This window comes from Amborella trichopoda, chromosome 10 (assembly GCF_054954075.1).
Source record: "Amborella trichopoda isolate Santa Cruz 75 chromosome 10, AtrichopodaSantaCruz75HAP2 v2.0, whole genome shotgun sequence".
In the NCBI taxonomy this organism is placed as follows: domain Eukaryota; kingdom Viridiplantae; phylum Streptophyta; class Magnoliopsida; order Amborellales; family Amborellaceae; genus Amborella; species Amborella trichopoda.
Window position 1 is genome coordinate 36,913,640 of NC_142345.1, and position 72,089 is coordinate 36,985,728.

The following is a 72,089-nucleotide window of genomic DNA, read 5'->3' on the forward strand; positions in this document are numbered from 1 at the left end:
TTCAAGCAACACTTGGCAGGGGTTAAGGGAGAAGTTTCTGCATGCACTAGTGTCCCTAGTAATGTAAAAAAACAGATGGTGGCATTTCTTAATGCTAACAAAGGTAAAAAAATTGCCAAACATAGGATGAATGAGGAGATAACTAGTTTATATACACCATCAAGCAGGAATGATACAGAAGAGCAATATAATTATGACCTAAAAGAGCAATATAATAATGAGCTGGACATGGCCACAAGATTGAGTTTACATGAACAATATCAGAGGGAATGTGGGTTTAGAATGCCTGGTGGGTCTAGCTCAGACATGCATGGTGGGCCTAGCTCCGATATGCATGGTGGGCCTAGTTCAGATATGCATGGCGGGTCCAGCTCGAGCATGTATGGCGGGCCCAGCTCAAATATGTATTGAGAGGTTGGTGGCAATATGTATCAAGAAGAATCAGTTGTTGAAGAAATTGTTTCTAAGTTACCTAGGAGTGCCAGTATTGCAGGTCATGGTCGTAAAGACCCATTTCTCTCAAAGCCTAAGTCACAACAGATGACTTTAAAAGGCATGGTTAAAGGTACAAGAAACATGTTAGGGAGATATGTTGGTAAATGGTTCTACGATAAAGGGATTCCCTTTGATGCAGCCAATAGCCCATATTTTCCACCTATGGTTAGTGCAATCCAGAGAGCCGGGCCCGGGGTAAAACCCCCCACGACATATGAGCTCAGTGGGCCAATATTAGACGAAGAGGTAGAGGAAGTTAAAAAGTGGATTGAAGAATATAAACAGAGTTGGCCAAGGACAGGAATTACTCTCATGAGTGATGGTTGGTTGAATAAAGTTAGCAAAAAGGAGTTTTTAAACTTCTTGGCCTATTCCCCAAAAGGTACAGCTTTTTTGTCTAGCAAAGACGTATCAGGGACGAAGAAGGATGCAAACTTCTACGTACGACTATATGATCAGATAGTGGAAGAGGTGGGGGATAAGCATATAGTCCAGTTTATTACGGACAATGCGCGTGCATGTGTTTCTGCGGGCAGCAAGTTGATGGATAAGAGGAAGCATCTAGTATGGACCCCGTGTGCTGCACACAGCATCGATCTTATGTTAGAGGAAATCGGTGAGATCAAAATTGTGAAGGAGACTCTAGATGAAGCAAGGTTGGTGTCGAGATTTATATACAACCACTCGAAAATATTATTTCTGTTTAGAGAACACTCTAAGAAAAAAGAGATAATCAGGCCTGCCATAACCCGCTTTGCGACCGATTACTTAGCTGTGGACTCCATTCGACAATCTGAAGGTGCATTAAAGAGATTGTTTACTTGTGAAGAGTGGTTAAATGACCGCCTCTCGAAGTCCAGTACCGGTGTAAAAGTGGATAACATAATCTCAAATAGCCTGTTCTGGTCTCGATGTTCCAGTGTTGTAGAGGCCACTGCCCCTTTGGTCACGGTGTTAAGAATGGTGGATGCTGATAAGAAAGCTACCATGGGTATCCTTTATGAAGGTATTGAGAGGGCGAAATCAGCTATTGGGGAGAAGTGTAATTTTGCTAGCAAAGTGATCGAGATTATAGAAAAGAGGTGGAACACCAAATTCGGACGTCCAATTCATTATGCTGGTAAATATATATTTATATCATTACAATGTTTCAGTTTAAATCATTTTTTTATGAAATTGTAAATGACATTTTTCTACCTATATATTTTTTAGGTTACTACTTCAACCTAAAATTTTTCTATTTGACACCTGAACAACCCCACAAGATTATGGAAGGGGTCAGATACATTATTGCAAGGTTGGAGAGAAGCCATCGAAACCAAGTAGCAGCAATACAAGAGGTATTATTTAATGTTTGGGTAAGAACTTCATTGAGTTGTTATATTTGTGAGGAATAATGCACTAAAACGTAATATATTTGTTTTAGCTTGCTATGTATAGGGATGCTATAGGATCCTTCGGAACTAGACTTGCCAGAAATTCTCGAACTATGATGGATCCAGGTTATCCCCTCGCTAATATTTTGTTTATTCATATATTTAATCTTATGAATTGTTCTTGCCCTTACAATGCTTTTTACATTTTAATCCAGCTGAATAGTGGGAGATATATGGTACTGATGCACCTCACCTAAAGAGGATAGCAATCAAGGTGCTCTCCCAGACATGTTCTGCTACTGGCTGTGAGCGCAACTGGAGTACGTTCCAATGGTTGCACACTACTAGAAGGAATCGACTCGCTTCTGAGAAGCTTCATAAACTAGTCTACGTTCATTATGATTTAAACATCAGAGAGCGACAAATAAGAAGGAAGCTTGAAGACTATGGGCCGATAGACTTAGATACAATATTTGTCACAGACACAGCAGACCGATGGGTAGTCGAAGAGGAGGAGCCAGTGTTGCACAAGAGAGCGTTCCTTGAGGCTATCGGTGCTGAAGATATTGAAGAAACTGATGAGCGGCATGAAAGAGGAAGCAGCCAGCCAATGTATCCACAATATGTCGATGATATTGCACCTAATGAGGGAGAGTGGGAAGGGGGTCTAAGAGAAAATGAGAGAGATGATGATTCTGAGGCCACCCTATCCCAGCCATATTATTCACATATCGAGTCCCAACAGCAACAGTGTAGGGATGAGCACGACAGTGCAGGTGAGCATGAAGGATGGACAAGCTTCGGGGATTTTGGACTTGGAACACAACAAAACACTAACACTCAGGGAATTTGGGAATAGTCAGACGCCCGCTAATATCGATGATTCGTTTTTAGATCGAATCAATGAATTGTCAAACGAATTCAATCAATGGCACCAGCGTGACCAAGAAGAACAACAACGTCGTCTATCATTTTATTTTTAGATCGTATGTTATTAATTTTATGCTTTATTGTAGTCCATGTATGTTGATATACTTATTCCATGATAATTCTATGTTTATCCTTTTGTGTGATATAAATTAAATGTTGAATGGCGGTTCATGCAGGGAAAGAACATATCAATATTCGCATATTCATCCAAAAACATGAAAATTCTTAATGGAGTACCCTCATTTTTTATTGAATTCCTAAAAAACAATATTTATAATGAATTTTAAAAAAAATTTCGGATTTTTTTGAAGCTTTATTCTGACCGATTCACCCGATTCCGATCCGGACCGCCGATTCGCGGATCCGGATCGCCGATTCGCCGATCCGGATCGGTTTTTGAAAAGCCCGATCAGGGTCACCGATCCGGTTTTTAAACCATTGGATTAAACCATATGATACTAATGAACAATCAGTGTATGCAAAATCGGTCGATCTAATCGCTAACCACCCGGTTAGATCGGAATCGTTCATTGACTGATTTCGGTTTTGGGAGGTTTTGGTGATCAACTCATATTTAAAAATAAATAAAAAAAAGGTATATAAATTCTCAAAAATAAAGAATTTGATTTGTAATGTATTTTTTACTATTCTTTACATTATGGTAAATATTAAAAATTATTTTGGTCATTAATACTCACTTTTATATTTTCTCATCGTTTTAAGAAAAATTTAAAAATATCCCTAGGGACAAATCGAATATTTAAATTTTGTTTTTTAATTAATTTTCAACTTCATTTGAATGTTTTTTGTTTTAATTATTCTTTATATGCCTTTCATATTTTAGTAGATTTTGTTTCTATATCTTTTTTATGTTAACCACTTTTTTGGCTGCCTGGGACTTATTTGGTTAGAGCGGTTGAATCGGCCAATTTACCGATTCGGCCAGTTAAACTACTTCCGGGCCCATGTTCCGGTTCGATTTTGCGAACACTGTGAACAACCAAAATATCTCAAATAAACAAAAAAAAAAACGCTAAATTCATTAATCTATTCATGGAAAAGCTCATATAACAAAAATTTAAGTCATAAAATTTGCATTTTTTAAAAATTGCGATAAGCAACAAATTGGCAAATGTTCTTGTAAACACCCTGTTCTAAATAAGGAAATTCCTAGGTGCCCAAAGCCTTATAATATTATAATACATACCTAGTGACCTTCCCTAACTGACCATGGATCCTAAACGTACCAACTGAAATACTCTAGTCCTATCCAAGACCCCACTAAGGACCATACTAGGCCACATGGACATTGCCCTATAACTCGGGCCTGGATGGGCAAAAAAAAAAAAAAAGAACACAAAAATAGGAGGAAACAAGTAAAAAAAGAGGGAAGCGCACTCTTCTTGGTCAGCTAAAATGAATGTCTCTTTTTATGTCAGTAACTAACCCTTTGTTCTTTGATTTCAATCCTTAGTTAGTGGACGATTAACCAATTGTTCAACAATGATGCTTCTAATGACTGCACTTCACTATTTGATAAATCCATTCCCACACCTTGGAAGAAGCCAGACAATTGACAAACAAGTGGCCTTATAGTCTCTTTATTTGCACATTAAGCATATATTTGATAGGATCTTACATCTTTTCCTCAAATTATCGACTAAAAAGATCGCACCACCATAAACAAGACCTATATAAATAGGTCATTGAGAAATCCCCAATTGTAGCAGCTTCCCTAATGACCAAATCCTCTCTGGGGGTAATAATATGTCTCATTTAGCAATTTCATTAAAGCCATTATACTTTTTGAATAATCTATCACCAACTCTCTTTTTTTTTTTCTTTTTCTTTTTACTTTGGGACATGTTAATGGTAGGAATGGGGGAGGGATGTTATCTTGAGGCAGAAAAGCTCCGGACACCGATGTCCCAACCCCAATCCCAAACCAACTCTTTTATACAAACTGTTGATGTTTTACACTACGTGGAAACTGAGAAAATAGACTTATTTAAAGATAAATTAATAAAAGGAAAGCAAAACTCTTAACATAGATTGTCTTAGGAAAATGACAAAAGAAGTTTTAAGAAAAACTAGAGGGAAACGAAATTATGACAAAGAAACTTAGTGGAGTGATGAGGTTCAGAAGGCCATTCATTAGTGAAAAATGATCATATTATAAAACTTGACAATATAAAGAAATAATTAAAACTTAGAAGAATATAAAAATGTTAAAAAACTTTAAACAAATAGTAAGTAAGGCTAAACTTAAGACATATGATAATCTATGCAGTAAACTGGGAACAAAAAAAGGTGAAAAATGATGTTATCAAATTAACAAAGATGAGAAAAAAAAAAGTGTAGGGATTTAGATGATAGTAAATGCATTAAGAGTAGGCATCAAGAGGTTTTGGTAAAAGATGAAGGGGTCAACGAAAAGTGGAGAGTTTATTTTAAAAAATTATTAAATAACAAACACAATAAGAACACAATGGTAGAAGGAACCAATGCCATAAATGACAGCGGAGGTTATAGATACATGCGTAAGATTAGGATAGAAAAAGAGGAAGAAGCTTTGAAGATGATGAAGATAGGAAAGGGTTTAGGACTACATGATATCTCCATAAAAGTTTGGAAGTGCATGGGGGAGATTAACATTGACTAGCTGACCAAGTTGTTCAATAAGGTGTTGAGAGCAAAAAACAAATGCCAAACAAATGGGGAAAAGTATCGTGGTATACATTTACAAGAACAAAATGAGACATACATAATTGTTCGAATTATCGAGGGATAATACTTGAGCATTGACTTGCCCTTGAAACAAGTGTATCGATTCGGTTTTATACTAGGGAGGTCAACAATTAAGGCTATTTTCCTACTTAAGCAACTGATTGAGAATTTTAGGAGGACTGGAAAAGATTCCCACATGGTCTTTATTGGTATAAATAAAGTTTATGATAGAGTACCTTGAAATTTAATTTGTCGGGTATTGGAAAAAAAAGGGATCTCTAATTATTATATCGACTTGGTAAGAGATATGTATGAGGAGCGCTAACTAGTATGCAAACAAATAGTGGAAAAATAGATGGGTTTTCAGCATCAATATATCCACATCAGGGGTCAACGTTAAGCCCATACCTCTTTGTCTTAATTATGGACGACTTAACTAGGCACCTGCAAGATGAGGTATCATGTTTTATGTTGTCTAGACACAACATAGTTTTGATTCATAAGACATAAGGCAACGTCAACACAAAATCAGAACTTTGGTGGGATGCTCTAGAATTTAAAGGTTTTAAAATTAGCTGAACTATGATAACGTATATAGAACATAAGTTTAGTAATAATAGGAGCAGAGACAAGGAAGTAATTAAGATTGAATGCTAAAAAATACTAAGAAGAGCATACTTTCGATATCTTGGATCGGTAATCTAGAAAAATAGAGAGATAAAGAAGATGTCGCACATAAAATTAGAGTTAGATGGGCAAAGTAGAGACGTGCAACTGGAGTTTTATGTGATCGTTGCTTACCAATTAAGCTGAATGGGAAGGCTAAAAAGTACAAGGGGCAGGCCAACAGAATATGGCCGGAAGTAGTGATAAAAGATATGAGGACTTATAACCTCACTGAGTATATGACCCTTGATATAATAGAATGGCGAACTAGAATTCATGGAGGTGATCCCAAATGGTTGGAAAGAAGCTTAGCTGATGATGATGATAATGATAATGATGATCTCCTTCCAAAGGATAGATGTCTATCATCATGGCCTTAGCATGTGACACTCTTTGGAAGTTTGGAATTGGAGCATTTTCTATCAATTTCTCAAACTAGAAACTTGTGTTTTCCTTATTTCCTTTAAGCATATGATTTTTTCTAGCAACTAACTCCACCATGGTCGGTTCTGATTCGGTCATGCTAGACCTAAGCTTGAACAAAGTAGGAGGGTTGTGTTAGGTAGGGCAATAAAATTTTAACACATCTTTTCATAAATACAATTTTCGCTAGCAAATATTTGGTACTACAAAGCCGTACATCTCCATATATTGGAGCATTGCAACATAGGGTTTGGACTTTCGATTCTTTGGCCATTTAAGTTAGTCCCCTATTTGCCCTCCAACAACCTTCTCCACAAGCCATCTGGTTTTGTGGCACATCTCCACTACCACTTAATCAACATAGCCATATTCATTGCCTTCAACTCTCTATCCCCAAAACACATGCTCCTTTTTCTTGTCAGTAGCTTTAAGGGAATTGACGGGACCACTCCCACGGGACCATACTGTACCGAAGAGAAAGGTCTTATTTGTATGAAAAGTCCTGCTGATGATAAAGAGAGGGGCCCTTGGTTGAAGAGAGAGAGAGAGAGCCCTCAGTTAGAGAGAGAAATATGCCCACTGTTGTAGGAAGTGGTAATTTGCAGGAAATAAAAAAATAAATGGTGACAAAAGCTGTGGCCGTGGGGAATTTATACCTGCTTTTCTACAGCATGTGTCCAAGTAAAGTACAAAAGCTTTGCTTATAATAAAGCAAGCGAGGGTTTGTTTCGGATAAATTCAGGGCATGCACAGCTGACCACGACTGAGACAGCAAACACAAAAAAATGTAAATGAATTGATGTGACCGCACCAACCCCAACACCACCTTTGGGAGAGAGAATCCATTCAATCCTTCCCCACTTTCCCAAAAGGATATCTCAGATTTCCTTTCTCTTACAGTATACGGCCTTGTGTCCTTACTTGAGGTCAATAATTAACTATCATTTAATCTTAATACAAACGTGATAAAATTTAATGGAAAGTTTGTGTGGTGTCAATCTTATAATATTGATGTAAGATGCATGTCGAAAATCATTTTCAACCTCGAGATGTATGAATAAAGAGGAGAAAAAATTTTAAGCTCTAAAATAATGTATCTCATAACAAGTTATTTAAGCTCTAAAATAATGTATCTCATAACAAGTTATCTAGACGGTCTGTTTTCAAGATTTCCAAACCAGTGTTTGCAAAGTTGAATTGGCCTCGAAAACCGGCTAAAGGTTGGTTTTGAGTAACTGGTAAACCGACCAGTTCAACAGGCCTAACCAGGCAGGTCCCGGCATGTCAAAAAAGTATTTAAAAAAAAAAAAAAATTTTAAAAAAATAAAATGTATGTTTAAAGTGTGATTAAACAAAGCATATTCAAATAAAGTTGAAAATTAGTATAAAAAAAAAAAAAGAAGTGGATTTATGCTCAAGGATATTTTTGAAATTACCTAAAAAATGAAAAAATTTAAAAATAAGTATTTATGGCCAAAACACTTTTTGAGATTTTATATAAATTTTTACTTTTTGTTGAAATACCCGGCCAAACCATTAAAACTAAACAAAACCGGATCAGTCAATGCCTGGTTCATGTTTGACTGGCCTATTTCGAGTTGAACCGGCACAATTTGCAAACACTGTTTCAAACCTTTATAGATCTACTTGATCTGTACAATTTTTGTAATTTTAAATTTTATAATTGGGAGTGAAAATGGGTTCTCAAACTATCGTAAGGTTTATGATACTTAAACTAGAATTCTGGATAAGATTTAGAGGTGCGTCGTACTTCTACAATCTGAGGGTGCCTGATATAAGCCTTACCCAATATTTAATTTGTTTGAAGACAGGGGGTTTGAGCGTTGTATGGGATTAGCATTTTGTCACTCTAGTAATTAATAGGAACGTGATAATATTTAATTTGTTTGAAAATAGGTGGTCTGGGCTAGGGGGGTTGATAGGATTCAGGTGGGCCCGACAAGGTCTTAGACCTAGACCTGAGTCAGGTACAAATAAAAAAATTATTTATTTATTTTGTATCTTATATGTGCATAACATGTTGGTTAGGATCGGAGTGACGCTAATCCAGACCCAACCTGACCCGATAGGGTCGACCGGACCCAAACATGACCTAATTCGGATAGGTAAAGTAGACCCAAACCAAACCATCCAATTTGTAGTCTGGGTCCAAATCAAACTCGGTCCGGTCGATCATTTTCCCACTCTATTTTAGGCATTGGCCAAGGCCTGAACTGAGCATTCAGCCCGTATCCTTGTAACTCAGCTTGAGTTGGGCCGAGCTCCAAGTCAAAAAGTGTTTAAAAAATAAAAAGATATGTTTAATGTAAAATTAAACAAAATACATCTAAATGAGGTTAAAAAGTAGTGAAAAAATGGATTATGAAAAATCAAATTGTGACGGGGTATTTTAGACTTCACTTTGATGGTAGATAAATTGGTTTGAGCAAGAGATGTCAAGGTTCCATTGTTACTTTCTGTTGTTAAAAAAAAAAAAAAGGGAGAAATGTCATCGGAAAGTTAGAAAATTGTCTAAAAATTACTAAACAAGATAAATTTCCATCTTGCATCATTATGGGATTAATGAAGCTGAGCTGTGGGCTATGAAGATTGGTGTTTCCAAACTAGATCTAAGTCATTCATGTTTGCTATTTAACCACGTACAAAAGGAGCATAATGGAGACACAAATATACTTGGCAAAGAGGCCACTACGGCTTGGTTTGTTGGGCTTTTGTGGCCATTAAAAGGCTTTTGAGAGCTTGTAATTAAATATTAGATATGGTGGAACATAAATTTAGTGAGAGTATGGTCATGCTGTACCAAGATTAAGCAAATACTATTTGCCGATACTCAGACTTGGCCTCATGTGCTAGATCAGTCAAGTTGGAAAACTCATGTTACCAGGGCATGAAATAAAAACTAAAGAGGTTTTTATAGGTTATCCCTTGATGAGGTTGGAGTTGCTCAGAGGGTGTGAGCCAAGGGACTGTATGACCCTTCTGTGTGATGGTTGATATTTAGAGACGAGAGCCAAAACCTCATCACTGGACTATCACACGGCATGTACATATGATAGCTGCATCGGGAAAGTGAGTCACCATTAAGGGTAAAGCATGTACATGTACAAGAGATTACCTCTATGCATTATAGAGTTGTGATTGCATCACGTCTATATGACCTTAGACTCGTCTCTAGGGGAAAACCTATAATCCATATATTGGGATTGTGTCCCCTTTTCTATTGGTTGACTTTTGTAGCTCAATCATGAACCCCTGTAATGGTCTGTGAGTCATTGGAATTGCTGAGCCAGTTTGAAAAAACAAGTGATTATACTTCAAAGTAGAAGACTGGATGCTTTAGCAATATTATAAGTCCTAGATCTAGACGGCTTTGATTCCCATCAAAATTATTCATTTTTAATTATTTTTATATTAAATGAGTTTTAGATTGATTATTTGAATTTTTATTAGTCCTTTATAATTATAAAATATTTTTATAAAATAAAAATATTCAAATTTCAGTATTTAAATGATCAGATAAAATTAAAGTTTATTTTCCATATTCTAAAACTCAATTTTATATCTTTTATAAATCATATTTGGTATAGAGGCCCACCATAGATCTTTATGGGATGTGCATGTGGGCCCACTTGGAGCCTCTTGATGATCACGCCACCCTTATTGGTTATATTCTTCGATGATCATATCTTGTTAACCAAGATAATTAAAGAAGATATGCTTTATAGAATTCCTAGATATATAAGAATATTGGATATCTAAAAGGGACAGGAAGGAATAAAGAAATTTATACAAAGACATATATTATATGGTATTTTTATATGGTTAATATTTGATGAGATAAAGTTTAAGAAATTAAAGGATACAGTTCTAGCACTTTCTTATAAATCATTATAGTTGATTTAAAGATCGGATGACTCAGATCTCTCATCCTACAGGTCTCTTATGATCAATAGTCTGGATCTAATCTGCATACATATGGTTATCCCTAAGAAAACCCAAACCCCTAGAAACTTTATAAATAGGAGCCCTCTCCCTTAAATATCTATACACCTCAATTCTCTCTTCTCTCTCTCCTACAGTGGCTCACCACCCCCACGGGTTTCCTCTCTCTCTCTCATCTTTAAATATTATCTCTCTAGTTAAACGAGATAGGGGAGACGCCCCTTCACCCCCTTGGGTTTCTTCTCTCTCATCTTTAGATATTATCTCTCTAGTTAAGCGAGATAGGGGAGACGCCCTTTTTAAGAGATCATCTAGGGAGCTTCGTTTGATATCCAAAAACTGGCATGCCCCACTCATATGGTCTCTAAGGTATTGAGGCCTTGATTCATATTGTTTCATGCTCTCAGATTTAGTTAAGGGTTATAACTAAGGCCTTTCCATACTTGGTAGATCCAAGATAGATAATTGATTATGTGCGTCATTGGAAGAAGGGACCCAGTGTGGGGTGTTCGAAATCCGATTGAGGTAATATTTTGGTATCTTTATTTTGCATTTTGTAGTCTATCTATTTCTTGTGCTTTCTTATTCCCATAGCATTATGTTATTTTTGTTTATTGAATAAAAGAAAGTTGTAATTAGTGGCAGCAAGTGAAAACTATTTTTAGTTATTTATTTATTTATTTTGAATTGAATTTATTGTAATTAGACCGAAAATGTTCTAGTAGGTGTGAAAAAGATAAATTGAGAACTATATTCACCATGCTAGATTACCTTGTCCAACTTTCATGGTTTCCTCTTTCCCTCCTAATACTCTCTTAGGGATGCAACCATATTAGTGTGTTGTAACCTAAAACCGTATTCCCTCCTTTTATTTTACTTATATTTTTTTTATCTCAATGGGTTGGTTCAATTTGATTCAATTATGATGCTAGAGAACCGGCTCACTTACTTTTTATATATATTTTTAGTTTTTTAATGTTTTCTCTAATTATTTTTTATTATAGTGAACCAGATCAATCAACCGGTTCATTTTTTCTTTTATTTTTGTAACGTTTACATTGTCTTTTATTTTTCAAACACTTTTTAGTGGTAGAGGCAAAAAAATTGTCAACTTTCTCTACCCTTATTCCACGTGGGGGGTGGGGGGGGGGGGGGACTACGTTTCCAAAAGGGATGGAAACATAGGAGAGACCTTTACCTACCACTTTTGGGGGTTGCTTTTTCTTTATATTTGGTTATTTTGTAGAGAGAGGACATGCCAGAAAAAGAAGGGACCTTGGGTGGTTTTGAGAGACAAATATGTAGAGAAAAGAAGGCTTGGTGAGAGATTGAATTTTGAGTCATTGGTTCTCTCAAGTAAGTGTCGTGTAATTTTTTTTCTTTAAATTAGTAAAGAAATCAATCGTCTTTGCTCGTGGATATAGTCACATCTACGACGAACCATGTAAGATTTTGATGTTCTTTTTTGCATTATTTATTTATTGCTTTATTTTTTGTGCTTGTTACTTGCTTACTACCACTTTTATTTTTCTCGTACTTTATTTGCTAAAAATCAACCCATTAGGTTTTAGAGCTTTCGTACACAACAAGTGGTATTAGAACTTGGCTTGGGATTGTCAATATGGTAGTAAAGATTTCAATTGCAAAGTTCAAGGTGGAAAATGTGATGACGAATATAATTTTGGAATATAGCAAATCAATGTCTGAATTTGTTAGTGTAACAAAGTTTACATAAAGCTTTGAAATGAAAGTCAAAGAAACCAAAATTCATATCAAATGAGGATGGGAAGACTTAGATCAGAGGGTTATGAGCACTATTTGGTTGTGCTTATCTAGTAAAATGTTGTTAATATCATCAATGAAGATTCGGCATCAAATCTTTGGTTGAAGCTTGAGAGTTTGTATATGAAGAAGTCCCTCACAAATTTACTGTTTTTAAGCAATATTGTACACCTTGAGGTAAATGAAGGTACAGAATTCAATGAGCATTGGGTCATTTTAATAAAATTATTTGTGAATTATTGAATATTGATTTTAATATAGATGATGAGGAAAAGACTATATTTTTATTATCCTCACTCCCGCATTCATATGAGCATCTTATCACAACAGTACTTTTGTGGAAAAGAAACCATAGAGATGGATCATGTGATTTTGACTCTTCTCTCTAATAATTTGACAAAAAAACATGTCAATGCTCAGCCACATGCAGATGGTTTAGTGGCTATAGGGAGATCTGAGAGAAGTGAAAATGGACATAAGGGTCAGGACAGGTCCATCCAATTAAAAAAATGTAATATTCAATGTTATTACTACAAGAAAAAGGGACACATAAAAAAATATTGTCAGAAACTCAAAGAGAAAGAAAAATGAGCCGCTGAAGTAGCTATTATAGTTGATGTAAGCTCCGTAAATAGAACATATAATGTGTTGTCTGTCTCGACAAATTGCGACTACTTTAAAAACTCATGGTGTTTTGGGATGTTCTGATCATATGTGTCATCATTGAAATTGGTTCACTGCATAAAAGAGCATTTATGGTGGATCTATTTTGATGGAGGAAACATACAACTTGCAAAATCATTGGTGTTGGGATAGTTACTATCAAGATGTATGATGAAGTCGTGAGAACTTTGACTGATGTTAGACATATTCCATATTTGAAGGATAATCTGAGCCCTTTGGATGCCTTAAAATCTAACGGCTACAAATTTGTTGGAGAAGGTGAAGTTCTAAAAGTTCTAAAGGGTGCTCTGGTTGTGATGAACGACAAAAAGATCAGATAGAATTTTTATGTGTTGCTTGGGACTATTGTCATAGATAGAGCAGCAATTTTTATATCTGATGATGGTGATTCTGACTTGACTCAATTATGACACATGCAGATAGGCCACATGGGTGAAAGTGCTTTGATAAAACTAAGCAAACATCAATTAATCAATGGCATGAAAAAGTACAAGTTGGACTTATGTGAGCATTGTCTCTATGACAAGCAGTGTAGGGTGCAGTTTCATATGTCAAAACATACCACAAAAGGCATTATTAACTATATTCATTCATATGTATGAGTCCATACAATGGTTTTCTCAAAAGGTGGATCTCTATATTTTGTTTCCTTTATAAATGATTTCTCAAAGAAGGTGTGGATTTATACAACAAAAAAAAAAAGACATATATATTTAATGCATTCAAGCATTTAAAAGTTATGGTTGAAAAACAGACTGAGAAAAAATCAAGTGCTTGAGGACTGAAAATAATGGAGAGTACACTTTAGTAGAGTTTGTGAATTTTTGTAAAAGTGAAGGAATTGTTCGTCACTTCACCACTCCAAAAACGTTGCAACAGAATAGAGTTATTAAACGCATGAACAAGACAGTTCTTAAGAAGGCCCGCAGCATGTTGAGTAATGTTGGGTTTTTTTTTTGGGTAAGTAAGTAATGCTAATTTGTCAAAGGATCTCAATATAGCATGTTACCTCGTCAACACTTCATTATCTACAACGATAATTTGAGTCCTAGATCAAATAATTGTATTTTTCTTGGTTATGCGGATGTAATTAAGGGCTATAGATTGTGATGCCCAAGCCTCAGTTTATTATCAGTAATGATGTTAAGTTTGATGAGTATGCCATGTTAAAACACGTTTAGAAGGGTGCAGAAAAAGAAAATCATAGCAGCAGTAATAAAGTTCACTTGGAATTGAAAACTCCAGAAAATAATTCAAAATATATACCAAAAAAATTATGTGAAAGAGTGGGGGATGTTTACTATGATGAAATCATTGAGCTTACTCTACCTGACGAATAACATTAGCTTGGAAAGGTAAAGAGAACAAAAAAACAAGTGGTGCAATACAGTTTGAGTACATGATGGCTTATGTATTGGCTACCATAAGCCAAGAGTCATGTACTTTTAAAGAAACTATGCATGATAATGCTAGTTGCAAGTGGTGTGATACCATGAATGAAGAATTGAAATCTTCAAAAGAATTGAATTTGCGATATCATAAAGTTACTTAAAAGCAAGCGACTCATTGGATATATGGGTTTAAAAAAGAAATATGGGTCACCAAAGATTGGTGGCAATTGGTACAGGGCACATTTGGTTGTAAAAAAATCTAACAAGAAGTGGATTTTTCGATACAAATGATCATGATTTTTTTTTTAACATTGTTCTCTTTTCTCCTCCACAAACCCAAATTTGATGGTAATCCCTTGGGGAAAATGACTTATTTATGAGACTTTCTTGATTTGATTTTAAAGCTACTTTATAAGTTCCAGATGATTATTTAAATGCAAGGGATATTGAGTAATAAGACACTAAGGTCTAACCGTTCAATAATTGGATAGCCTATGTAAAACAAGACATATTTATTTATTTATTTTATATAGTTTCATTGTTCTTCTATAAATATTGAAGCTTCTCTCTTTTATAAAGTTGGTCACTATGTCATGTGCATCACATCCTCAAAATTTGGGAACCTAAAAAAAATACTCTTAGCTAAGGTTTTGCTTAATAGAGCCATTTTTTATTATTCATCTTGAAGCATATTTCAATGCTCATTTTCTGGATTAGCCGTATACTTGTTAACAATACTAACGGTATGAGAAATATCTGGATAATTACAAACCATTACATACATGAAACATTCTACTACACTCGCGTGGGGAATACGTGACGTATATTCATTTCAACATCTAAACTTGGAGATAATGCTGCCGATAATCCGAAATATGCAATAAGATGAGTACCTATGAGCGTTGAATTTTCTATTTGAGATAGCCATAATTTACCCAACTTTTGACTTTTGCATATGTCCATGCCCAAACTTTTCTCTGATAAACTTAAATCTTTCGTATTAAATTCTCTAACAAGCTGAGTCTTCATTTTATTGATTTTTAAAGAATTCTTTGCAACAATAAGCATATCATCCATATATAGCAATAAATAGATGAACAAACCATCAATAAATGTCTTAAAATAGATGCAATTATCATATTTACTTCTGTTTTAGGTTATACAATGAATTCTTCAGCTTTTAGACGTGGTGCTCCTTGCCTTTAATAATAAATCATTTTGCCTGGGTCATATAAATATGATATTTAGCTCTCGATGAAAGATTGCGGTCTTGACATCAAGCTGCGCTAACTCCAAATTAGACAATGCCGCTACGACTAGTATTACTCGAATAGAAGTATGTATCATAACTTGAGAAAAAATCTCATTATAATCAACACATTCTTTCTGTCTGAAATATTGCTATTCTAATACACCACCTAGGTTATGACTGAAATATGTGTGCTAATCAGCGTAAACTAAAGAAAACTTGAGGAAACCTGATCTAACATTTCAAAGGAAGGGGAAAAAGTTTTTGAAATCCAAATTAGAGAAAGAAAATGTACATTGTTGCATTTTTCAATCACGAAACCTAGAGCAAGACCAGATAATGTAAATTGGTACAAGTTATATGTGATCTTTGAATCACAATGGAGCTATGAGAATATAAGGTATGTGAGATTGGATCACCAATATCTACCTCGAGAAATGATATATCTATTGTTAATTTCCGTAAGTATAAATGTAAGCTATGGGAGCTAAGGACTGAATGGGAAATATTAAATTTAAAAAAAAAAAAAAAAACTAAGTTATCGGTTGATGTATTTGACTAAATTCGACAAAGAATGCTTGGAAAATATTTGTTTTAGGGTTGGATGGTGAAAAACTATAGTTCCAAAAGTCATATTTGGTTACTGAGAAAACACGAGAAAAATACATGTTTTCTCAGTTTCCAGATTTTCCCCTGTTTAGGAATGGGGAAAAGCATGGAAAAACAAAGGCTCGTATTTCTCTGTATTTCCATGCTTTTCTTGAATTTTGAGAAAAATTGCAACACAGGGGTCTGTTGTTGGTTTTTCTAGAAAATAGGAGAAACAGAGACCCCTCTTGACCCTTTTTTATTTCTCTAACCTTGCAATGTCTCTTCCCTCTCAATCTTTCTTTACCTAAGCTTTTCACTAAGTTTCACAGACAGGTAACCAAACAAAGGTTTTCAACTTCTAGGCATGAGTTCTAACTCTTTACCTTTTTTTTGAGGCTTCAAGTTTCGCAGAGATTCTACAGGACAACAACTTTTTCATTTACCAAACAAACCCTTAAGAGTATATTTGGAGTTTGGATGGGAGATCTAAGGCCAAGATCGGAAATTATAAGACAGTTGTAGGGTATCTAGGTTCTAGGGGTATTTTGGTCCTAAATTCTTTGAAAATAGGAGGGTATGTAGGGGAACAAATTGTTAAGACTTAAGACCTAAAATCACAGAATTTGGCCTCAGATAAATATCTTTCAACCTCCTCCTCATCTCTTTGTCATCTGTCAAGATTGAACTTGAGAAAGGCAGCTATAGGCTAGGTTAAGGGGGTAGAGATTTAAATCGGTGATGTCACTAGTGGCATATCAAAATCCTGTGTTTCACTGATATAACAGTTTTCACACTGCATGAATCCCTAGATGTGCCTAAAAATTGTGGGTTCAATTTATCATTCTTTAACTATTTTAAAAAATAGTGGTAGCTTTCAAAATGTATGTTGAAATGTATTGATATTTGGACCATTTGAATGCATATTTCATTCCCTACAAGATGACATGGGTTTGAGTTTAAATGGGTATATTCTTACTAAGGATGAATTCTAGCTAAATTTAAGGACTTCTTAGTAAATTTCTAATAATCTACTAGTTGCAAGACGTATCGCCTATGGGTGTCTAGGGATTCTATATGATCCAGATAAGAATCGCATCATAAAAACATGGAAAAATTCAAATTTTACGTGTCTATAATTGTACAGAAAAACTTGAAGGCTACACTTCCATGGAGAAGTAAAAAGTAAAAAAAGAAATAAACATGTTTATAATAAGGAGTTTAAGGGAGAAGAAAGTGAGTGAGGGGCCAAGATAAGAGATAGTGATGGGGGAGTTAGCTAGAAATGGCAAATAAGAGACCATGGGAGTAGGAAGAAGAAAATTGAGCCCACCATTGAGAAGCTAGTTGTGAAAATAAGCATGGACAAGGAAAATGACTGAAAGGAACCCAAATAAGCAAGGAGAAAAAGTAGAATCTCATATAAAAAGAAAGGAACCCATCGAGTCATGATTCTTTCATCCTCAAATGCCTTATGACAATAACCCAAAACTTTCCAAAAAATATAACCCCAAGAAAGCATGTTTACTTGGTTTGGTGAGTAACAAATGAAAGGATTGGGGCAATCACATCAACAAAGCATAGGGCCAAAAAAGATGGTAGAAATGCAACACATGGGTGGGACAGATATGGATTGGAATTCTCATTTGTCGAGTCGGAACGAGAGCGACTTGATATGCCCATGAGCTCGCCATGAAATGCATATCGCAGCCCACTTTTGGCACATGCTACACATAAAGAATCACCAGTAACAGTAACATGGATATTTGAAATGTAGAAGTTGATAAAATCACAGTTGAGGCTCATATAAAAGAAATGATGAAAAGGAGGATAACCAAATGATGAAATGAGAGATAATCGATAGATAAAATTCATGTTTTGTTTCGAGGGAAAGAACTGTTTTAAGAAAGTTTTTAGCCTTAGAAAAAAACATTCACATCTTCACAAGCCTCTCCTTTAAAATAAAAGGGAATATGGGAATTTTATTTTTTTTAAAAGCACAATGTCCATCTTATAGTTGGTTGTTGGAAGGGAATTAAATGTCAACTCCTTGAAAGTGGTTTCCCATCAATTTTGACAAAGACAGAAAATATGTACATGTGAGACTTGAAAATCAACAACTCCCAGGTGGACTTACCACAACAATAAAAACTGACCCCACCCACTTCCAACTCCATTGAGACTTTGTTAGAAGTAGAAAAAGTAACTGTGGTTTATGGGTTATGCTTTTGTTCTTGAGGTGCCATAGGGGGACCTACCAATCACAAAGCCCTAGGGCCAAGTGTTCTGAATCTTTTATTCTTGTCTCCTACCTAAGTTGCCTGATCAAATCCGATAAAGTCCGTGTAGGACCAACACATAATGGAAAACCCTAGGGCATCATGGCTTAGAACTTTTATTCACAACATGTTGGGTGTAGGCTTCAATCCCACACTTAGCAATCGCAAAAGGGATAATGAATAATTAAGAAGAAAGAGCCACGTGATTTGAAATTCTAGTCATAATGATGTCCATCTATCTCCTTGATGGCACAGTTCCAAGACATCATGTGAAAAGAGACTGCATGATAACTTTTTGGTTGATAATTCTTGGGTTCTCTTTGTTAATTTTTGGGTTGGTAATTCTAAATTATCATGATCGTGAATTTAAAAATATAAATTTTTAGTTTTCGCGGATCGTTATATTTGCAGAGTCTTTGGAAGTATGGATTTATAGATCACATGTAGAAACACAAATGTAATCATCTAAGATGTATTACGGATCCTAAATCCATTGAAAACCAGAGTAGATTCATGCATCTCAGTGATCTCGTAATAACCTTTCCCTTTTTCACTTTGAGTCCCCAATAAATTTTTTGGAAAAATATCCATAGGTCAAACCACCTCAATAAACGAAAGAAAACTTATCAAATCCTATGGAACTATTTAATATCTTACCCATAGTTTTTATTTCATTTCTTAAAAGCCCATTATCCTGTTTTATAAAGTTTCCAATAGGCCATATGTGAAATGTTAAATACTTCAATGTTTAGGTGTTATTTGATGAATTCCCAAGAATAACTAAGCGCTTAGATCAACTACTTAACAATATTGTACAATAAAGTGATTAGTATTTAAAAATTGTTTAATAGTACTCCTTAACTATCTCCATTAGAAAATGCCCCTAGATATTTTGGGTTTGGAATCCTAAAGAAATGAAGGCAGTTTAGGTAAGTTGGCCACTTAAAGTTAGTCAAGCCAAATGACTTAAATAACCTTATTCAAGGTTTGAAATCCAAAACAAATAGGGGTATTTACCATTTCTATTCGAGTGATTTAAGTAGGTACAAATTAAATGCCTTTCTTGTAGCTACTCTATAATTTGTTATTCTTCTCATGTATTTACCTTATAGAAATGTATACAATTAAACCATTTACTTTTAACACAATAAAGTCACAATTATTATTGACCACTAGATGTGAAATTGGATGGTTGGGAATGTGTCATTGATTAGGTATAAAGTCCAAAATAAAAATTTTTGAATATTGTGACATACTTCAATCTATTGGATTTCACATCCAATGTCTAAAAGTGATTAATGCATCAAAGAAACGAGCACAATAAAACCTATTGAAGGAAAAACCGGGTGATCTAACCAATAACTGTCGGTTTTGGTGACAGGTTGGGTATTTGTCAATAAAAAATAAAAAATAATATAAAATTTCAAAAAATAAGGGATTTTGTTTGTAATGTATGTTTTAATGTTTTTCATCATCATGGAAAAGATTGGAAATTGTTTTGGCCATTAATACTTGTTTTTACCTCTTCCCATCTTTTTAAAAAAAATTACAAAAATACCCCTAGACACAAATCGATTCATTAAAATCCATTTTTTTTTCATTACTTTTCAACTTCATTTGGATTTTTGTTTAATCATTCTTTAAATATATTTTTCATAATTTATTAATTTTTTTTTGTATTATTTTTATTTTTTTAAACACTTTTTGACCGTCCGAGACTTGCCCGATTGGAACAGTTGAACCGGCCCGTTTATCGGTTAGGCCCGTAAACTTCTTTGGGGCCCTTGTTTGGTTAACCATTCCAGTTCAATTTTTCCTGCATCGGTTAAACATCTTGTGCAAAGACGCTCTCAAGTTTTAATTAGGAAAATATTAATAAAGTGGTTGCACCACCTCAAAACTCTGGTGATCGATCAAGTCATTTATCGGTAAAATGCTACTTTACAAAAAGAAGATCATTTAGGTACCTTTTTTTTTTTTATCAAAATCCAAAACTTTATTAAATGGTTAAAACGAATTACAGAATCAGAAATAGAAAGAGAACCAAGAGAAATGCCCCCGTTAGCTAGAGCATCTGCAACACAATTTGCTTCACAATAAACATGGGAGAAGGAGACCGTTAATTTGATAGAGACATCCAAGATTTGCAACCACAAGGGCCGTAGTTCCCAAGGAACCAATTGCTCTTTCCTACACCACCTGATAACATTCAAAGAGTCTCACTCAATCACACATACGGTGCCCAGTTTGCGTTCTGTAAAAATCTATAACCCTCTAAGTAAGGCTGCCAATTCCGCAAAGTTTGTTGTTGCCAAACCAATCGGGCCTGCATAGGATAATACTATGTTCCCAAAACAATCACTAATAACACCCCCAATCCCTGCCGGCCCCGGTTTACCCATAGAACTCCCATCAAAATTGATTTCCAGGCAACCCATTGGTGGGACAAGCCAAATAGTATTAGGTCAAGAACTCCTCACACCTAGAGAGCACAAGTTAGAAAAATTGACCATTACATCAACTTTTGAAATCCCCCAACCCTCCTTAGTCATAGAAAGAGAAGACCACATTGATAGTCTTACCAAGTGGATCACCTTACCAACAAGTAGCACCACACCCTCAAAGGTTCTTCTGTTCCTTTCTTCCACACTTCCCACATAACTAAGCCCCTAACAATCTTTCAAATAATCATTCCAATTTTAGGCAAAAAAGGAAGTGATAATTGATAAATAATCCCTGCAACATTCTGCGGTAGTGGCAAAGATATTCCATCCATACAGAGCAACCAAGACCAAATAGCAGAGGTGAAGGGACAATGTATCAAGACATGCAACACAGATTCACCATCTTGTTTACAAAGTAAGCAGATATTTGGCAGGATTTTCTCTTCATGAGACTATCTATGGTCAAGATTTTATCTTGTGCTGCAACCCAAAGAAAAACTTGAACTTATGGGGGATTGGCCATTTCCAGATTTGGATAATTTCAGGGCAGGACCATCTAAAGCAGTCATGGAAAATAGGTTATAACATGATTTAACAGAGAATAAACCATCACACTCAATCTCCCAGACTAACTCATCCTCTGCCTCCTGCGCAATATAAACCCTATCTAAATGCTCCATTAAAGAACACCATTATGAAAGAATCACATTGATAACCTGGCTGTCGCTAAGATTGATGTTCCAGGCAAAGCTTGCCCTCTCTTTTCCATGGCTTCAGCAATAAGTAAGTCTGAATCAGCAGCCACACGAAAGAGATCTGGCAAGACCACTTTAAAGGGGGAGTCTCCCAACTATTTATGATGCCAAAATATGGCTTGTCGACCACTACCAACATTCCATCTGAAGTAGCTTGAGATCATAGGCCTACAATTGGATATGGCTCTCCATATAAAGGAGATGTCTTTACCTCTGCCACCTTGAAGCCACAAATTATACCTATCTACACCATACTTAGCAAGCATGAGATCATATGCCTACAATTGGATATGGCTCTCCATATAAAGGAGATGTCTTTGCCTCTGCCACCTTGAAGCCACAAATTATACCTATCTACACCATACTTAGCAAGCAGCACTTGATACTAAAGGTGATCTTTTAAGTTAACACTATGCCACTACCATTTATATAAAAGTGCCTCATTGAATTTCGTAACATTTCGAATGCCAAGACCACCCTCACGTTTAGGGGTACAGACCCTATTCCATTTCACCAAGTGGAATTTCCTATGCTCTTCAGACGATCCCCATAAAAAATTTCTCATCATTTTTTCTATCTTCTTCCCCACCAAAGCCGGAATTTGGATAGGGGACATTTGATACACAGGAAAATTAACCAAGCAGGATCTTAACAAAGTGACCCTTCCTCCCAAAGATAAGTATTTTGGTTTCCATAAATCAAGCTTGGTCAATGACTCTATCCCACATCGCAATAGGGAATTTTTAATCAGAGATAGGTAGCCCCAAATAGAAAGTAGGAAAGGAACCCAGATGGCAACCCACAACACTAGCAAAATTTTCTCCCAAATTCACCCCACAAGTGATGCCTATAAGGGAGGATTTATGAAAATTGACCTTAATGACCAGAATCACTTCACAAATTTCCAAGAACATTGCAATATTTTCCAACTGAACTGCCTTCACAATACAAAAAACGAGTGTATCATCAGCATATTGAAGATGAGATATAGTAATATCAGAATTAGCTATATTTTGAAACCTGTAAAGGATCCACTTCTCTCAACCCTACTCAACATTAAACTAAAACATTCTACATAAATGGTATACAGAAAAGGAGATAGTGGATCACCTTGCCGTAGTCCTTTGGAGGCCTTAAAGAAATCAGTAGGAGTCACTTTGAACAACACTGAGAAATGTGTTGATGAAAGGCAACCATAGATCCAACTTCTCCACCTCGTACCAAACCCCATCAATTTCATTATTTCTAGCATCACCACCCACTCCAGTCGATCATATGCGTTCTCCATATCTAGTTTTAACATCACCCCTTCTATCTTAATTATAACTCAAGAATGAATACATTCCTGTGCTACCAGTACACTATCTGTAATCTGACGATCCTTAATAAAAGCCGACTGCGAAGTAGAGATGATGAGAGCTAAAACCTCTTTAAGGCGCTCCACTAGAACTTTAGCTATAATCTTATAGACAATAGTAAGCAAGCTAATAGGTCTAATATCAGATAGCTCATAAATCACACACTTTTTATGAATTAAAGCCACAAAGGTAGAATTGATGCCTTTAAAGATAGACCCTGTGATAAAGAATTCCCTGACCAAAGCTAGCAGATCATCCTTCATAATGTGCCAAAACGTATGGAAGAACACCATTGGGAACCCGTTTGGACCAGGCACCTTATCACCACCCAACACAAAGACCGCCTTTTTTAATTCTTCAAAGGATATACTTCTCTCCATTAGCCAAGCTTGTTCACTACTCAGCACCTTAGGGGACATTTGTAAATCTGAGTTTTAAAAATACCTCCCTAGAAAATGCATTCTTAAAATGATTAACCACCCCCAAACCCATCTCCTCATCATTATCGGGACCCATGTCAGTGATACTTAAGCCTGAGATATCATTTTGCTGTCTCCGAGAGCTCACAACAGCATGAAGACATTTAGTGTTGAAGTCTCCTTCCTTAAGCCATTTATTTCTCTATCTCTGTTTCCAATAGACTTCTTCAAATCTTCGCAAATCCTCCAACTCCTTTAGTTTCAGACAACGTGCAATAACCAAAGCCTCAGTAAGGACTCCATTATTTTGATTCTAGATATCTAAAGCTTCAACTTCAGCCAACACCCTCTCAATCTTAGCTTTTACATCAAATTTATGCTCCTTCCATTCTAGCAACTTGTGTTTGACACTCAATAATTCTAGCAACTTGGAATTCCATCTGGCCTACCACCACCATATTCAACCGAGTCCTTGTAATAATATCAATCGCCTGTTTGTCCTCCAACCAACCCACTTCCGATCTGAATGGTCTAGGACCCCACTGAGACGTCCCGTACAAAGCAAGATGGGGTTGTGTTCAGAGGAGAGTCTCGCCAGGGATTTAACCGAAGTAAATGGGAAAGCCTCTAACCATTCTGCAGCCATAAGAAATTTGTCCAATTTTGATGTAGCAAGGTTGCCGACACTATTATTGGACCAAGCGAACTTTGAGCCAATAATAGGTAGGTCCAAAAAGGTAATACTTTCAATAAGCCTATTGAACTTCCTCGTAGATGAGTCCACTGGATGGCCTGACAAACATTCATCAGGCCACCTAATGAGAATGAAATCCCCCCCAATTACAATAGGATAAGTCACAGAGTGAATAACAACAAGCATATCACAAATAAAACTCTCCTTCAAAGAAAAAACAGTAGGTCCATAAACTTTCATAAATCCCCATGAGAACCCCAAATTAGGACCCCTGAAACCTAAAAAAATAAAATTGTCCCTGATCATTTAGGTACCTCGTCAACCATTTTATAGACAGTCCCCAAACTATCATGCTCCATGTTTGAATCTATGAGCAAGTGAGTGAATTTTGATAATTAATAACAAACTTATGGCTGTATTTATTTCACCAAATTAATCCTATTATGAGTTTGGAACCGGAAACATAACCTATATCTTTTTGCTCGTTTAAATTAGAAGGGTCAAATTAGCAAAATGAACTCATTTTGTTTTTGGTTCCAAATGTGAACACGTTTCACTAAAAAATTATATATCATGTTTGGACTTGGATATGTCATTTAGCTCAAATGACTTAGTGGGACAAATTATCAAAATACACTATGTTCATACTACAAACCTCGAGCACGAGAAATTTGGGGCCTTGAGGTACTGAACTAATTTTTTTTACAAAAAAGTAACTACTTTGTTAGTAAATTATCGATTTAACCACATCTTTGATTGTTTGTGGTGGTTTGACTACTTTAATGATATTTTCTTATTTCAAATTTTTATGAATAAGAATAAAGAAAAATAGAAAAATGCCCTTCTATAAAATAAGGTGAAAAATGGATGGAATAAAAAAGGGGAAGCATCCGAATAATGCTCAGGATGCCCTCCTTAAATCATAGATATTGTTAAAAAAATCATCCAATGTATCAAAGAGGCCTTTTATTAAATAAGGAAAAAGGTTAGCATAACGCCTAGGTCTTATAAAAACAAGTAGAGCCCCACCTCAAATCTCATGAAAAATTTGTATTTCTAGAAAAATCCTTAATTGATCATCACGACTTAGATAATTATAGAGTTCAAATAAAGAAAATCAAGCCTTAAAAATAATGTATCTTGTAGAATATTATCTAGACCGTCAATTTTCAAGTGATCACGGAACCGCCAAGTGTGAATCAATTTTAGAGCTCCAAATTTCATAATTAGATGCGAAAATAAATTTCCAAGTTCCATTTGGCGTTTGAAACAAAAATAGCAAGCATTGTTTAGAAGTAAATATACATGTCAATCTTTCTACCGTATAATCGGTTTTTCAGGCTTGTTTGGTCCCCTTTGATCAACTGTGTAATGTTACTGTGAATCTCCTTCAGCCACCGCTGTTGTCAATCTGTCCATTAGCAGTTGTAGGCCTGACTTTCCTGAATAGTTGAGGATACACCTCACATGATCTTTGATCACTAAATTCTAACAGGGCAAGGTTTCAAAAAAACCACCATCAACATTTAACTTGAAGAAGCCCCTAAATAGGGGTTCCTAATCGTGGTTTCTAAGCAGGGCTGTCACGATTCTCTCTTTATATTAGGTCAATGGAGTTACCTCATGATTCTTTTCGTGATTTAGCACAAGCACTGATTATGACCATGAGTTTCGCTGGTCAGGCTTTTGTGACTACTGAATGCTCTATTGTTACTCCCCATCTAGAGTATCCATATTGCAGCTATCATATTATCTATATGACACACCAGACTATTGTCTACATGACCAGACATTAAGAAGTACTGAAATAGTAGAAACTTCTGGTCTTCGGAAAACGGAGCAATCCACCATACATCAAACACGGTCAATCCCGAACCAAATCCTCTCTCTCTCTCTCTCTCTCTCTCTCTCTCTCTCTCTCTCTCTCTCTCTCTCTCATACCACGCCCAATAATCGGTCAGAATTAATCAAGCTGCAAACATTACCAAGTGAAGAAAGCACCTCATGCCCCCCCATTGCTCATCCGGAGACCGAAGAAAGAAAAATTGGCTAGTCGTTCTTAGGTATCATCAGTTTTAGAATTCGCTAAAACTAAGTCAGCCTTGTAATATATCAAGCAGGAGAGAGAGTAGTAGTACAAATTTACTTATTGAATGTAATCAATAAAAGAGTTGCCCACTTCCCAAGCTAGTCAATGTTTACATGAAAAGTCCTAATTGCACAATACAAAAAGCATGACTAGAATAAACGTTGGAACATCAAAATTGGTATTCTATTCCCACTTTCATCTGTGAATTAGCCTTTATGCCATGACGATGATGTGATAGCCGATAAACCATCATACTCTGCAAAAGTTAGCAGGATTTGTTGTCCAGATTATCTGATGAGAGAATGAAAAAGAGGAAGTTTACTGGCTGGCATTTCGAGATTGCAACCTCTTCCTTTCCAACTCAAGCTAGACATGCACAAGATAAAGATCAGAGAAAGAAAGGTTGATATAAATTTCATGGATATTAGCTTTCAATAATGAGAATTCCCATTATAATTATATAGAAAATGAAGAGAAATTCATTAACTGTTAGTAGTTTAGAGAAGTTCATACCACTTTCTTCACTCTTTCATTAGCCGCAGGGGTTCCACCTCTCACATTTTCAGGGAGGTATGGGCTGCCAACACGAACTTCTTTCATCACAACGATGACAGTCTTATCCCAACAGACTGGAAGCCTGAAAAAAGAATATAGAAGAATTACTATCAAGGACATATATTACAAAAAGAAATAGAAAAATTCAGGAAAATGTATCATCAATAGAAACCAGAAACTGTTTTGAAGTAACAACAATTCAATGGTTTATATAGCATCCAAGTTGAAAATGCAAAAAGTTCCAGCTAGTTGCTAGCTGTACTTAATTAAAAGATAAAATTACATCTCGAAAAAATTTACAAGATAAAATCATGATTATCTCTGTCACATGGCAAAACAAAACGGCCCTAATATTACGATAAAGCAAATGGACATATGTGAGGGAAACTGTAAAATAACGAAAGCAGCAGTCAAGTTTCGCCTAAATTTCACCAAGAATAATAAATGAAGCATGAGTTGACGACTTGGAATCTTCAATACTAGTAGTGCATACATGGATCAAACCACTTTAAGCTGATTGGGAGGCAATCACTGGTCGCACATGAAATGATTACTTATTTACTTGAACATTTTCATTTAGACTGGATCCACCATAAGTTTGAAAGGAAAATCTAGCTCATAGAACACTTCAATATAATGAAGAAATAAAAGCTCCCATCAATAAAGCTTTACACAACTGTTCAACAACAGAGGAAATTCCCACTCCTTTGCTGCAAACCACTTTTACATGAAACATTGATACTCATGTCGGTGCCTAACTTGTGTTAAACTGTCTAGTACTTGTCCCAAAAAGCAAGTATGTAACTGTGGTTTTTTTGTTCAATACAACCCAAGTTCAAGCCCCTAGCTTAAGTCTATTGATATATTTTATATTATACTAATCCAACCCATTTCTAGGGGCATCGACATGTGTCAGTGTATCAACACATGACACCAGCCTATAGGTGGAATGTCGGGGTAACACTGCTGCAAACCAGTCATTTTGTCAAAGTTAAAAAGAAATGTGCTTAGAAATAAAGATTGCAATTAAGAGAACCACACTACTATTAAGAATGAGCATAAAAGAAAGTCACATAAGAATTGCTCATTCCATGAAAATTGTTCACTGATTTTGCCACAACTCAGACAAGCGTCAAGAATGTGAAATGTGGACAAGGCACCACGTCCAAATCGTATCCATGAAGAAAACGGATACCAAAAGAGATGTGATTCACAAGCATATCATCCACTTCAAGCTTAACATCTTAATTCATCTTGACACCCAACAAAAGTCTCCAAGTCAGGTAAGAATTTTCTCGGGTAATTAAGCCCAGAGAGCAGAGCACAAACCGACATAATGGGTGGTTCTTGAATTACTTTGAAACCTAAAGTGGACTATGACACAGATCAAATTACTCGAGACAGGCCAGAGATTTCGTTACAGCCGGGGCGAATCCAAGTGACTACCCGGACTCCTGCCCAAGCCCACTAAAGGGCTCGGGGAATTTCATTTAAATTTAGGAAAATCCTGAAAATTCAAGTAAAAATTCAAATAATTAAAAATAGAAGAAAAATTTATGAATAATAGAAAAATTATGGAAAATATGAAATATATTGACAAAAGAGGCCCATTGATTTTGCATTGAATGGGGAATACATAGTATGTGACTTTGTACTCTACAATGCCACTCAGACAAACTCATCCCACATATAACATTCCATTACGAATACTTCTAAGAACTACATTCTAGTACCAAAAGGAGCTTCGTGAAGGTACGTGATGATGAGTCTCACTGTCAAGGAGGGGATTCCTGCCATCAATTATATGTGAGACAGAGCGAACAATCCCTATCAGTGTTTTGAAAACTTGGCCGAGTCAACTCAGTCTAGACTGAGTGTCTAGACTGAGTTACTTGACCTCGGCATCCAGCGTAGGCGAGTACAATGCACAGATTAGGGGAGGTGGAGTACCAATACAGCACTCAAGGGTATAGTACAAAGTCAACCATGTATTGTAGAACTCGGGTGAGCATATAGTACAAACTCACCCATATAATGTAGAACGGGGGCAAGTGTACTGTACAAACTCACTCTAATTCATATTTTAGTCCACGAATTTGTAAGACATACTATAGATCCTGACCAATGCCTTTGATAGAGCAAAATGGCAGACCAGGATTCATGTAGCTGACCCCAAATAGTTAGGAAAAAGATCTAATGATGATGATTTAGATCCTGATCACCGAGGTCCATGGCTATTATCATATTTCCAACGATGTGCTTAGTTATCTTTTTGTATTTATTTTTCAAACATAAAATATGAGCAGAATGGCAGGTTGTGTTAGGTAGGGCAGCCAGCGTAGAACTTTGCCAAATATTGTCATGAATCTTGAACCTATGAGTAGAATGGTTGAACATGATTCATATAGCCGACCCCAAATAGTTGGGATAAGGCTTAGATGATGATGATGATGATGATGATTTATTTTTCAATCATACATATAAATGACCGTTGATAAGTATTATGATTTAGTGAATATCACCACATTATTGAAATGCCCTCCCGCAGTAGTGGGTGAAAAACTTGGAAAAAGCTTGAGCCTCACGAACATTCAAGTCAACAATGTATTACATGTGGAGGTTGCATGCCTTTAGAAGAAAACTGTGTTCATGCAACAGGCGACTTGCTGGAAGTGGGATGGGGCACCTAACATATTGTTCACACATAATAGTGGAGTATCTTTCAAATGGAGTAAGGCCAACTTTGAAATGGCACTAGCCTATACTAAGCAACTGGTTGTTCTAGGCAGTAGACAGTGATGACTAGGAACAGGATGGAAATATAGAGCTCTATTAACTGCCACATGGTGATCACGATCAGAATCTAATCAGACCCGTATCGGAATTGGGATCGTGTGATCATGACAAGTAGATGGCTCCCTGTGGTAGGGATCATAGGCCACCCTGAAATCTAGGGATCAATGGGAGGGATCATAGGCCATCCAAAAATCTAGGGATCTTGATCCCGATGTATGGGGGTGCTTGGTAAAAATCTAGGCCCCCGATAGCACTCAACTACTATAGTTCTATAGTGTATCTACTACAATATAGCATACTGCTATACAATATTACACTGCTATGCTATATTATACTACTATACTATATGCTAGATTCTACTACACTATTGTACTGTATGGTACTCTGTATTTAAATCTTATGTATACAACTATGCAATATATACTATACTTATATAGCATATACTAACATATATACTACGCTGCACCACATTATATACTATACTATATTATAATGCTAGTGAATCTGGATCCTGTGCACCTCAAGACCTCAATCCTTAATAGGTAGTAATGTTTTAAAATATGGGATGCAGACACGATGTGGGCGGGGGTTCATAGATCCAAAAAACAGCTGCCTAGGCGGGCCAAGGGGACCTGGGCAATGCTCACAGGCCTAGGCAGGCCTCCTGAGCACTGGGTCCATGGGCGGGCGCCCAAGGACTATGCCCACCACAAAAATGCCTCATCCACATGGGGCAATTTTGGGGTGGGGATGGTTTAGGTTTCTATGTGTCCTAAACCTTTTTTTTACATATTAGAGTGCAAAAAAACAAGAAAAATACACATTCTTGCTTTCCTGTTAGATTGACAGGTTAATTCAAAGTTTTGAAAAATTGGTCCGAACATTATTTTTTTGGTTTGTATTTTGATTTATAGATTTTTTAAGCTTATTAGAGGGTTCTTAAGAATCATTTAAGATTGGCATCTCAAAGGTTGAAGGGTATGGACTATGGACTAGGATGGTAATATTGGCGGGGGTCCTAGGTGGTGAATGCGGCTTGATGTGGTCCCTATGCAGGAACATCACTTACCACGCAGTTAACAAATTTAAAAAATTAAAAAATTTATAAAATCATATGTAATAACGCAAAGAAAAAACATAAATATGATTTATGTGGTAGTAGGTATTGTAATTTATTCATTATCTCTAATATACTAGTTGTTTGATAGTCTATACCCCCAATAACCTAATAACAATTTATAGAGTTTGTTGTCCTTACTTCTAATCTTTAACACTTTAAATGTCTAATGCAATTAACATGTAAAACAAAGCAAACCATTCTATCTCATAATGATATCCACATCCAAACTTCAAATAAACATCCAAAATTTAAAGTTTAAACTCCAAAGAGGGAAAGACCAAAAGCTTATGACATATAAAATTGAAGAAAGTCAATTCTCAAGTAACAAATAACTCCCTTTTGATCAGAGTTGAATTCAGCATATTTCCAGGTTGGATCCTTGTTACTTGATGACGATGGAGACTACCCCCCAGGAAGAAAAAATACAAAAAGGATGAAAATGACAACTTATCAAACAATCAAAAGAAATTTCGATTTCTTGTAGTTCGTGAATCTTAGCCCAAATGACTTTTTTTGGGGTAAATTAGCCCAAATACCTTCCTAGTAATGCCTAAAACAATCTCAAGGGTGAGTTTGTGAAGCTGCAAGTCAATTACCTATATTTTTAAATGGGTAAGGATCCAAAAATCTCCAAGATCATTCTCTCTCTAAAATAAATCTCCCTAAAACAAAGAAAAACAGGATATAGAGCCTAATGAATGACAGATCGATCAATATTAGAGCCTTTTAGAAGCCCCATATCCTTCTCTTGTTTTATAATGAATAACGCCTTATAGATTAGGAGTGTTCTAGGGTTCTCAATCCTTCAACAATTGGAGTTTGAGGTGAAGGTCCAAGGGTTTCTGGAGTAGCCGCAAATATGGGTTTTTATAGCTTGTTTGGGAAAGTTTGAAGATTATGCCCATATGGAGCAAAAGTAGTGTATAATGCATATGCACACACGAGGGCGATGATGCTTGAGGCGCATATTGTCACATCGCACTTCACTTAATTTTTATTATATTTTATTTCTTCTTCCAGACTACAGTTAATGGTCCCTATGGATCATAATTTTATTTTATTTTTAACATAAGAAGAAAAAAAAGGAGGGGAGGGGGATGGAATTTTGTAGTTTGCCAAAAATTTTTACCACTGTAGTGATGCACTATGCGTGTGGCGGTCCATTAGGGACTGACACTTTTGGGGACTTCCCCACTTTTTTCATGGCATGTGTCATGTGTGACTTTTTGTGGGGGCTTTCCCCTCGTTTTGCGAGGTGTAAAGATATTCATAATTTAATATTGTACATTATACATATATCATCATCATCATCATAGCTTTTTACCAATTAATGGGTACACAAATCATAGTTCGCCATTTTGCTCTATTTAAGGCCATGTGTTTAGGGTTTAGGATTTAGGGTTTAGGATTAAGGGTTTAGGGTTTTAAGGTTTAGGGTTTAGGGCTTAGGGCTTAGGGTCCCTCAGTGAGGCCATAAGTCCTCGTATCTTTTCAAACTACTTCCAACTGCGTCCTTTGGGACCTACTCCTTGCCCTTTTCAATCCTTCCACTTGAACTAACTCGCACCTCCTAATAGGTGTTGTACTGGGTCGACGCCACACATTGCCAACCCACTTAAGTGTACTCTCTCTCATTTCGGATTCTATCCCTTCTTGTCATGCCACTCATCCATCTCAACATCCTCATCTCCACTACACTCATTTTATGGATATATTGTTTTTGTCCGTCTAACATTCCGCCCCATAAAGCAAAGCCAGTCCCACAGCTATCCTATAGAACTTACCCTTCAGCTTCATTGATATGCGGCAATCACATAAAATTCCAGTTGCACATCTCCACTTCGCCCACCCAGCTCTAATTCTATGCGCGACATCGTCCTCAATCTCTTCATTTTCCTGGATTATCGACCCAAGGTATTGAAAGTGTAGTCTTTGTTGTACTTCCTGACCGTCAATCTTAACTACTTCCTCGTCTCTACTCCTATGATTACTAAACTTGCATTCCATATACTCTGTCTTAATGCGGCTAATTTTAAAACCTTGGGATTCTAGAGCATCTCTCCAAAGTACATATATATATATATAATGACTTTTCTCTTGGTAGCCCTTTGTTAAGGGAGTCTTTTTAATCCCTTTCTCCCTGTTTTCAAAAGTTTTGAAAGAGGGAAAACTTTGACTCAAATATTTTGAGTTTGAGATTTTATAAGTCAGTTTTAGGCAAAATTAGTCTCAAATAGAAGCTTATGAAATTTCTACCGGTTGGAAGACAAAAATCAGAGTGAAGATGGGATTTTAGAGGATTTGTTGCATCCAAAGAGTTTGTTGCATCCAAAGAGTATACTCGCCAGAATCTGATTACATTTTGAGTTAGACTCCAAGTCGGGGGCATTTAACACTTGGAAGAAAGTGAAAGCATCTCGAGCCATTCAAGTCCCTTGTAATGTTTATCGAATTACTAATTTAATTTTAGTCTACGTCTCTCCCCTCCTCTGATTTCCGGACCTAAACCAGGGTTTAACTATATTGAGTATATTCGAAAATAACTCATCAGAAACTGACTTTGGCCAAGGAGAGACTCTACAAAAAATGTCACAATGGAATCAGAAAACCAACATATATAATACTAGTCATTAATGTTAAGAAGAAGATAAATAAACTTAAATATGTTAATTTTTATTAGCATGGCTTAGCAATGTAATAGAAATGATCAAAAGTTAGAAGAATATAAAAATGCTAAGAAAAACACTAAGAAAATAGGAACACTGAGCTTAAGGTATATGATGATCTATACGACAAACTAAGGACAAGATAAGGTGAAAAAGAACGAGGATGTATAGGGATCTAGATCCTATTAAATGCATTAAGAATGAGGATCAGAGGATATTGGTGAAGGATGACGAGGTCAACGAAAAGTTTATGAACTTATTTTCAAAAATTGTTAAATGACAAACACTTTGGGAATACAGCGCTAGGAGAAACCTTCAACATAAATAATGTTAGAGGTCATAGATACATTTGCAAGATTAGGCTATTTGAAGTGAAAGAAGCTTTGAGAAAGAAGAAAATAGGAAATGTTTTAAGACCTAATGGTATCCCAATAGAGGTTTGGAAGTGCGTGGGAGAGATTGGCATATTGTGGCTAACCATGTTGTTCAACAAGATGTTAAGAACAAAAGAAATGTCAGACGAATGGAGAAAATTATTGTGCGGTACCTATTTATAAGAACAAAAGAGACATACATAACAGTATGAACTATCGCAGGGTCAAAATTACGAGGCATACAATGAAATTGTGAAGAGAGCAATTGAGCAACAACTAGGACATGAAACGAGTGTTTCATAAAATCAGTTTAGTTTTATACCAGGGAGGTCAACAATTGAGGTTATTTTCCTACATAAGCAACTGATTGAGAAGCTTAGGGAGAAGTAAGAGACCTCCACATGGCCGTCATTGATTTAGAGACAGCATATGATATGATAATAAATAATCAATTTAGAGGGTGTTGAAAAAGAAAGGAGCCTTTAGGTAATATATGAACACGGTGAGATATATATATATGAGGGAGTGCTAACTAGGGTTAGGACAACTAATGGAGAGACCAATGAGTTTCAAGTGACAGTAAGCCACTAGGCCTATATCAGAGGTCAATATTAAGCCCATATCTCTTTATTTTGGTTATGGATGAGTTAACTAAGCATCTAAAGATGAGGTACTCGTGGTGTATGTTGTTCGCGGATGACATAGTTTTGATTGATGAGGTACCATGTTATACGTTGTTCGTGGATGATATAGTTTTGATTGATGAGACAAGTGGCGGCAACAACACAAAGTTGGAAGTTTGTAAGGGAAGCTCTAGAATCTAAAGGTTTTAAAATTAGCCAAACTAAGGCTGAACATATGGAATGCAAGTTTAGTAATAATAGGAGTAAAAACGAAAAAAGTAGTTAAAATTGATAGCCAAGAAATACCTAAAAGATATTATTTTCGATATCTTGGGTCAATGATCTAAGAAAATGTAGTGATTAAGGAAGATGTCGTGTGCAGAATTAGAGTTGGGTGGTCAAAGTGGATGTGCATCCGGAGTTCTATGCAATTGCCGCATACCAATGAAACTGAATATGAAGTTTTACAGGATGGTTGTAAGATCACTCATGCTTTATGGGACTGAATGTTAATTAGCCGGACTAAGACAGAATATATGAAATGCAAGTTTAGTAATAATAGGAGTAAAAAAAGGGGAATTAGTTAAGATTAATGGCCAAAAAGTACCTTAAAGATTTTCAATATCTCGGGACAATAATCCGTGATAATGGATAAATTGAGGAAGATGTCACGCATATAATTAGAGCTGAGTGAAGTAGAGACGTGCCTCTGGAGTCTTATCTGATCGTCGCATAGTAATGTGAAACTGAGGAGGAAGTTCTACAGGAGCGTTGTAAGACCAGTCATGCATTATGGGACCAATGTTAGGCAGCCAAGAAACAACATATTCATTGAATGCGTGTATGAGATGTGTTGAAATGGATAAGCGGCAAGACAAGAAAGGATAGAATTCAGAATGAATACATACGAGGGAACTTAAGGGCAACAAGTGAAGGAAAGTAGACTTAGGTGGTCTAACCATGCACAGCGTCGACCTAGAACAACTCTAGTTAGGAGGGGCAATTTGGTTCAAATGGAAGGCTCCAAAATAGATTGGGGAAGGCCCAAAAGGACGACAGATGGAAGTAATAAGAAGAGATATGGTGACTTATAGTCTGAATGAGGGTATGACCCTTGATAAAGTGGAATCGCGAAACATGATTTGTGCAACTGACCCCAAGTAGTTGGGATAGAATGATGATTAATCTTCTATTTTCTTAAATTTCTCCACTTTAAAATCGTACGCAAAGTCCCCAACTAAGAACTCTTCTAACAAGCAACAACCCCTACTCTTACTCTCACTTCCCCTCGCGCACTAGCTCCTGCCTCCAATAACTATATCATTAAGAAACCAGAATGAACACTTGCCACTAATGATCAATGCTCAAATGAAAATCAAATCACTTGTCACATGCAAAAAATTAGTATTACTCGTATAACTCTCGAGATTACAAAAAAGTTAGACTAATTTTTACTTCGTGGCTGGATTATTTAAACAATATTTAAATGTTTAATTAAGCTTTGTCTATTCTCTTTATTGCAAGGGTATTGGTTGCAGAGTTTTAGAAAATGGACTCTGCTTGTGATTTGGCTGGGTCCCAAGCCTAGATGACTCGATAAAACTCAGTTAAAAGATACAAATTAATAGGGAAACAATAGACTCGGCCAAGACGAGTTGGATGCTTGAGCTGAATCGACTTGAGCGAGAAATTCACTCACCAAGTTTTAAAACAATGATTTGGAGGGAGGAACTCCAATTTAATTAAGAATATTGAGATTGCAATGCAAACAACTTCCTTTATTCAGCAAAAGTAACAGTTTTCTCATAATTATTGGAAACGCTTAAGAAATCAAATTGTTTTAGGAATAGGAATTGCAGAATAACAACTAGCTAAAAGATTCATGTTTTTGAAATCGACCTCCATATCCCACTTTATAGGAATCAAGATTTGACCCGAAGAGAATCAAGATCCCAACATATATGAAATTAAGATTCCCACATCTTTGGAATCGAGTTAGCGACCTATTTGGAATCAACCCATATGGAATGGATATTCCTTTATACATGGAATTGAGATTCTAACACCTTTGGAATCGAGTTTTTGACACATTTGGTATCCAGATTCATACCAGTTTGGAATCAAAATTTATCTCAGTTTGGATTCAAGTTTTGACCCACTTGGAAATCGAGATTTGTAACTCTATGGGTCGAGTTTCAACCCCCTTAGCATCAAGATTCCTACATCAAAGACATCTCGTGCCTTTTAATAACTTAGAACCTCATCAAGCAATCGAGATATAGGTCTCTGAGACCTGAATAAGGGTTCCATAGATTTGAAGTCAATGTATTAACTATTGAGGCCTTAGACATGGTATCAGAAGTATGGTCAATTAATAGACAATCGTTATCCACTACGGCAATGTCTATAAAAGATACAAATATTATCTCATGTAATTTCAATATGTGATTTTGCTTTCATTATTATATTTCAAAATAGGATTTTGTTTGTGTCATGGTGTTGTCTGTGTTGTAGCTCTATTTGAACGTAAAACTCTTTACCTATATTTTAAGAGAAGGCAGTCAACCCTAGCACTATTAGAAACGTGATCGAAGCTAGTCCCAGAAATATTAGAAATGTAATATGAATCGAACCTAAATATCTATTATTCAAAGCACATATGAACTACCGGCGACAATTATCTCTGGTCTGGTTTCCAAATAACTCGAATCGAAATTCATAAATATTTGAACCAACCCAAAGTCACAAATTCGTGCACCTAGAAATTAGTATTTGATTTTGTCCTATTATGATTTCAAAAAAAATTAGATCAAGATTCTATGAGGGTGGAAGCAAGACTCGATGTTCAATTAATTCATTGTCTCTTGCATCTACGAACCTCGGTACTTGATTTTCAAGAATCTGGATTTAAAAACAATATAATCGAGTATCATTACTTGTGGAATCCAAATTCAACAAGTGTAGAATCAAGATTCAACAATTGCATAATCGATAATCAATAAATATTAGAAACGAGATTCTGTAAGTGTTGCAATCGAGATTCCTAAAATAGGGAATCGAAATTCATGACTTTCACGAAAATGGATTAAGTGAAGATTACTTGTCGGAATTGCAGAAACGCTATTCAGAATCGGAATCGTGACCTTGGGTGAGAGATTTCGGGTTTTTCTAACCATCTTTCTTTTAGAAATAAGGTAACAACCATACCAATAGTGTGCCGATAGCACAAAAAATTCGTATTGTTTAGAAATTGAAAAAGATATTATTTGTTAAATTGTAAGTAATGGTGGTCATAAGAGAGAGAAGAACAAGTATTAAAACAACGAACTCTCTTGAACATCCTCTCTCTCTCTCTCTCTCTCTCTCTCTCTCTCCAAAATTAAGTTTGAACCAATCAAAACTTCCACAAACCTTCAAATTCAGCATTGAGTTTAAAGGACTGAATTCTTTGAACGGGAGGAACAACACAAGTAAGGTGCAGCAAATCTATTAAAAAAACGAAGCTAGAATAATGGTCTAACCAATGCAGTGAAATAAGAACTCGTTTCCGAGCAGGTAGAACTCTCTTAGTCATCTTGGTAGATATTGTCCATCAATAACTTATCAAACTAATTTATAATCAATTAACAACTGTAAAAATATCTGATGAACCTCAAAATTAAATTTCTGAAATATATCCATGTCTTTATGGAAAATATATCAACATAGAGGACCTAATACAGAGATCTTGCAATGGAAAAAACAGGAGGCAGAATCATAAAATTAGAAATAGTATGAATAACCTATTTCCATATGATATAAGGGAGGTGTAAGCAGATAGTCATGCCATGCATTTTTAAAACATACTGCACAAATCTTGTACAACTCATTGGAATGTTATTATCCTTTCATCATCATCCCTTTCACCATCATCATCCAATCCTTATCCCAATTATTTGATGAATATTGAACCAATAAGAACCAAAAGTAAATGATGTGAACATTCCAAAGGTGCCACATCAGAGCAATTTGAAAATCTTACATAATAAACATACTCAATTTCAAAGCTTAGCATAGTTATTTTCAAATCTTAGCATAGAAAGGGTGCCTAGCTATTTTATGCCCCCTCCAGATAAGCTTCTCCGTTGAGAGGTCCAAAACATGATAAACATCACTAAGTGGTAAAGCATCACAGTTTTGTTCCAAACGGTATCAAATAGAAATAAGGTTCAGAGAAAATTAGTGAAGCATCGCAGTTTTGTTCCAAAGGATGTCAAATAGAAATAAGATTCAGGGTAAATTCATAACATAATATAGATAGAGCAGACCCAAGGGGCAGGAAGACGAAACGGATTACATTGTCATTATCTTTTTTTGAAGAGGGTCAACAATAGTACAAAGGTAAGAAGAATTACAAGAGAGTTATGGTGTCCCACAGGTTGGGCACTCTATACATTTCCAATTGTGGTTATCAAGAGTACGGATACATTGGATCCGAATTAGTCACCAAATGACGCACATGAATATTGAAAGAGATTAGAAATCCTACCATATGGTCTACAACACCACAATCCATCAAAAATTTGCAATATAGTATGACAAGATGATGTGCCTGAGAAAGGATCTGTGATAAAAATCCATAAAGATTATATCAAACAATTGCATGAAACATCTCCTACCCCCGCTCAATCGGGCACGCTGAATCAAATACGGCAGAGGCCCTAGCCCTCCTTGAAGTCCTCAGAACTTCAACCCCAACTGGAGCTCAACCCTACTCATTGAGGGAGACTCCAAAAACGTCCTCACTTGGGCTACTAGACCCTCACCTTGCCCGTTGAGGTTAGATCATATTTTTTATGAGAGTTACCACCTTTGCAGGGATATGCATCTCATGGGGACATACATGGAGGGAAGCAAATGCAGCAGCCGACAACCTCACTAGACAGGGTGCCGCACAAGCCAGAGCCTCTATCGCAGATCCAAAGGAGACCTTTTCAGCACACCTTTTGCTTGCATGCCCTCCTTTTTGATACCTTTGTCTTTTGCCCCCTGACTGTATAGTATTCTTTCTGCCCTAATGGGCTATCATTTTTTACGCCCCAAACTGTACAGGGCACCCGGCATGTGGTTAGCCTATACCTGTGTAATTTTCTCCTTACTTAATACAACAACTCTCATATTAAAAAAAAAAGAGCTGCATGAAACAGTGGTGTAGATTCTTTTGAAACAAACAACTCAACTATAAATATCCTAACAATGAGATATCAGATAGTACATTACGCAGCAAGCTGAGGAATGATCGAACTATACATTTTATGTTCATCAACTACATTCTAGGAAATGTCTCGGCTCCTTTTCTTTTCTCATTTCTTTTTTCCCATATGTATCAAGGATAAAGGTAGGTGGCAACAAGATGCATAAAGAAACCATGGGACACAGCAAAAGAAAATAAGAGGTGACAAAGGATAGGAGAAAAGCAATGTATTAAAAAACGGTCCGCCTGGGGCCAAGGCATGCGCCTAGGCGGCCTGGACCAAAAATCTGCCCGCCTAGACCCAGGTGGCCCTACACGGGCGGATGTACCTGGGCGGGCACCAAGGCGAACTAGGCGTTTCTCGTTTTTTTTAAAACTACGAGGACACCCGAGGTTTTGGGTGCCCACCTAGGTGCTGGGCGCTGGGCGCTAGGCGTTAGGCGCCAGGCAGGCCGCCTAGGGGCCGCCTAGAGTTTTTTGAAACCTTGGAGAAAAGCAAAGAGATGAGAGAAATGAGTAGTCAAACAAAGAGGTCAAGAGGATGACAACATCCTAGATCAAAAGGAAGCCTCCTCCCCACTCCATTTTTTTTTGGACAAGGGGATTTACCACCCAAATAGCTTTACTTAGATTTGCAGAAGAAGGAAAGAGGCACCTCGTTGCTTCTCTATGGACACCTTTCTTAGCAATTAGAGTCTCAGCTTCCACATACGATGGCTTAAGAAAAAAACAATCAAGGCCTGACACAAAGGGCCTTGCTTCTGCTTCTACAGCATCACGAAGTCCCTAATATGGTTCCCTAAAGCTTAGAAAACCTATAAGTGCCATTAAAGATCTACTCACCTCTCTTTCCAAATGCGAAAAGGATGACTAAGGTTTGTAATGACTAACAGCATGTAAGCCCTTTGGAGATTTTTTTTTTCTCAGGTATTTAACACAAGATTGAATTGAAAAAAGCATTTCAATTCTGCAATCAATTGCAGAGTTTTCCCGCCAACTGTTTGTCAACATACCAAAGCACATAGATGCAAACCCTAAATCTCAGTTGAAATTGTCTAGCAAATACCAGAGGAGGGCCAAGTTAGCAGCTCAGAGATTTTAGTAAGATTGTCAGTGTCATGAAATCAGTCTATCCATGAAAATCAAATGTATTCGCTTGTCATTGTGCACAACTACTATGGGTGTCTTGCTATTCTAACATATACTTTTAGTTGCTCATAAATTTCCTTGAACACCACCATGATGAAATTATGTTAAACATGTTTGAATGACACATTGACTAGAAGCAGGCTGGTGAAGCCAACTATAAAAAACGTTTTCCAGATTTAGCAGGTTTCCCAATGCAAGAATGTTCCACATTCATCGTGAATTTATAAGTTAATGTCTTCTTCTTCGAATAGTTGCCCAGTATTGCAGAGGCTTTCCCCGATCACATAAGCTTTTCCCTAAACGAGTCTCACAATTTTCAAGTCCTGAGTCAGTTTCCAAGGGCTACTAATAACTTTCAAAGTTATTGTACACATGTAATTTCTGGCATTACTTATCCACCAAAAGCACTATAGTTAAAGAATAAAACCCAGCCGAATTGTCTAAAACTAATACTAGTGATCAGTGGTTCCAAGTCATACCAAGTCCATGTTGAGCTTCTAACTGTTTCTTGTATAATTAAGGCAGAAGCTTATCAAACAGAAAGGAATTGTTTTATATCAAGTGAATCAAACAAGCAGATATAAACCAAATGCCACTAATAATTTAGCAACGGGTACTTACGTTTTGGACAATGCATCAAATAGACTCTGAGCCTCACTTGTCACTCCAATTCCTATTCTTTCAGCCTCGATCTCCGCCTGTCTTCCTCCCAAAAGAAGAAAACAGATAACAATACATCCAGAAATAAATGATTAAAAAACAAAAACATTCCTCGATTGAAAGAGTGACAATTAATCACAGTTCAAAAGAAAAGGAGAATACAGCTGTGGTCTATATAACCCCAGCAAGAGGAGCAATGAAATTTATGGAAAAAAATGAGGAGGAAAGATAAAGAAAATTCTAACAAAAACTGCACTTTCTATTGTTTGAGAAATACCTTATGGCCGATTCTTCACGAGCCTGTAGAGAGTTGAGATCGATGGAGCACTTGCTGAGGTCAATGGGGTCTTCAGCATGGCCCAAGAGGGTGAATTCCTTTATGTAGCTCGCCTTCAGCAACCGTAAGTTCTGTCTAGATCCATTATCTGACATCTCTTGTGTTGGATACACCCATTATTGTTAAGAAACTTTTGCAGCATTAAGAGGAACATTTCACAAAAATTAGATGGAGAAAATCAACTCGTATCAAGTTCTCAAAGACAGAGAGAGAGGAACTCAGAAGAGAAGAAGAAGTGAGTAATCAAGATTCAAGAAAGGGGAGATGAAAAAATGAAAGAGAAAGGATATGGATAACAAGCATGTCTGATGGCCTGTCGAAAGTGAGGAGCTGCCCCTGAAACTCATCCCCGAGGCTCGTCTTGATCCACAGCAAACATCCCACCCCCATCATCCCCTCCCCCAAATTGCTATTGCTTCCCTCCATTCTCCACTCTCTCTCTCTCTCTACAATACAGGAATCCCCGCCTCTTTTTCTCTCTCCTCCTTTTCTCCCTCTCTTTATCTTTCTCTCTCTTTCTATACGCTTCCCTTCCCCTTCTCTCTCTCTACACGTTGTCGCTCTCTCTCCCTCCACCAAAACCCCGCCTTTCTTTCCTTCTTTCTGCCTGCTCCGCCAGTTTTGTTTCAAACGTGCTTCCCCTTTTGGCAACGGTGGTAACGAGCCGGGCCAGTCCGGGCCACAAACTTTTGTAGCCCGGAATTTGTTTGGTAAGTTTCCTATGATGAGGTTTCTTTAAGGCTTAGGCTTTATGAAAACAAAATAAACCCTCATCTCAAATCGTCGCTGAGAAAGCATTTTTAAAAATAATAATATCTGTGACGGCTCTAAAATCAATTTCTAATACCAACAATAAATCTATTACCACTCTTATTTTTAAGGTGAAAGGGATGACCGAGATAATTTATTACAATATACATTACTTTTAGAGTTTGAATTCCTTTTTCTTTTTTTATCACAACTATAATGTTCGAGCCAAGATGATTGATATAGAGGTTTTCCAATGCTTGAATTACAATTTTCGATAAGTTATAAGGTGAGGCTTTACTTGTTTTGATAGAGCTGGAGCCCTATTAAACCATTTTCTCATACAAAAGGGTGTGGTTTCTCCAAGGCTGAGGCCTTAAACAAACAATGTCAGTCGCACCTTCAAATGGTATCAGAATATGTTGTTTCAATATAAAAATTGTGTGATAGCCTTAAAATTTATTTTCATCTTGAATTATAAGATTTAAAGATAAAAAAATAATGTGGGGGAATGATTTCATGTAATAGTTTTATAGAAATATTATACAACCATCTTTAAAAACCATGTTAGAAATATTTGTTTGACATGAATTTTAAATGTACACTCTTTTCATTCTAAAACACAAACACAAATAAGAAAATTTTGAAAAAACACCCTAGAAAGTGTTTTTCTAGCCCAATAAATATAAGCTGTCCATTTTAGTGAGATGGTTAGATATAGGCCTAAGAATGATTTTTTTACTCCCAAAATTTTTATATAGCATTATCATCGTTAGATTAACAATGGTAAACAAGAAAAAAACTGATTTTGAATTTATTAAGGCCTAGATCTTGAAATTCACCAAATGGACGGTCGAGATCCATTGTTAAAGGGTACTAATTTTGACCATATCTAAGGTGCAAATTGAAATTTTTTTTTTCTGTAGAATTGATAATGAGGATGAAGAGAATGTGTGTGAAAAATTTGAGGTCGCACAAATACCAAAAACATGGATTTCTAGAGATTTGGTTGCATTATACTACTATACAACTGTTGCATGAAATCATTCCCCAATAATGTATATTGAGTAGTAGATCTATGAACACTTGAAAATTGACGGTCTAAATACATTATAAGATGCACTATTTTCAAAATTTAAAATCTTTTTTTTTTTTTATCATATCTATACATCTAAAGGTCGAGATGATCGAATCAAAGGTTTTCCAATATCGAAATAGCCTCTTCTAGTGCATTTTTAAGGTGCGACTCAATTTGATCATTTAGAGCCTCACTCCTGTATAAACTTTTTCCAAAACAACCTGGCTATAGCCCAACCGGTCCTATTTAAAGCAAAACGCTCTGATACCATGCTCCTATGGGATTACACTGTGAACATCTTCCCTCGAGGAAAAGACCTTGTTACCAGGATTTATATTTGGAAAATTTACGATTTACCTTTTCGGGACTAGACCCAGTGGTTTATAGGGAGGTCTAAAATTTTTGAGTTATTTTATTCTCAGTTTATCTCTTTTGAATAGCCTAAAGCACATAAGGCTATGAATTTTTGGCAATTTAAAAGTTTTGAATAAATTTTGGATAGTTTAAAAGTTGGACTCGAGAGTTTGGCTTAAAAAAAACCAACCTGAAGAAAAAAAAAAAAAAAAAACCAAAGTTTTTCTAGCTGATTGTAAAGTCCAACTTCGATTATCCAATATTCAAACCGGCCGAATTTTCATGTTTTGGAAGAAGCTCAAAATTTTGACTTTGAATAAAATAGGAAAATAAGTTTAAAAGATTTAGCTCTCACCAAAAAATTCCTATAATACATACTACTTTTAAATTGAGAAATTTTAAAATTATTTTGGCTGCGTACATAAATGTATCTTTATTTATTAGAGAAAGAACAAGATTCACATTAGAATCACCAGATGAATATTCCCCAACAATGCCTAGAATATCAATTTAACATTTCATCTATTTTATCAATCTACACTTCAAATTTCAACTAAAGTTATCAAACAATACCTAGAATATCAAAGTTTAACATTTCACCTATTTTATCAATCTACACCTAAAATATCAACTGCTCTAAGTTCCTGACCAGTGCATTGACTGAAATTTTTGGAATTAAACTAGAAATGATGAGGTTTCAAATAATTTTTCTCTTGGATGCTTTTTGATAAATTTCTTAAAAAAAATAAATTACATTAATTCATCGAACTTAATTGAGTATCAAATGCCTTTCGGGATTATAACAAGAACTTAGTCAAATTTCAAACAAATACGAGATTATCGCGAATCTGAACCCATGTTGACTCCATTTTAAGGAGCATAGCGACAATAATTTGGTAAACAGTTCCTAATTTCTTGGTTTAGTTTCAAAAAGAAATTAGTAGGAGTTTCCTTTTCTAAGGAGCTTCAATTCTTCAATTGAATAAACAAAGAGATTTTGCTTAAGTTGTGACAGATCTTCCATCATCTACTTTCTTAGACTTGGAACTTATTCAAATCTTTTTCCTTTGCCAATAATTATCTGGGAGCAAAAGCAGCAACTGAAGTGCAAGACCTTTGATGACATGGGTAAGTGAAGAATGACTTATTCTAGAAAAAAGCTTATCATTTTTTTTTTTTTGTTCTGTTTCAAACATAGAATTTAACCATGCCGTTCCTTCAAGTACCTCGGATTCATCGGTGACGGCTCCTAGAAATACAAAAAGCTATACATTTGATCAGCGATAAAGATTGCTAGCATTTGGATTTCAAACTGTTTGTTTTGCCTTGCCAGATCTCCCTAGAAAGACAGCAATGATTGCCATTCCTCCATTCAGAAAGTCTGAATAATTTTGGCAGACATCTAATGGAGGAATGAGACATACTGATCATCCCTGAAGCACCTAAAATTTGTTCGAAATACTCGGCAAAGTGTACAATCCCTTCAAAATTATGAGAAAATATCATAGAAAATCACATCAAAAAATTAAGTCCGACGCATAAATCAGAGGATTTCATTTGGGATTCTTCCAGATTTGGTTGTAAATAGGTGGTTAATCAACAATTTTATCAACTAATTCTTTACTTTTCAAAAATATTTTCTTGTAGTACCTCTTTAAGAATTTTGTTGAAAGATTTCCAAAATTCCTTTTTCCAAGTTTGTAATCAAGTGAGAATATTTTGGCAATTTGACCAACCTAATTCACAACCCAGAATATATTTCTTTATCTATTAAAAGGAAAAAGAAGAATCTCATCCCACATTCCGGACCTAGAATAAGGATAATTTTGCCCCACTTAAACTACCTGATCAAAAAGGCATAAAAATAGCTCCACTTCCTCTGGGTATGGAATCCAAACAAGAACTACAAAATATTTAGCATGTATTTGGTGAAGTTCAAAAGAAACAAAGAAAACAAAATATAAAAAATATCAAGAGAGAGAGAGAGAGAGAGAGAGAGAGAGAGAGTTTGCATGCTAGTGCCTATGATTTCATTAGTAACCTCAAAATTAGTGTGATCTAATCAATTTTATAACAAAACCCTAAAATTCAGGACTTCTGTTTGGACTGAACTCCAGCGGTAGTAAAAGGGAAATTTAGTATGTCTTCAGTTTCATGAATGGATGAAAGCTCCATAAAGTCAACAACATTTTCCATCTCAAAATATCTTCATTTAGCAACAGGGATCTAGCCCTCCAAGTCAATCCGCAACATGGACCTTAAGCAACAAGTAACAATAATTAGTGACTGTAAATGGTCAGACAAATGTTATTGACATCAGATTCACAGCAAAACAGGTATCTTAGGACTTCCGCATTATGACTAGAACAAATACACAATAGTATCCGGTGACATAGGAGCTAGAAGGAAAAGAGAGTAGATCTCTCCAATGGACTTAAAATTATGGTTGAGGCAGCGCCAAGACCGTAAACCACAAGGCGGCACTCCTCTAGAATTACATTTCCATGGTTTTGAAGCAAAGTCATCTTAAAATTGAAATTCGATCTGGACAACATAGGATTTCTAGGTCAGAAAATTTTTGAAGTACCTACAGTTTTCAAAAGCCCTAACGAGATTTTTTTAATCCTCCTAAATCCATTTTGAAAACTTAATCCGACATGGACCCCAAGCCCTATATAGAAGTGGAATGGGAAACGCCCACCAACAAAGAAGCCCTACCATTGCCGGAATTGGTGCTACACTGTCCAAGATGGTTCAGAGAGAAACAACAATTACCTTGCTGATCAATTTCTATGTTGTTAGGTGTCTCTTAACCCACTGATATTGAGCAACTCATCTATACGATTTTAATATGTTATATGTTATTCTACGATTAAAAGAAACTGAGGTTATTCAATAAATATCTGGCAAAATATGGGTTGTTTTACATCTTCATATTACAATGCAATTATCACAAGTGTAATCTTGAATATAAAAGTAAATTTCATGGCAAGCAAAGGCTCCCCCCACAACTTCAGATAAGTAGTAACAGATCTAAGCCACTAGATTGGGTCAGCTAAACCCTAACACGCATACAAACACATACAACAAGACCATCCTCACTCAAAAGAATATATATTCTTCATAAAAGTTTGAAGGAATACATTTTACATAAAAGTATACTTATTTTAGGACTGGATAGTATACATTCATGAGTATAGTGTAGGGTATTCAAACCGGCAATCCGCTATCCATACTTCTCAATAGAAGCTAAGGCGATTGTTCTGCTGATGGACTTAGAAGCGGGACGGCAGCTCATCTCTGATGTCTGTAGACAATTACATACAGTGGACCGCTGGTCTGAGTAACCCATACAAGACTCGCTACAATTATTCTATAATTTCCCTTGCTTTGAATGGAACTACCCACCCAGCTGGATATGTATTGAATTACATCCAATACAGTCACATAATTTACACTCATTTAATAATTTGTATTTAATCCATCACAATCATGCATCCTTTCGCACGAGCTCACAAACACACGTGTATGTATAGAGCCAGGCACACTGCTCAGATAACTATCTAAGCCCAATGGCACAAATTCAATCTGAGCCAATCTGATGGTCATGACCACGTTTCGTATTTTAATTTTAATTTTTTTTTACAAATTCAAATCACTTGAAATTTTGAACGTATAATATTTAAAAATTGGAGAATCTAATAAAAATATCAAAAAAATAATTTGCAAAAAATAAATTGACCAAATTTGAAACTTTGCAGGAGTATTTTGGTCAATTTATATTTTTCGGATTATTTTTTTAATATTTTTATTATGTGCGCCTTCATAAGAAGAATGAACACTTAGAAATTTCAAGTGATTTGGATTTGAAAAATAAAAAATTAAAATTAAAATACGAAATAAAGTCGTAGCTATTATATCGGCTCAGATTCAATCTGGGCCATTGGCTTAGATAATTATCTAAGCAGCATTGCTGACTTTATCATTTTCCAAATAATATATATATATATATATATATATATATATATATATATATATATATATATGGGTGTGGTTTCTATAAGACACCATCTATTTTGATGCACACCATAAAAATCAATGTCAAGATGATCAATTAGAGGGCTTTTCAACATTAAACAACCTTTTCCGATGGATTTTTTAGGTGCGCCTATAACTCTACATTTTAAGTTACAACCTTACATAAACTTTTTCACTGTCAGATCTCAATGTTCTGCTTTTTGAAATTGTTTCATCTGGTGCGACACTATTAACTTCCTTGACAAGAGATGGGAAAATAGTCCAAGGTCATTCAAGAAGGCATAGGTTCCACCACAACAAGAATAAAAAATCAAAGATTCCAACAAGACCAGAGAAGGGCTTAAACATGTCCAAATCTATTACTAAAGAAGCCCTTGAGCTAGGAGATCCCGGTTCCCAAGATTGCTAACAACAAATTTTGGGTGGAGTTAGTTTACACTTCTGATGCAAGGAGAAAATAAAACTGAAACAATAAAAATAAAATAAATACAATCGTTGAGAGAATATACCCTCTATCAAGGTCTGCAAGGGAATCCACCCCAAAAACAGGGTTAGCAAGGGAATCCACCCAAAAAAAGGATATACCCTCTCTCAGGGTCTACAAGGGAATCCACCCCAAAAAGATCTTATCACCAGATCAACATTATTCAACTCTCATTCTTTGCTCTCTCATGTACCATCCCTACTTTCTCTCTTTCTAACTTTCACATTACTAAAAGATAACTACCACTTATTATTTCATAAACCAAAAGATCTTTACCTTATCTAAATGTTAGTCCCTAAACTAAAAAAATATAGACCTTCCCAAAATAAGTCACGCACCAAACTTAGGCCCTCTTAACTTATCTCGTCCTTTGAATTTTTCTCCTCCGTCATTCTCCCCGAGCTGAAAGAAGCTCGACCTCGAGCTTGAAGCATATCACCATCTACTAGTTGATGATGTAGTCCCACCATGCGCCTCGGCACTTATTCTTCAATTTCTTCATTAAGCCGATTCATCGAATGCTTCGTGCTTATCTCGAAGTAGAACATAGTGCTTTCGGTCTCACTCTTGATTTCTCCTTCAGATTCACTTGGTTGGATTTCGAATACTGCACCACACATATCTTCTTTTTCATATTGGATTTTCAAAATTTTTTCTTTTTCTTCACAATTGATATTCAAAATTTCTTGCACATTGGCATCGCCTTTTGCATAGAGACCTACCTCTTCACATTCTTCTTCCTCTTGTTCTGATTGCAATCAATGAAATACATCTCGTAGACAATTTTCTACTACTTTGCCAATACTCTCTATTAGGTCTTCTTTGAGTCTCTCAAATCTTTGATCCAATCGCTGGAACCGTTGATTGATGTCACGAACTTCGCTTCGAACATCTTCCATAATTAGATCATGGATCTCAAGGCTCTTTATATCAGTACGAATCTTAGGGCTCTGATACCAATTGATGCAGGGAGAAAATAAAACTAGAACAATAAAAATAAAATAAAGAAAATCGTTGCGAGAATATACCCTAGAACAATAAAAATAAAATAAAGAAAATCGTTGCGAGAATATACCCTCTCTCAAGGTCTGCAAGGGAATCTACCTCAAAAACAAGGTCGGCAAGAGAATCCATTCAAAAAGAGAATATGCCCTCTCTCAGGGTCTGCAAGGGAATCCACCCCAAAAATATCTTATTACAAGATCAACTGTATTCAACTCTCATTCTCTGATCATTCTCTGCTCTCTCACGTACCATCCCTACGTTCTCTCTTTCTAACTTCCACATTAGTAAAAGATAACTATCACTTATTAGTTCCTAAACCAAAATATCTTTACCTTATCTATATGTTATTCCCTAAACTAAAAAAAAACATACATTCCCAAAATAAATCACGCACCAAACTTAGGCCCTCCTAACTTATCTCTTCGTTTGAATTTTTCTCCTACGTTAACTTCACTCACTATGAGTCACCATCCACTAATCCCTAATATGGTCTCGTGTGCTAATACCATAAATCACGCACCAAACTTAGGCCCTCCTAACTTATCTCTTCCTTTGAATTTTTCTCTTGAGTTAACTTCACTCAGTATGAGTCACCATCCACTAATCCCTAATATGGTCTCGAGAGCTAATACCTCAAAAGTCCTTAACGCCATAGTTCATGAGAAGGAAATGACCCAGCTCCAATCCCTAGAAACCTAAATGCTTAAGTTGCACCACCAAAATCCCATAATTTGTTCAAAAAATGCCCAAAACAATTTCAATGAATCAAATCTCCAAAGAATATAAGCTATGTAGTATAAAAAGGGAAAAGGCCAACAAAGAGAAGGCTCAAGACCTGTTCATCGTGATGTGAGCGCCAGAATGAATGTTGCCATCCACATGAAAGTGATAGCCATCAAACAATTAGGAAAGCACCATAAGAGATAAGCCAGAGACCCCCCAACACTTGGTTGTTGAAGGTACCAAAAAACTATCATTAAAGAAAAATAATTTGCACTCAAAAGAGACCTTATCCCATTGTGACCAAAGGTAGAATACACATCGACTCAAGACAACCCATTTAGTGGCAAAAGGTGGAAATCCCATCATCCATCAAACACCTCATGAGGTGATGACACAACAAGCCCAACCCCTGCCTCTCAAAGCATTCCCTAACCCATGACTTTAGGTTGGCATCAATAAACCTCTACAGTCGACAAGTGAGTGTCAAGAGAACCCACCCACACCAAACATAAAACCAAAACCCATTGTTTTAAAAGTCAGCCAGCCTAGGCGTGTTAAGGCAGGCCAAAGCCCTATGCTCCTTGCCTAGGGATAGGAGGGTACCGAAGGCAGGGGGACCTCAAGGAACCCGTCTAGGTGGCCAAGGTGCTGCCTAGGCAGGAGCCTAGTGCCTTGGCTGCTACTGCTTCATCATCTTCTTCTTTCTCTTCTTCTTCTTATAAACTCAGCCCCATCCTCTCCTCCACTTCTCCCATGTTAGATTTGGGGCACCTCAAACACGAGGAGCAGCCACTTCTGCATTTTAAAACACTGCTAAAAGCTAATCCCATTCCTTCATGCCACCAACATTTGCATTACTACCAAATCAAATCTAAAATCATGGGGTGAATAAAGCCTAAAAAACCTTGATATTCTAGAAGATTTGCACAGTGCAATGCTACCCCCCTCGTGTTTCTGCCTCGGATACCCTGTAAAATTCAAAAGTCATATATGGATAACTTCCACAATGAAGAGTCAATGACATTTTCCACCAAAAAGGCTTACTTTGGTCTGGTCAATCCTGTTCCCCAAAGTCCATACTCCATACCCCATACCCTCATCCTCCAAACTCACCAAATGGAACTTGCCTTCTCCATATTTTCCTCCCAAAGGACAATCCTTTGAAACATCTCAAGTCCGACCTACCTTAACTGGCAATTGTAAAAACAACATAATGTTTGAACAATAAGTGTGAATTTGAAGCGGGTCACGTCTCCCACAAAGGATAGGAACTGATTCTTACATGGGGGCAATCTTCTTTCATACTCATAATAGTCGGATTCCATGAGCTTGCTTTTGGTTCCTTTTTCAAAGAAGAAGGCTAAAAATACTTGCAAGGACTCCACCTTGCACTCTAGCTAACCTAAAATTTTAGACACTAATCTAGCCGTGAGGCTTTAACTCAGATTCCTCCTTTGACCAAACATGACACAAACCTCCTGATAACATATCACCAAAACTCTATCCATGAAATAAAAGCTCATCATGAACAACTTGGACATGATTAATCGCCATGAATCCAGACTCGCCTTGAAAAATAATTCAGCGCAGATTAGCCCACTCACGTTTTCAATGGTCCACCCAACAGTGCAGGTGGGCAAATCATATTACCGTTGGCAAATCAGACACTGGTAATGCATAATTAAAAAATCATCTGCCCACAATAATTTCTACTGAAATCTTAATTACTCCAGAGTCCAGACTAGCTGCCTAATCTCTAGTCCACTAATCCACTTGACATCTCAGACACCATAGTAATAGAAATGGGTGCAAAGATTCTCCTTGCGCAAGCCTCTTGAACAAGCATAAATCGGATAGCCATTATGTAAGATTGAGATGATAACTAGTAGATATTCAGACCCAAATGCACCTTCTCCATCTCTCCCCAAAGCCCATTTGAACTACGTGATAATCAAGGAAATCCTAATCAATGAGGTCAGATGCTCTCTCATGTTTAAGTCCATGCTGATCCCAGCCTCTCCTCCCTCTCAAAAATCAATACACTCATGAGAGAGAATGCTCCGTCCAGGATTTGACATCCTCTCCCCAAAGTATCTTGAGAGGAAAGATTATGACTCTCAAGGCCACACAATGGATGGGTAGCAAGAACCCTGAGAATGATTTCTACAAACAATCTACTATATTGTTTGGCCTGAATTTTAACATCTCTGACTCCCCAAAAGCTTCGGAATCAAAGCCATACAAGGAAGATTCAGCCCCACATTCAAGAGATCATGTTCAAGAAATTCATGGATCATATCCAAGATATGCCCTTTCCATATGTTGCAAACCTCATCACTCCGGGGTGAATTGAACACCCCATTAAGCTCATCTACTACAATGCTACTCTCACACCCCGCAGCTCTCTCTCCTTGGGTAGCATTAAAAGACAACCAGTTAGCCCAAGATTTAGATTTTTCCTCATTGTTGTAAAAAAGGTTCAGACAACCTGCACAACCTCTAGTTTGCTCCCACGACACTACTAAGGATGATGGTATCATTGACCAATTTCTTTCCGTCTAACATTTTACAATTTTGCAGAAGATCCTAATATTGTGATCCCCTTCCTAATGCCATATCATTATAAGTTTTTAATGCCTACCCATTCCTCTACCTAAAAAGATAATATGATATTATGATATTTCGCTATCAGTTCCACTTTCAAGTCTCTACTTCTAAAAGCATGGGCTCTTCCTATAGTTTGTCATCATCTATCTCCGCCAAAGTCTTCATTGGCCCTCCTTCCAGTGGTCAAAACTTGATCAGTCCTTTCCGATGTTCCAAAAAATGCCGAGCAGCGCCTAGGCGACTGGGGGATCTTGGCCGCCCAGAAAATAACAGGGGTGAGAGGTGTCCAAAAAAACTGCTTTAGGTCCAAAATTGTGTGTAAAAATGCATATTGAGGCATTTTTAATACATATTTTATGTTCAATCAATCCATACTCCAACGACAAACCAAAGTATTTGAGATTTGGGCAATTAATTAATAAAAAATTAAGAAAAATAGAAAAACATAATCCAAATTCAATAAATTCCTGGTAGACTAAACTGCTAGTACTAAGTCCTAACACAATCAAAAGCAAAATATAATAACCATATAGGCACAAACTAACAAGTCACCAATTATTAGATTACAATCCAATTAATCCATACTCCATAGTCCAAAGCCCAACCCAAACACCGCATACTTGTTATTAACTCATACACATATCAACATAACACATAGCCTATAGTCCCTACACTCCATGCTATTACCAAAAATCTATAAAAAAAAATCCAAACCTAAAGGATAATGTTCGGATCAATTTCAAAACTTTGAATTAACCTAACAGGAAAACAAATATGTGTGCTTTTTCTTTTTTTTTACATTCTAATATGTTAAAAAAAAAGGGTTTAGGACACCTAAAAACCTAACCCCTAACCCCTTCCCCCTAATTTAGGGGGGCAGTACAAAAATACCCCTCCACGAGGGGCTTTTTTGCCCCTGGGCAGACAAGTCTCTTGGCGCTCGCCGAGGGCTAGGCGCTGGAGGAGGCCGCCTACGCCTGAGAAATGCGCCCAGGCCGCTAGGTGGGCTGTTTTTTGGAACATTGGTCCATTCCTTTAGTTTTCCTTGCCCATTTTGAATCCTATCTAGATACATTAAGCATCCATGGTTCCTCTACCTAACCCTTCAGCCCAGGCAGCAACAACCACAACTTTCCGAACTGGAAAAAGATAAGAACCCTATTCCCCAGCACAAAGTCTAGATGAATAGGCAGTGCTACGAGATAAACTTACATTTTATTTTATTCGTTATTCACTTTGCTTCTTCTTTTTTTAACAAAGGGCACCCTGCAAAACACCCTTACGGAAGTAATCCATATTTATATTTCTCATAAGAATGTTTCCATCTGTGTTTATACATACAAGGGAATTTTGTTGGGAAGACTATTGATCATTCATTCAACAAGCAGCAAATGCACATCAACTTGTCTTCTTAACACCACAGATAGGAGGTAGAAGTGATGAAGGAAGAAAAACTGTAGATCATTCATTCCATTGCAGGTAATGTTGTCGTGGAAAATTCACTAACAATATTACTCTCCCAAACTTAGTCCAGCATCTCCTACACCATGCTCCTTTGTTGGCAATAAAGTTGTCTCTCTAAGAATACTGTGAAGCTCACCATTACAGTTTGTTTGTTTGCACAATCTTCTCAGCCCTTTGTTCTGAAAGAATCATCATAGCCCTTTTGTCTATATGGCAAAATCACCACTTACAGTTTTCCTCTTTTGATCGTAACCTCATATAATTTACATCCACATACTTTATCAGTCATTTCTTCATAAAAATTTTTAATGAAGAGTTCCAAAAGTAAGAAATTACAGAGAATTTTCTTTAGTGTTTAAAATTGAGGAGTAAATCAAATTATAAGAACAACAGTTTACTACTGAAGATCACTGTTTTGTAATAGGCCATTGCAATGTGACGCATCTTGGCTACCCACAGCTCAAGAAAGGGGTATGCATGCATTATTAGAGTGTTCTCGATGGCAAACGAGAACTTTGCAGGTAGCTCAAGGAGGCTCAGAATTAAATGTGCATTAACAAGGTGAAGGTCATATGCCTTGTAACTTCTATTAAAGTTCCCATCAGTTTTCAAAACCCCAAAAAATCAGCAGACTCAAATCAGAGCCGACACCACGTCTACACGCCTAGTTAAACAGTTAACCCACCAAAACCAAGAAGAGTTTTGCAAACTTTGTAAAGAGTTGAAAACAAACATGTGTCATTCATTGTACATGAATCAAACTACTTGCCTATAACTTCATTAAATGTCAAACATAACACAACAGTCTACTACTGATGATCATTGTTTTGTAATAGGCCATTGCAATGTGATGCATGTTGGTTACCCACAGTTCAAGAAAGGGGCATGCATGCATTCCTAGAGTGTCCTCAATGGCAAATGAGAACTTTGAAGGCAGCTCAAGGAGGCTCAGAATTAAGTGTGCATTAACAAGGTGAAGGTCATATGCCTTGTAACTTCTATTAAAGTTCCCATCAGTTTTCAAAACCCCAAAAAATTCAGCAGACTCAATCATAGCCACACCAAGTCTACACGCCTAGTTAAACAGTTAACCCACCAAAACCCAGAAGAGTTTTTCAAACTTTGTAAAGAGTTGAAAACAAACATGTGTCATTCATTGTACTCGAATTAAACTACTTGCCTATAACTTCATTAAATGTCAAACATAACAAAAGAACATAATACACACACACACAAAAGAGAGAGGGAAGGAGAGGGGGGGCAGGGGGGGGGGGGGGGGAGGGACTCCAGTATGTCTGAAGTTTTCAATCATAAAACTCACCAAATGGCTGAATCAAGTGAAATCAGCGACTTTTTCAGAGTTTTTATTTTGAAATATAGTTTTCAGAATTGAAAATGAGTTTTTAATCACTGATTCCCAAAATGATATCTATCAAGTATCAACAAAGCCACCAGATGATATAAACAACCAACAACAACTAAGCTCACAATGTCATTAGCAGCTCTAGATTCATGTAAAAGTGTAACTGATGTTTAACGAAAATTACAAATCTATCTTCACCCTTGCATGCATCAAGTCATTAGCATACTCATATTAAATGAAAAGTGCAACTGATGTTTCATAGTCAAGTATTTAGCTGGCTCAAGCCTTACCAACTATTGTTTATGAGATGTTGCGAGCCAGGTTAACATCCAAATAGAATTTGGCCTGTTTGGACTTTCTCTATCTTGGAGGTTGTGGAGAGCGATAAAAATCCATATGGCTTTTTTTATGACTCTAGACCTTTGTTAACTAACGGGGATAACAGAACACATATAACTAGGTGATCTTAGGGCATGATTGATCATTTGGCATTATGACAATGCCTTCTACTGAGATTTGAGACATGTCTAGCTTTTCTGTATACACATGTGCACAGGGAGGTGATCATTCAACACATATGTGCGCCACCAAAATAGTCTCTTGTTTAACAGCTTCACCACGCATATACATTAAAAAAAAGAACAAACAGCAATTGAGTGATAGAGTTTTCTTCGTAACATCAGTTCAAGTTGCATACTCAAGGTCTTTTTGCATAACCTTCCATTAACAATTTCACATATAATTAATAGTAAAGAGGAAAAGAGAAAAAACTAAGACAATGGAAGTTCATTAACACTTTAAAGTATAACGAATTGTCAAGAAGAAAAAGAGAGATAAAGGAGGAGGAAATTACGAAAAATGAAGGGGCTTACTCACAAAATAGGAGCTCAAGATTTTTATTTTTATTTTTTTTATGCTAGAAGCTCAAGATTTTTGGCCATGAGAGACAGGGAAAGGGCACAGAGATGCCACTGTTGACTGAAGTGCTTACTGGTTTTCCTATAGAAGAAAACAAGTAAAGTACACTAAAGAAGAGATCAATAGCAGTCGGTTCAAGTTGACTCGGAAATTAGTACCAAACAAATTTGGAACTCATGCCATGATTTTATTTTAATTTAGTCAATTTACTTTAGCCCATAAGGGACAGATTCTCTTCATATTTTTCAGATACAGCAAGAGAACCATTCACACAGTGGATAGAAAAGTAAAAGTGCAGGCCCAGTTCAGTGTGTGAAGTTTATTTGCCTTTCGATTCCACCACGTATCTCAAAATCCAGCATAACCATAAAATCCACCCGATATTTAAACTAGAATAGAAGAAAGTAAATGCATGATTTCTATTTCACTTACAAACTTCAGATTTAAATCAGTCGCTCTGCATGGATATAAAATAAATAGATGAAAACCAGAATATAACATCGGGGTCGTCAACCCCCATTGAATTTTATTTTTTTTGGAATTGGTAACTGAACCCCCATTAAATATTAATAACAGTTCATCAAACCAGGTGATTCTCAATTCAGTAAATTTCTCCTCAACAAAGCAATGCACATCGGGAGCTTCACTATGCAAATAAGTTATAACAAATAAGTTATAACAAAGGCCAATTACAAACCAGGTGATTCTCAATTCAGTAAATTTCTCCTCAACAAAGCAATGCACAACTGGAGCTTCACTATGCTAATAAGTTATAACAAAGGCCAATTACAACGCACAATCAGTGACTAATAAGACAGTCACTAATAAGACAGGGATCACAACTTACATTAGGAATGCATTACCAAATTTCCCCCAAAGATCTATAGAACATCAGAGAGAGAGAAAGCAATAGAACCCAGCAATGATGGCATCGGCAATTATGCGTTAGCAGTATAAAAACTCACAGGAGCCAGGGAGCATTCACTCATAACAATAGAGAGAGAAAAGATAAACAACCCAATAAAGCCACCAGGTTGCTCTTGCAAAACAGGAATATCACCTTGAGAGAGAACTCAACAGAACTGCTATTTGCACGTACCTGAGTTTTGGGACAGGAGAGAGAGAGAAACAACCCAACAATGGCACCACCCTCTCTCTCATACATCAGTACCAGCATTCAGAGAACCAGATCCACCAAACAAGAGGAATTGGGGCTAGAGCTAGAAATCAGAGGGGTTGCCAACTGGAAATGAGAAGAGCTCTCGAACTGGAGGAAACTCAACAAGCCCGACATGAAGGCCGTAACCAGAGACAGGGAGCTTGAGAACATCTCTGAGCACAGTAAATGTTTCCCCCATGCGTTCTTGAGGCACATCTTGCGCAACTAAGCAATGGGGTATCCATGAATCAGGCCGAAAGGGCTCCGGTATTTCGATTCCCTCTTTCTTCAGAGAGTCGATGAGGCGAGAGTGGAGGTCGAGGAGCGAGAATGTGGGGGTTGGACAGAGGAAGAGGAGGTTGCTTTCCAGAGAGAGAGAGGAGGAAGAGAGAGAAGAGGAGGCGGCAACAGATGAGAGAGAAAGGGGGATGGGCTCCAATCGAGAGGCGAAGGACTTGATAGGAGAGAGAAGCTTAGGTGGGTCGATAGAGGAAGTGGAGAAAAGAGTTATATGGGGCCGAGACTCCATTTGAATGAGGTGGGTCGAGATTTGACGTCGAGCTAAGACGTTCCAGGCTTTGAGCACCTGGTTTTCTAGGGCAGGGTCGAAGTAGAGCTCTACAGAGTAGCCATGAGAGGTCATCTTTCTTCTGCAAAAAAATCAAAGGGTTCCAACTTTTTCTCTCTCTCCTTCTTGGTACTGCTCGTGCTGCGGGTCCTTAATTCTTTTTAGAGAGAGAAAGTTCAAAGAAACTCTTAGAGAGAGAAAGTTCACAGAAATTCTTAGAGAGAGAAAGTTCAGACAAAGAAGCTTGGGCTTCACCTTTCTCTCTCTATTTCCCTGTTGGGAGGGAATCCGGAACCGCGGATCCCCTCCCCCTCTCTCTCTCTCTCTCTCTCTCTAACGTGACAGGTTTGGCTTTGAATGTAACTGTTTGATTATGGCCTTCTCTTGCGGAGTGTGTACTCTCACGTTTTTCAAGAATCACCAAGCAGTGTCTTTTAAGTTTTTATCTTGACCATTTTTAATAAAAAATCAAAATGAAGAAATCAAAAGTCCAAAGTTTTTTATAAATCAAAATAATGTTTGATCTCTCTCTCTTTCTCTCAAATTTGTTAACGAATGTTCAATTTTTTGCTTTTCTCGGCTATTTTTTTGCTATTTTATTTGAGTTTCATCTTTTTTTTTTGAGAAATTTATAAAAAATATGTTTTATTTTGAGAATTAAAAATAGACTAATATATTTCAAATAGTGCCTACCTTCGAGAATTGTGGTTTCACTGTTGAAAATCTTTGTGATAGCTTTAAAATATATTTTTATATTTATTTATAAAGTTCAGAGCTTCAAAAATAATGTAGATTTATGAAAATCTTGAAAATTGATGGTCTAAAAATACATTATAAAATACAGTATTTTCAAAACTTGAAATCCTTTTTTTTTTTTCATGTCCATGCATCTTGATATCAAAATGATCAATTTGAAGATATTTGGGCATCAAAACAACCTCTTCTACTGAACTTTTTGGGGTAGGCTCAAATTTGATTTGTTTAGAGCCTTCGGCTGTATATAAACTTTTCTTTTTTCTTTATAGCATAAAGTGTAGTTTTTTATTTTGAGCAAGCTTTCTATATTTTCCCTAAACATAAAACTGATATACTTCCCCTTATCCAACCGTCTATTTTGAATGGAGGACTAAGATTGCCTCAATTACAATGTCACGTCTCTACACTATTTTATTTTTAATTTTTTTTCTATAAACTATTTTGACACCAAATTTTGGACGTCCAATCCTCTGTTAAAAAAAAATATTTCTAATAAAAGAAAATGATCAAAATACCCCTGAAAGTTTCAAGGGGAATTTTGGTCATTATACTTTATTGAAAAAATATTTTTAATATTTTTTATAAGTGCGCCCTAATGAGAATATGACTCGCACCAAATTTCATATTCATATAATTTATATAGAAAAAACTAAAAATAAACTACTTTGAGGTGTTGGATCTGAAATCAAACGGTGAGTGGCTCTCTTGATCAAAATTGGATGTCTGGATAGTAGGGGAAGTATAGATCTTCTATACTGTAGGGGAAGTATAGAAACCTTTCCCTTTTATTTTATCTGTTCTTCTATAGATTGGAGTAATCTCAAATTTGGTCTATTAAAGAATAATAAACAACCAAAATACCCGAATAGTATTTAGGGGTATTCAAGTAATTTTATTTATTCTCAATTATTCTTTATATATTTTTAGGTGTTTGATGTTCAAAAGTATAAACATATCAAATTAGAGCTTAATATGATATATAGAAAAAGAGATAAAATTAAATACATTATACTTTCAAAAAAATGGGACTTGAGAGTGTAACATATGAAATAAATGCAACTATTTTCAAATGCTCAAATTAAAAACAACATTCTTCTACAAATTTCATGTTTTTATCTTCTCTCAAAACAACATGACTTTGATCTTTTTAAATTACTTTATAAGATCTAAATCATTTTTTTTATCTATATTTCGACTATATGAAACCAGAAGATTAATTATTATTGTTTTCGAGCTTGATGTTTGAATCAAGTCTTGATATCACTTGCTAGACTCAACATCCGATCATTCAATGGAAAAAGTTTATATACGGTTGATGCTCTAAATAATCATATTAGGTGCACCTCAAAAAATCACTATAAGAGGTTGTTTCGATATCCAAAAACCCTCAAATCCATCACAAGATGTATCGACATGAAGGAAAAAAAAAAGATTCCAAGTCTAAAAATAGTGCATCTTGTAATGCATTATCTGAGTTATAAATTTTCAATATTTTCAATTGTTTATCGATTTGTTCGATCTACACTATTTTTTAAGCTTTAAGTTTTATAATTATAGATAAAAACAAATTTCTAGGCCATCACAAAGATTTTTACTACCAAAAATCATCTTCCAACACTATTTAGAGATATGTCTTACTTTGATTGTTCAGCGCCTCAACTGTATACAAACCACACCCTCACTAGAATGCATATACATCAAAGGAACAAGTTGATAAAAGTGTTTAAAAGATTGGATGAGTGAGTAGAATCGGTTGCCCATGGTTTAGAGCCAAATCGGCTAAGATTTGTATCTCATCTCAGAAGGATGCTTGGAAAATGAAAGGTACCACTCAACATTTTTTAAAGGACATTGGAAACTTGCAAAGAGATCTCTTGTCATGGCAAACTCAAGAAGTATTGCTCTATGCATGAAACATATCTACATGCTTCCAATGGTGAGGATGCTACCACCATGGATAAATCTTATCACACATTTGGCATAAGCAACTCGGCCACATGAGCGAGAAAGACATGCACATCTTAGGTAAGAAGTGTATTCTTCCTAGGCTAAAGAACACATTTAGACCCCATGAAGTGTTTGTTATTCAATGCCATGCCAAAATGGAAGGAGAGAGGGCAAGTTCTTGAATTGTATCTGCACAAACAACACAGGGGAATACATTTTAAATACTTTTAGAAGCTACGGTGCCAAGCATAGCATAAGATACAAGAAGACAATGCCTTACCCCCCCTATCATAATAGTGTAGTAGAAAGAATGAATCACGCTGTTGTAGATAGGGATCCTGTCACTAAGCCACATTTATAGTGAAGTTATCCTCATCGCGTACCACCAAATCTATAGATTTCCATCATTGCCTCTAGATGGTGATATCCCATGCACAATTTGGACATGGAAAGATATTTTTAGTTCATACTCGAAGGGATTCAAGTGCAATACAAAAACCAAAGATTCAAGTTGGACGAGAAAACATTACTATGTGTCTTCTTGGAGTACTCAGATGAAGAGTTCAATTATAGACAATAGGACCCTAAAAACAAGGAGATGTGGAGTAGATTATGACCTTCTAGAAGACCCAACCATTAGACCCAAAAGAAGCCAGAGAAACCACTGCACTTCAATCTACCTTGATACATGATGATGATAGGGAAGAATTAAAATAAGAAATAGATGACAAATCAAGTGAAAGTGATACTTGAGTACCATGTACTGTGGATGAGGGGGAGCAACCTGTTCAAGAAGTTCCACTTACAAGTCAGTTGAGAAGGTCCTATAGAAGCACACTCCCTTAAACAAGAACCTTTTATTAGAGTATGTTTAGCCTATTAATGAGAGTAATTCATAAAGCTTACTAGGAAGCTCAGGGACAAACATAAAGAGAATTGAAGAAAAATCATGTAAGAGGTAAGAAACAATTTCCACCACATCATGCAACATATCTTCGAAAATGGTGGTTTCTTTTATGTTGGCCTTACAATTTTTAGACCTAAGGATATGCTTTTTTAACAAAAGATTCCTTTAGCCATCAACTCTTCATCTTTTGGGGCCATTCTAATTTGATTATTCCTCGAGTATCCATCCATAACAGAGAATGTTTGATTGGTAGAAGTTGAATCTAAAATTAGATGTTTGAATTTGAAAGGATATTATTTCGTTTACCTAAAAAAAGCTCAACAATATCTGTAAGGCAATTTGGAGAATTTTGCAGGCAATTGACAGTTAAATTTGTTAAGTTAGATTTGATCTATATTAAAAATTATTTTCCACTTTGTCATTTATAATTTTTGGACATATTTATATTTTTATTTTGTATAATTTGAAATTTAAATTCACTATTCTTAATAATCATTTATTTCATAATAAATAATATATTTGATCTAAAATGGTAAACTCATGATAATTATTCAATAAATCCCGACTAAAAAGACAAACACGATAATATTCTTGTAATACAACTCACAGATAATATCTCGATAATGATAATTGTCAGTAAAGATGAAAGCATTTTTTTACGGGTGTGATTTCTATAAAGGTTGCACCTTAAACAATCCAATTAAGGCGCATTTGCAAATTTTATTATAACATGTAATTTTGATGTAAAAAATTCTTAGGATTATCTGAAAAATCTATTTTTATCTTTAATTATAAAATTTTAAACTCCAAAAACGGTCAAAATCAAGTAGATCTATAAACATATGAAAACTTTGAAAATGAACGGTCTAGATAATGTGTTGTAAGATGCATTATTTTTGGGACTCTTAAATTTTTTTTTTTCCCATATTCATACATCTCGAAGTTGAGAAGTTTCCATAATCATACATCTGGAAGTCGAGATGATCAATTAGAGAGCTTTCCAATATTAAAACAGCCTTTTTTGATGGATTTTTGAGGTACATCGGTAATTCTACATTTTAAAGTTGTAACCTTATACAAACTTTTTCCTTAAAAGAATTGACTGACACAACAAGGGAGGATATAATCAACAACATGCATATTTCGGCCAATCTAAAGTAGAAAGGTAGTGGAAAGGCATCAAACTAGCCCTACCAAAGAGTGGTTGGCCGAAATTCATTGTTTGCAAAACCGACCAGGTTGACCTGGACCCGAAAGGGTTATCTGGAACTGGCCACTATGCATGGTTGGTTTTGGCAGGTTAGCCAGGAACTTAAAAAAATTTCAAAAGAAATTATAAAATTTTTTAAAAAAGGAAGTTCATTTGTAATTGGGTTTTTAATGTCTTTTATTGTTTGAAGATTGAGAAGTATTTTGGCCATAAGTACTTTTTTTTAAAAAAAATCCCTTCTTTTTTTATTATTGCTAAAATAGCCTTGGGGACGAATTGATTTTGTAAAATCTATTTTTTTCACTACTTCTTTTATCTCATTTGGATGTATTACGTTTAATTATATTTTAAAAATATATTTTTATATTTCTTGTGATTTTTTTATTTTTTATTTAATTTTTAAACCTTTTTGAGCCCGGATGGGACTAACCTAATTAGGGGCAGTTAGCCGGACTTGGCTCATGGCTAGGTTCTTTCTAAGGTCGAGTTTTCTAACACTCCTAAAATTAAAATGTGATGGTAGCTCGATGGAGGAGATGGGCTTGGACTGTAAGGGGTTTGCTTAGAGACGATTCTGGCAAAGGTACTTTTCTTGCTCGTAGCGCTTTTCTCCTTGCAGATTAAATGAGGTAGAGATGATATCGCTAAGGATAGGGGCCGTTAGCCCGAAAGACACACATATCAAAATAATTATTGAAGGAGACTTTGCAAATGTCATTATTGGTGCTTAGATCTTCGTAACACTCCGTGAAAAAGGCATACAATAATAGATGAGATTCTCCTGCTGACGTTGACTAGGAAAATCATTATTTAAAGAAACTTAAGAAATGTAGATCCTTACAAGGCTCCATGGCGTACCGGATGAGGTTCTCCATCTGATGTTGACTAAAGAAGTTATTTTTCAGCATATTAAGAGGGGGAAGAATAGTGATGGAGATCACTTAGCTGGTTGAACTTTAAGAGTGATGGCTAGTTCTGTGATTCTTTTTGGGTATTTGAGGTTCTGAGTTCATGGTTGATCTACTTGGATTTACAATGAATGGACGTCCATATGTTTTCTTTTTTGTACTGATTTTACCTTAGTTTTTGTCAACCGTACATTGAGCTCTTTGTAGATTATGATTCTTTAAATGCTTGTGAAAATTCTAAAAGTAAAATTGAAGTAAAAAAAGGATGAAGTTTTTATAAGCCTTAGGCATTATAAAAACAAAATAAAGCCTCACCTCAAATCCACATCTAGAAAGTACTTTCGGCAACAAAAATCTCCATAATAGATCTAAATCAATTTACAACACCAATAATAATTTGAAACTCAAAAAATAATGCGGAACTTGCAGGTCTATGAACATTTATTTTTAGAGTGAAATAGACAGTCTAGATAATTTTTTATATACAATTTTTAGAGTTGAAAGTCCTATCCTTTTTCACAACTACTATGTTCAAGCTAAGATGATCGATGTAAAGCTTTTCCAATGCTTGAATTATAATTTTTGATGAATTATAAGGTGAAGTTTTACTTATTTTGATGAAGAGCCCTATCAAACCACATCACCGGAAATAATGCATCTTTTAACGTATTTTTTGCCTGTCAATTTTCAAGATTTTAAAATTTTTATAGAATGGCTTGATGTACATTATTCTTGAAGCTTTAAAATTTATCATTAGATATAAAAATATATTTTAAAGCTACCACAAAGATTTACACTATTGAAACCTTATTTCTTGGCACTTATTTGAAGGTGCGCTTCACTTTGATTGTTTAGAGTGTCAGCCTTACACAAACCGTGCCCTTTTCCTTTTGCTATTAATACACTGGTTTTGGCCCTTTTGGTTTGAACCGTTAGGCCCATCTAACAAACGAAAAAGGGTCAAATATAGTGGGGTTACTGGAAAACCGGATATTTCATGTGTTGGATCCTATACGAATCTAACTACCGTGACGAAGAATCTAACTGAGACGGCCCACCATACGCAGGTGGGCAAATCTTCTTTATCACACTTCGTATTTCCCTCTTACTGAACAGAGTGGGCCACTGTTTCATTTTGGATTTAGAAGCATGGCCGCAAGCTGCTGTCGTCCCTTTGAGTCAGTGTATCTCCATTTCTGTCCATCTCACTCCCCCAAATGTTCTTCTCCTTCCCTCATTCATCTCTCTCTTCTCTCTCCTCCAAAGATTGCTCACTTTCTTCTCCACTCCCACAACCCATCTTCTCACTCCTTCCCTGCAACTTCAGAGTTCAGCCAATCTTTAACCACCCTTTCTTGCTCTTCTTGTTCTGATTTTGATTCTTCTGAGTCCTCTTTTTCAGATTTTGATTCTTGCGAGTCCTCTTCTTCATTTTCTGACCCAAATCCCCTATGTTCACCTTCCATTCAAGCTTCTCTTAACAACCCAACTCCTGAATCATCTGATTTTTCTGATTCCTCTTGTTATTCTGATCCAAATCCTCAATGTTCATCTGCAATTCAAACTTCTCTCAACAACCCAACTCCTGAATCTTCTGATTTTCCGTATTCCTCTTCTTCGTCTGACCTGAATTCTCAATATTCACCTTCAAATCCCACTTCTGTAAAAAACCCAGCTCCTGATATCCTCGAACTCAAGAGGGCTGGTGGTTTTCTTGATGAAATGGACCTGAAAAGCCTGCAGTTATTGGAGGATTTTCTATATATCCATGAATTTGATCATGGGATTTTGCAGGTGAGGGTCATGGATGCCAGAGAGATGGAAATGACTGTTGAATTGCTTGCTGACTCATTTGCAGAGACAATGTGGTCACCCTTTCGTTATGTGCCATTGTTGAGAGTGTTAGTGAGACAGCATTTGATGGAGAGGAGAGCAGTTCTCCCTCATGCTGCGACTCTTGTGGGGTTTTATAGTGAGGAGGGTGGTGAATTGGAGCTTGCAGGCACTGTTGAGATCTCGTTCAATGCTCGAGGGGCCAATGCTATCCCCCCAACACCGAACCCACCTATGAATTCGCCCTATCTCTGCAATATGTCGGTCAAGAAACAAGTCCGGAGGTGAGTTGATGGACCATAGGTTTGGTGGCAGCCTATTCACCGACTTTATTCAACTGTTGTCTCTATTAAAAAACAGAAAGAAAAGCAAAATAAAAGAAAAGAACGAGTAGTAGTTTCTTTTTCTGATTTTAAGAATATTAATGTCTTTTGTCGTTTTCGGTATTATAATAATGATCATAGTGGTCTTTTCTGGAATGGATATTCAGATTTTCCTTTTCCTGAATCTTTTTGCTTTTCTTTTCTTTTTTCTTGTTCCTTTGTTGTAGTGCGTGGTGGGTTTCTTATATCAATTTGGGTGAAAATTTTTGTTGGTTTCGTGTTTGGCTACTTGCTGTTGTAAACTCTTTCACCTGTATAATTTTGTTCTTGATGACTATCTGATTTTTTTCCGAATTATAAAATGTTAGTGGTCTTATTGAGAACATAGGATTTTGTGATGTTTATTGCATTTTATGGCGTTTATTAAAGAAATGGACTACTGGTTGCTCTGTTAGATAGTTTTCCTGTTTGCCTGTTCAAAATTGTTTGGGATATAAATTTTACCTAGTTGAGCATTTCTTACTCTTATCTAAGGTATGATTCCTAAATTGGTTTTAATGTAGTGCATGGATGTACTCCCATGCAATGTGTTGAAGATGAAATAAGAAAGTTTTTCTGGTTTTCTTGGGTAAGTCCTTTTTCTTCTCATCTGTAATGAGATTCTTATAATTCATGAATTATGAAAACATTGTGGATGGTGGAGCTATGCTTTTCGCTTGGTCTTTTTTTTGGTGGGAGAAATAAGGAAACCTTTCAGATGTGTAAACATGGGAATGGCTGCTCCAATGATTCATGGACAAATGAAGAGGGTGTCACACAAGAAAGTTTGGCATTGGGGGAATAGGGTAAATATTTTTTTGGGTAAGTGTATACGGTAAGTTATTGAAGAAAAAATACTGCATGAAAGGCTCATATTTCTTGATTGGAGTACAACTCGTTGAATGCTTCTTGAATATATGACAGTGAGAAGGACAATGATTGTTTAGTTTGAATAATTGCCTCTGAATATCTACCTCAACCTGAAGTGTTTCACAATTCTTCTTGAGCTCGTCACTTTGAGTAAAATGAACGTATGCTGCTAACTCCCCTTATAAATGATTGAATATAGAAAATTGAGAATTCCTGTTATGTGTTAAAATGGATCTCCCATTTTCACATTATATCCTTAGGCCCTACCGACTCCACTCTCTTTAAGGTGATGCTTCCTTTTTGAGGACAGCAGAAATAAGCAATTTGTTCAGCCTTTCCCACAACCTCATATCATCTTAATGGCTGCTCTGTGTGTCAAGGTTGATCTTTGATAATGTTGAAGCATTCAATCCATCCTTATCGTTCACCCTCAAAGCGACCACAGACATGAAATAGGACTTCCTATCTAATAGTAATTGACTGAGAGTCTTCAACCACAAGCTTTCTATCTAGTGTAGAAACACTAATTATCACTGAATCGTCCTATCCAGGAGCAGCACTGGTTTTCAGCTATGAAAGGCCATGTATTCTAAGTTCAGGCTATCTATGGTTAGTTGTCTAGTATTCATCTGATGCTTTTAATATTAGGAGATGAGTTTTGTTTTAGCTGGGGACCAGAACTAAAAGTTTGGCTTGAATTTAGACTTAATTGTCCATGAAAAAAATAAAAAAATTGGGTGGATTTCAGCTGAAATATCAAATTCTATCCAAAAGTAATAAATTTTCCTAAAAGTTGGATGGACAAAGAGGCTTCAGCATTCATCAAAAGCTGTAGATGATATTTTCTAAGCTGTTTTCTAAGAAATTGGTAAATTGATAACAAAATTTTTGGTAAAAATCACTTACTATTTGTTAAGTATTTAAATTTCTGAGAAGCATGGACTGCAAAATATTGGTTTGAATTATAAGAAACTGACATTAGGATTGTTAGAAAACCAAACCGGGTCCAAGAGACATCGAGGTTTAGTGAAATGTTATCAAAACACTTGGCAGCTTTACCTATTTGTGCGGCTTCCCTAAGCACTACCTGACTTTTGCCTGGCAAGTTTGGAGAATATGTGGGCCAAGCCATTGATATTCTTGTTTGATCCTTTCTATCCACTGAAGATCCTACATATCATGACCTCACTACATACTTTTCTTGTTAGCTCTTTTAGAGTCTGGATAGCTTTTGGGTCAAACATTGGTAACCTGACATGTATTTACATACCCAAGGGCTTGCTCATTGGTTGGTCTCTGCTCACACACCCACCAATTAGACAATCTAGGTCTTCAGTATACTGGGGTGTTCTTTCCCATGCATAACCATGTACATGGGATTCTTAAGGTGATTCACTTTGTGGTGAAGAAAGAATTTTAGATAAGGGAAAACTATGATCTTGTCACTAATAAAATGGTTTTTACAAAAATGCTACTGGTGTACAAAACTTCTAATGTTTTTGTCATCCGCTTTCTATATGACAGCTATGCACTTATTTTACTACCCAAAATATCTATTTTCCATCATTAATCTTTCTCCGAGTATGCAGGACCATAAATAAAAAATATTTAGCACTCATTTGTCACACTAGCCCCTGCACAACACCCTATAATTGTCGGGTTCTTGTCAGATCAAGTGAACCATCTCTCTCTCTCTCTCTCTCTCTCTCTCTGTGCAACACATTTTCAGGCAGCTGATGCAGGTTACACAATCTAACCCTGCATGCTTCCACATTGTGTCTCTTTTCCAATAATTGTTTCTTCACCTCTCTCTCCTCTTGTTCAAATGGAATAGCTGTGGATGAAAATCCCTCAAGACACCTGTTCCTTTTTTTAGAATGCAACTGGCTACTATCCGCTAAACTTACTGCTGCTCGTACTCTTTCTGAAATATACAAATATTTACATATGAAAAACTGTCACCATTCTTATCTCACTTCAGATTCCCTGAAATAGAATTCATCTTTCAATTAAGCTTCTCCCTCTGAGGATGAGATGGTTTTTATTCAAATTGTTGCTCATCACCTGGTGACTGCTCCTGCAAATGGTATCTCACTTTTGTTCCCACGTAAAAGAAATCCTTATTGGGTTTTCATATGAAGATGTATCATTTAGTGTTCATTATTTGGAGAGACTAGGTTGGACTGAAGCATGGGGGCTGACGACATATTGCTTATAATAATCGCTTATGTACCTAAGATTTGAGCCAAAATGGAAGATAAAAGAGTGGTGCTGAGATGTTTTACTGTAGTTGTCGAATGGGGCTCAAGCATTTCTTGCAAGTTTATATTGCTTTTCAAGGACAAGCCAAGAATTTTGATTGTGGACTATCACTCCTTTAACAATTACTCAGGGCTTCATGGAACTTGTACAAATTATTTCTGTATCTGCTTCACATTTACATAGAGGCTAATAAGGTCTTAGCTGTCTTTCTCATGTGTACAATTTTTGAAGCTTATAAGTATGGACCCGGTTTTTGTATGCGGCCAAGCCCGCATAGGTAGAAATGCGGGCCCCTTAATAGACCTATTTTTGAGATGAATTTTAAGACTTAATTTTTAAGGACATGTAATCTCTAACATAGAGTTCATGAATATGAATAAATAAATAAATTTTAAAAACTAGAAATAATAATTCTAATAAGAAAACATTTGGACCGTTAGTTTCTATTGTTTTTAGATGGAACACCTTCTTGCATCCATCTTTAAGATGGATGCTTTACGCTTTCTGGACCACATATGTAGAAATGTGGTCCAGCCCGCATGAAACAATTTTCCCGTAAGTATTGAACCTTGAGTACTGAAGTCTTCTAATTTCCTTATCAGTTATGTTATCTTCATTACTCCTGCAGCATCTCTTATGTTATCTTCATAATTTATTTAGTCTTGAGTACTTACTCTTTTTAATTAGTGTTCAATACTTCGAGAATGAATCTTTGTTATGCTTAGAAGTTTCATCTCTTTCTTAAAATAGCCAAAATGCCTTGATCTAATAGAAAATGGCTCAAATATGTGTATGATTTCTGGTGTTAATTATGAGTATTATGCCCCTTTGATAAGGTGGCCTGCAGCCTGCGATCTTCTTTTGTCTGTTCTTTCAAACATTGAGGTGCAAAATGGAAATTCATTTTGTAAGTATGAATTTTTTAACTGTATTTTTAAGTTTTCTTTACCAAAACTTTTCTCTTTTGTACTCGTTCACTTAATTTTTCACTTTTATCTTGCGACACAGTTAACTAACTTCTGATTTGTTTACATTTGGTTTAGACAAAGTATATACAATGGACAACTTCCCATTACTGGTAAAAAAAAAAAAAGACAAATTGAGAGCTCCTTGTAACCATACTAAGATACAACTTTGCATCTGATTCTGATAGTTCCTGGCTACTATGAAGAACCTAGTTACTTGATCTTTGGAAATATGCCCTATGCTCATTTCCATCTAAAACTTTCTGAATTTTAGGACTCAGGAGGAATTCCCTTCAAAAGCATAATTGATCCATTTTGCGGTCCCTTCTATATTTTCCTTTGAATCAACAATTTTGCCAAGGTGAGGTTTGTATAAGGTTGGCTCTTTAAACAATCAAAGTAAGGCATACCTCCAAATGCTGCCGAAAGATGCTGTTTAGTGCTAGAAATCCCTGTGGTGGTCTGAAATTCTATTTTCATCTCTAATTATGGTATTGAAAGCTTAAAAAATAGTGTAGATCTAGCAGATCTGCGAACACTTGAAAATCTTGAAAATGGACAGTTTAGATAATACATTACAAGATACACTATTTTTAGGATTTGAAATCTTTTTTTTTTTTCACACCCATATATTTCAAGTCGAGATGATCAAATGGAGGGTTTTTCGGCATCTTTCCTAGTGAGATTTTGGGGTGCCTTACTTCTATAGTATAAGGTTGATTACTTTATTTAAACTTTTTCCTTTTATTAATGGAACCTTTAACCGTACATTGACTGCCTTTTTTGTTTTTTTTGGTTTTTTAATTAAATGGAGCATTTAACAGTACGTAGACTGCCTTTGTTCTTTAACAATAAGGGCCGTTTGGATATATGGAAATATATTGTCTGTAAACTATATTACAAGCGTAACACATTACTGCGTAATACATTACCTGCAAATGGATTGTCACTGTTTGGGTAGTATTTAGATGCAACTTGGGAAATACGTTGCTACTGTTTGGCTATGTCTGGAAGAAATATGATAAATGCATTACCATCCAAATATGAAAATATGGCTATGTTTGGCTAACATGACTTTGGTTTCAACATGATAATTCATTGGAATAATATGATTGGAACAACATGATTTTATTGTGATAAACCTTATTTTTATTTATTTTTTATAAAAGTCTTTCAAATGTCTCTGTATATATAATTTCAAATAAGCAATAAATTTATGATACCAAAATCAAAATCTTTATGGTACAGGTTAAAAAATAGGAAGAAGTTTGATTAGTAAACTAGAAGGTTTGATAATGTAGTATAAAATATTTTTGAAGCATTGGAGGAGACTAAGAGGTATCTTATTTCAATTTAGCTTTTACTAGTCTCTTATGAGGATTATGTTGTGTGAAATTTTTTATTATGATTGTGTTGTGTAATTTCTCATCGATTACCAATTATTATTTTTGTTTTTATACGAGAGCTGATGGCGGGTTACAACCCAAATTGGGGATAGAGGGAAGTACAAATTTTTTTTATCATGATTGCAGTAGAAAATTGTCCCTCGTCAAGGTGTTCAAATCAATTATTAAAAAATTTTGTTTTTATATTAGAGGTAGATGAGGGCTACAACTCAAATTGGGGATATATTAGAGGTAGATGAGTGCTACAACTCAAATTGGGGATAGATGGATGTAGAAATTTGTTATTATGATTGCAAAATTGTCCTCGTATACCTATTCAAGTCAATTTAG

At 36.0% G+C, this 72,089-nt stretch overlaps 3 protein-coding genes and 1 long non-coding RNA gene across 4 annotated transcripts in view; 2 read left to right on the forward strand and 2 right to left on the reverse strand.

Moving 5' to 3' along the window:
* Positions 1-1,376: 1,376 nt before the first annotated feature.
* LOC148780200 (uncharacterized) lies at positions 1,377-2,259 on the forward strand. Its single transcript, XR_016042542.1, has 3 exons — positions 1,377-1,835; positions 1,922-1,997; positions 2,087-2,259. It is a non-coding gene; the product is annotated as an uncharacterized LOC148780200 (long non-coding RNA).
* Positions 2,260-26,304: 24,045 nt separating this feature from the next.
* LOC18427594 (RNA-processing, Lsm domain-containing protein) lies at positions 26,305-42,320 on the reverse strand. The gene is made up of 5 exons (XM_088849917.1): positions 42,115-42,320; positions 41,766-41,924; positions 41,450-41,530; positions 26,826-26,949; positions 26,305-26,678 (listed from the first exon to the last, which is right to left on the reverse strand). Exons 1-5 carry the CDS (start codon positions 42,249-42,251, stop codon positions 26,631-26,633), a joined length of 549 nt encoding a protein of 182 aa, XP_088706043.1. The 5' UTR covers positions 42,252-42,320; the 3' UTR covers positions 26,305-26,630.
* A 3,691-nt stretch (positions 42,321-46,011) lies between these two features.
* Positions 46,012-58,640, reverse strand: LOC18427593 (uncharacterized). Its single transcript, XM_011622602.3, has 2 exons — positions 57,706-58,640; positions 46,012-46,261 (listed from the first exon to the last, which is right to left on the reverse strand). Exon 1 carries the CDS (start codon positions 58,406-58,408, stop codon positions 57,827-57,829), a length of 582 nt encoding a protein of 193 aa, XP_011620904.1. The 5' UTR covers positions 58,409-58,640; the 3' UTR covers positions 46,012-46,261; positions 57,706-57,826.
* A 6,409-nt stretch (positions 58,641-65,049) lies between these two features.
* LOC18427592 (Acyl-CoA N-acyltransferases (NAT) superfamily protein) overlaps positions 65,050-72,089 on the forward strand; it is an 8,907-nt gene continuing 1,867 nt past the window's right edge. Inside the window, exon 1 of the mRNA XM_011622600.3 lies at positions 65,050-66,178. Coding sequence (XP_011620902.1) covers positions 65,211-66,178 — 968 coding nt within the window. The 5' untranslated portion in view covers positions 65,050-65,210. The remainder of the gene's footprint in view (positions 66,179-72,089) is intronic.

What these genes read in the sequence shown, in the direction of transcription:
- LOC18427593 (XM_011622602.3), bottom strand. Translation starts at nt 58,408, where the DNA reads ATGACCTCTCATGGCTACTCTGTAGAGCTCTACTTCGACCCTGCCCTA.
- LOC18427594 (XM_088849917.1), bottom strand. Translation starts at nt 42,251, where the DNA reads ATGGAGGGAAGCAATAGCAATTTGGGGGAGGGGATGATGGGGGTGGGA. An exon ending in TCAGACATGCTTGTTATCCA is followed by an intron (nt 41,925 to 42,114) that starts TATCCTTTCTCT and finishes GTATCCAACACA; the next exon opens with AGAGATGTCAGATAATGGAT. An exon ending in ATGAAAGAGTGAAGAAAGTG is followed by an intron (nt 26,679 to 26,825) that starts GTATGAACTTCT and finishes GTGCATGTCTAG; the next exon opens with CTTGAGTTGGAAAGGAAGAG.